The sequence below is a fragment of the Leiobunum rupestre genome, chromosome 6 (genome assembly GCF_980474605.1).
Source record: "Leiobunum rupestre chromosome 6, qqLeiRupe1.1.hap1, whole genome shotgun sequence".
Classification (NCBI taxonomy): domain Eukaryota; kingdom Metazoa; phylum Arthropoda; class Arachnida; order Opiliones; family Sclerosomatidae; genus Leiobunum; species Leiobunum rupestre.
Window position 1 is genome coordinate 12,835,743 of NC_143389.1, and position 58,893 is coordinate 12,894,635.

Genomic DNA, 58,893 nt, shown 5'->3' on the forward strand with positions numbered 1-58,893 from the left:
AATTACGTCTTTTAACATGGTATACACTCGCCTTGCTTCATTTAAATACGTTGTAACGTCGGCACCTTGGCTAGGGAGTATCCAACGGATAAACCTTTTCGGGTCGGTAATAACTTGCCATACAATTCTCCGTAACCAGGGCGCACTTCTCTAATGTCTAATAGTTTGCGGTCTTGAAACGTACACAGCTCAATACGTTGCGTCTCAGAGTCGGTGAAGAACCAAGAAGTGTCAGGAGAGTTTGCGTTCTCGAAGAAGCTGAGAATTTCTTTCTTCTTTCGGTAAAGGTCGTGAAAGTTGGATTCGTGTAGAGTAATGCCCGTAGCACTATCACGAAGGCCTAGCCGTACATCGAGCGAAGGTGTAACTTCGACGAATTTCTCTGACGAAAGAGCAAACAAAACTTGGGCAGACATGCTAAGAAAATTTCTATGTTATGAACATGGCATTGAAAATAATCACTTAGATAAAAAAAATACTTACATTATAGTACTTATTTTCTTCGTTACGTTTAGTCACAATGATTTTTCTCTCGGATATATCCCGCTACTTATACTTCACCCTCCTCCCAGCCTCTCGCAGCCTTTACCTGGCTCTTAACCTCCCAGCCTCGTAGCCTCCCAGCCTCACGCAAACTTTACCAGCCTCCGAGCCTCTTTTGTTCTTGAACCAGTACTTTTCCACTACTACTGCTGTTTTTCGAGACATTCCAGTAGCTTGAGGTGCGCGGTCCACAACTACGAGATCTCCTAATTCAAAGGTCTGAGCCTCGGCCCTTTTGGCGTTATAAATTTTTCTTTGCTTCGCTTGATCCACTCGAATAGCTTCAATGGCTTCACTATTTCGACATCCCCGCCCCCCATTGTAACGAAAGACTCGAACGCATAAACTACCGAACAAATTCTCAAATCACTCTTAATTTTAATAGCACCATAGGTATATTTATTGTTTAACCTTTAGAAAGAGCTCTATTATAAATTATAAAATTAAGTGGTGGTACATCAGCCGTATTCCTGTTCACAGCTTAGGTGTCATTTTTTTTAAGGGATCGCTGACTTACTTCAACCTAGGAGCAACAAACACAGCACCCCACACAAGGAAAACGCAACCCGTCAAATGTCGTGCATTTTCTTGTGTACAGCTTTCATTGGTTAGACGCTTTAGCACCTGCGGCCCTCGGAAGGGGAAAATTCGGAAATTGGCTCTCCCCACCGCCCGTAAAACGTTTAGCGTAAAGGCTCGTCCAATGAAATTTGTACACAACTATGTGTTAGCGTGTTTAAAGGCTAGCTGCATTATCCTTGGGTTTGTTGCTCCTAGATTCAACTATCCATAAAAGAGCTTTTCTCTTTTTGCTAATGACTGTTGGGTATTTTTTCGGGGGTAATTCCTAAATTTGTTTCTAAATTCGTAAAGAATAGAGACAGTGGCGTAGCTAGCATGGGTGACACCCAGGGCGGATATCATGGTTGGCTACTTAATAGTCTCTAGTTTGTGTAAATTTTGATTTTTTTCACGGTCGGGTGTCACACCCAAATCACGCCCAAACGGGTGGCACCCGAGGTGGGCCGCCCCCACCTGCCCCTCCCTAGCTACGCCACTGAATAGAGATGAAACTCAAGCCTAGAGGTAGTTAATCCGCCATTCGCTATCGCTATTACGATTAAACAACTGCCGATATAAGTGCAGCAGATGCTATAAAGTTAAAATATTGTTCTAAAATATCTTAATTGTACGAATGGACAATTGTCGTCTGCCGAGGTAAGTAGATAGTGAATACTTTTTAAAGAGTTAAAGGGCATAAATCCAAGATGGCGACCGGTGTAGTATGCAAACGTGGCGAAGGAACTTGTAGGAGAATACGTTAAAAATAAACCAGTTACGTTGCCTGTTTAAACACGTAAATCACTCCCTCTATGTAAAAGGGATACCTATATACGATATTATTAAATTGATTTATAAATAACTTTCGATATTTAGATACAAGGTTACATTTATTATTTATAATTATAAGATAAAAACTATTTTGAGAAAATTCACTTTATTCTAGTAAGCATTTAGAATTTGGCGTTTAATCCTTTTTGATTTTAGATACTCTCACTTTTAATACAATCTTGTGCGAAGATGTGTTACAATTGGTCATTGTGTTGGGCATTTTAACTATTTCTCTCTTATAAACGTGTTATTTTCACTAACAAAAACTATGACAACGAAGGTCAACAACTAAGGTTACCCAGACAACGTTTTCAATGTAGGTGAGGAAAAAAAACAAGTTAGTGCAGGGTCGACAGTTACTTTTACCAGATGCTAACAATAAGTTATGCGCTCGTAAGTGTGAAAACATCCGTAAGTGGGGGACCAGCTCTACACGTGACGATAATCAAGGGGTGGGCCACAAAACCAGTTCTACAAGGTAATGGTGTGTAGAACCAGTTCTACAAGTTTGTGAAGTCATCCGAGAGGGGAGTCATCTAAGCAGCTATGTGATGATCGTAAGTTGGTGGTGTAGTGGTATAGAAGGTGTGTGGTTTCTCAACCAATCAGGAGGAAGCACGCTTTCTCTCGACCAATTAAATCCCTCATTTAAAAGGGGGAAAGCACATTTCTAACGAGGTCAACCAAGGGTGTGACCACAAGGTCAACAAATGAAGGGAGGAAGCACAATCTAAAAAGCACTGTTCAAAGCTACCAAGGGTGTGGTTCTACAATGGGAAAACCAGTTCTACAAGGGCCAGCTGCCATCTGGGATTTGTGACCTTTGATCTCGTTAAAAAGTATTCACTATCTACTGAGGTACTGTTCTGATCAATTTGATAACCGCGATATTGCACGAAATCAATACATGTATAACCACTATTGTCCGTATTTACAAATTTGAAAATCGAAAAAATCATCGAAGATTTGAAATCTCAAATCTATATAATAAAAAGCTGTTGGTTGGGAGGTAGGTAGGTAGGTGGTTGTATACCATTGAACCGAATCTCGTTCGACCGAATCCCATTGAACCGAAAAGTATTTTCGTTTATAGCCCAACATGGCGGGATTCAGTTGAATGGGAAATTTAAATCTGGTTCGTTTTCACTTCGGGTAGGTTAGTTCAGGTTGGGTTAGGTTAGGTTAGGTTAGTTCAGGTTGGGTTAGGTTAGGGTTAGGTTCGGTTGGGTTGGGTTGGGTTGGGTTAGGTTAGGTTAGGTTAGTTCAGGTTGGGTTGGGTTGGGTCAGGTTAGGTTAGGTTAGATATGGTAGGCAACTATTTCACGTCGGGTCTTAACAAGGTTATTTTCCAAAATTAAACCCGGAAAATATAAAATTTCAAGGGAAAAAGGTCTAAAAATACACGTCGGTACGAAATAATAAATATTTAAGACATAGTTTAGTCCAAATTAGATATACTATCGTCACGTAACCTACGATATATAAATATGTATCACTAACGGTATATTGAATGAAAACCGCGCAAAACGCGGTTTTCGGTCGATTGGAATTCGGTTGAATGGTACATTCGGACGAATGGGATTTCGGTCCAATGGTCTACAATCTAGGTAGGTTCGTCAACCGATTTTCGAGATTTATGTCTCGATTTTCTGACTCTTTTCGCGCGCGCGTTACGGGCGCGAGCGTTGCGTGGCATTTTTTTACATACGCTACGATTCGCGTTTTCGCATCGAGTCGGCTTCGATTTCCGATTTGGTTTTTAGTTTTTTTATTACAAATTTTCAAAAGTGACGCAAATGTCAGTTTCTAAAAATGCTCAAAATCTGTCGCCCCTGAGAGTTGGCCCGTGTTTGTCCCAACACGCAATACACCCGAAATTATCTCTCTTTCCGCCGCGGATTTCGGAGGGGGGGAGGGGGTATCGTGCGGGGTAGTTTCAGAAGGCCTGTGAGTTTCGGAAACGGCCTTTATGCATCAGCCATTGGATACAGGGGGTTTAAAGGGGTACAGGGAGGTTTGGAACGACTGCGAGTTTGAGTTATTTTTGCGGGGGAAAAGGGTACCACGGAAATTTTCGCGTTGGAAAGAGGGAGGGGAGTACTACGGAAATTCTCACATGGGAAAAAAGGGGAGGAAGGGCCTTACTGCGGTGGTTCGACTATGGGGTAAAGGGTGCCACGGAAATTCTCGCGTCGGAAAGGGGGAGGAAGGGAATTTCTACTATGGGGGAAAGGGTACCACGGTTACACGGTAATTATCACATGGGAAAAAGGGGGAGGTGGGTATCACGGTAATTATCACATGGGAAAAAGGGGGAGGTGGGTACCACGGTAATTATCACATGAGAAAAAGGGGGAGGTGGGTACCACGGTAATTATCACATGGGAAAAAGGGGGAGGTGGGTACCACGGTAATTATCACATGGGAAAAAGGGGGAGGTGGGTACCATGGTAATTATCACATGAGAAAAAGGGGGAGGTGGGTACCACGGTAATTATCACATGGGAAAAAGGGGGAGGTGGGTACCACGGTAATTATCACATGAGAAAAAGGGGGAGGTGGGTACCACGGTAATTATCACATGGGAAAAAGGGGGAGGTGGGTACCACGGTAATTATCACATGGGAGAAAGGGGGAGGTAGGTACCATGGTAATTATCACATGGAGAAAACGGAGAGGTGAGTACCACGGTAATTATAACATCTATATAATAACAAGTAGGCCGTAATATTAGGTAGGCAAACTAATACAAAAGCTATTGAGGCCATGTGATTTCCTATCGTTAGATGGACGGAAAGTATCAAAGGTGAAATAGGTAAGCAAAACACGACGAACATAAATCTTTTAAATTATTCAAATTGGTGGAAATATGATTTAAAGAAATTCTTAAACTGGGATTCAAATGTGTTTATTTTAGGAAATTTATATCAAACATTTGGGTAGTTTAGGCACCAAAAGTCATGTAAATTCGCAAATTCATAAAAAAATTACCTACAAATTTATTTTGCGGAAAATGGGAAATCAGTTGAAGACGCGTCAGTGCGATGATTTCATCGCAATTTTTAGGGTGTATTACAATTTTCGTGGCGTACGATATCGTACCATTAGGTCACTCTCCCTTTAAGTTGGTCGGGGAGGGGGGGCAGAAATTAACGGCACTGCATGCGCGTCAAAGAGTTCTTTCGAATGAGACCAAATCTCTGGACAAACTATACAAGTTCGCCAAGAAGGCGATAATATTATTTCGTGCCACACATAAACGACTTCGATAAGAAAGTGCCACACTTATTACTTCTGACCACACACGGTTTCGATAAGAAAGTGCCACACTTATTTATTACTACTGACCACACACGGTTTCGATAAGAAAGTGCCACACTTATTTATTACTTCTGACCACACACGGTTTCGATAAGAAAGTGCCACACTTATTTATTACTTCTGACCACACACGGTTTGATAAGAAAGTGCCACACTTATTTATTACTTCTGACCATACACGTTTCGATAAGATAGTGCCACACTTATTTATTACTTCTGACCACACACGGTTTCGATAAGAAAGTGCCACACTTATTTATTACTTCTGACCATACACGGTTTCGATAAGAAAGTGCCACACTTATTTATTACTTCTGACCGTACACGGTTTCGATAAGAAAGTGCCACACTTATTTATTACTTCTGACCACACACGGTTGCGATAAGAAAGTGCCACACTTATTTATTACTTCTGACCATACACGGTTTCGATAAGAAAGTGCCACACTTATTTATTACTTCTGACCATACACGGTTTCGATAAGAAAGTGCCACACTTATTTATTACTTCTGACCACACACGGTTTCGATAAGAAAGTGCCACACTTATTTATTACTTCTGACCATACACGGTTTCGATAAGAAAGTGCCACACTTATTTATTACTTCTGACCACACGCGGTTTCGATAAGAAAAATTGCCACAATACAGGCGGCGCCACCGTTGCGATGCGACGCGCTAGAATTAAATTCAACTTTCACCTAAGAAGAATCTATGGGAGGAACGGTTATTATCACATGGGAAAAATGGGGAGGGGGTACCCCGGTAATTATCACATGGGGAAAAAGGGGAGGGTGCCTTACTGCAGTGGATCGACTATGGGGAAAAGGGTGCCACGGAAATTATCCCATGGGAAAAAGTGGTTAGGGGGCGTACTGGAGTGGAGCGCCTCGAACCATACAACTAGCTGACGGCCCGCCTGTAACTCGGGCTTCTTGGCTAGTTATAATTTATACATTATTATAAATGAAAGTTACTCACCCAATCGTCAATGAGAACGAATATGATATGCGGTGGTTTAGTATCTGGATGACCTTCCATAACGCGAACACACATCGATATGGAAAAGAGCCTCACAAGCATTAACGCCAAATATTTATAAAAAATCATCAAAATAATGCGTAGGCGAAGACCTTCATAAAAACTAGAGATTATTATAGCTATAGTACGAAACTGATTAATGTAATTAAAACTTGGATATTTAAACACGAAAATTTTATGAACGGGAAAACCTCCACCTAATTATAGAATTAACAGGGATAATTCTTTTACCTATTCAGCTATTTTTGACGTGTGCCGGCAATGATCTCTACGTTTAGCGGATTCGAAAACGTATTACTAAACTCCAGTGCTGTTTTGATACAACATCCCCATCTGGGCGATACCAACGAGTGCAGCGGTTAATGTTCAAATCTGATGTTTGTACTTCTACCCGCCTATCTTCAATCAATTGTAGAGGCAGAATCAGGAGGATAACATGTCATTTAAAATGTATCCTTTCTTGGAATTTCACCAACTGAGCTCTGTGCTAGTACTTCCAAAAACCACTTGATCAGGTCATTCAGCTCGTTATTATCAGATGTTTCAAAAGAATCACTTACAAGGAGACGACACGAGTTGTAACCCACCGATTTTGTTTAAACTCTGGGAATTAGTAGCAGTGGCGGATTTACCATAAGGCTGAAAAGGCTGGAGCCTAGGGCGGCAAATTTGGGGACCGAATGTTTTTAGCCGTTTTACAGAAATCTTTTTGATTTCTGTAAGACGGTTTTCTGATATCTAAATAAGTCTACAGGACATTTTCCGGTGACTTTTCCCTCTTCAATTTCATTGTATATTCAACGTACCGCAAACTTCTATAAGTTCTATGGTTAAACACCAATTCCTTGCCCCCAACCAGTAATCGGCCTCTGCATCTCTGCCCATACTTTGTATGAGTGAGAAGAGAGCAAAATTGCGGCAAATATATTTTACACTCTTTCCACTACCGGGACTACCCCCCACTCATACAAGTCCGACTACTGGTGAGGGGTGGCGAAATAGGGTACGCAGGGTACGCAACTGTGTCCGGACTCAAGGGTTTTTGGGGGCGCAAAAATTTATAGGACTATTAGGTAAGCAATTTTTTTTAGTTGGCGCAGTGGCGGCGTTTGGAAGTTGTCTTAATTTTATTTAAAAAATATCAAAATTTATCTTGCAAAATTAATCTGATGCACTTTAAAAAATTAAGTTACGGAGTTAAATATAAATAATAAATAAATTAAATAATAAATAAACTGCATCTGTATTAGTATTATCCAAGATTCCAAATACGAATTTGGTTTTCCTGAGTCCGGCGGCAACTAACGTAGTAATAGCCGTGCTACTCCATCGAGGTTTTAGCCGATCGTATGCAGTTTTTAGATTAACGGACTCCGGAGTCAAAGGGACACAGATTATACAGATAGTTGAACACCCTGTACATCACTCATGTGTCACTGACGTTTAAATTTATTTTCTGTATTTTTTATTACTGCATTAATTTTTTGATACATATGGGTATTTTTTATTGTTAACCAAGTTTATTCAATATTCATCCTGAATTAACCTTCGAAATCGAAAATTTTACATAATCGAAACGCCCGAAAGTAAATTTAAACCTTTATTGTTTCCCTGAAACTTCCATATTTTCTATGATGTAGTAGGGTGCACGACCACAAAAGAAGACATAAAAATTTGTTTAGGTAATACTTATATACCGTTATATATTATATTTTAATTCCCACTAATTCTAAGTTGTCGCCTCGCAGCAAGAGGAGCCGGGTTCGACCCCAGCTTGTGGCACTGGGTGAAAAATCCGGAACCAGTCCTTCTTCGTAGAGTTTGAAAGTTCTCTCCCCACTGGTGAAAGGGGTTTTACCCCAAGATCTTCGGCTTCCCCTTTCCATCAAAACTTGCTGATTAACGAGAATATTAAGTGTATCGGCTGATGGTAAGTTCGTGCGGCATGAAGGGCCACTCGTAAATAAGGCAATAAAAAATATACATATATATATATTGTAAAAAAATAATATAGGAACTGACAATTGTAAAGGTAAGGGCGGCAAAATGTGAACAGCCTACTCTTGGGAAATGTGTAAATCCACCACTGATTAGTAGTAACTTGAAAATTCACAATTGGAAAAGTTAAGCTGGGCTATCATTAAGCCATGGCAACCGAAAATGTGTCTGACAATACAAAATAAACTTTTCTCAAAGTGATTTAACATAGGAAAATCACAGATTTCAAGCGTCTGAAAAAAACAATGATATGTTAAAAAACGTTCATGCTAAAATAATATAAAATTTTTTGAATATTTTTGAATTTTTGGGTAATATAGTCTATTTTTAGGTGAATTCGCCTGGCGTTGGGTAAATGCGAGCAAATTATGGTAAATTCCAATCAATTAAGGTAAGTTCAAGTATTTGGGAATAAATTCTACTAAAAGTAACAAAATCCAATATTATTTAAGTAATTTCGACTTAATTGACCAAAGTTCAATACATTGGGTAAAACCGAAAAATCCAGTAAATTCAGGTAAATTCAAATAATTTGAATTTAAAACGAGTAAAATTCAGTAAAATAAGTAAAGTTGGGTAAATATTCATACATTTTAGGTTAACTCGACTAAATTGAACCACGTATAATCTAGTGTGTAAATACTTGTAAATTACCAAAAAACATTATATATTAAGGAAAAAACGAGTTAAAATCGCTAAGATGAAGTTTGGTAAATTGAGACTAAATTGGCCAAAGTCGATTAAATTTTGAAAATACTGTAAGTTAGATAAATGCACCTAAATTGGGTAAAATTGAAAATGGTGGGTAAATTGAAACTAATTTGGGTAAATACGAATACATTAGGTAAACTAGGGAAAAAGTAAGATAAATGCGTGCTAAATAGGCAAGACAAAGTAAAGTTGGGTAAACGCAAACTAACCTCGGTACTTTGAAAGTAGATCTGGGTTATCGCAAATTAATTTTTGGAAAATGTATTGCATAAGTTGGGTAAATTTAAAAAATTTGGGTTAATGACGATTAAATGAGGTAAGTGCTAATACATTTAAATAAATTCGGGGAATTTAAGAAACAACCAATAAATTAGGGTAATAGCAAACTTAAAAACGAGTAAATTTTTGGGTAATACTAATGTTTGTTAAAATTGAAAGTCTTTAATTTGCTAAAACTATTTAATATAAATTTAATGTGAGTAAAATGGTAGGTAGGTTGGTTTATTATATTGAAGTGTATATAATCAGTACATACTTAACATATATAAAAACTAATTTACTAAACGATTTCATTAAGGGTCTAGCACTATATTTCACAACTTCAACTAGTAGCAAAATCAGTGGTTATTGTTTTTGAACATCACGTGTTCTGATACACCTACAATTTGAAATTTTGAATAACGGAAGTTAAACGTTAAATGTTAAACGATGGACGTCAATCCTGTAAACGATACCCAGTGTTTAAAAGAAATAGTCGAATTAGAGACAAAAGGAGTAAAATGAGAGGACCGGCAATTAAAGCGCTCAAAAGGAGTAAAATGAGAGGACCGGAAATTAAAGCGCTCAAAAGGAGTAAAATGAAAGGACCGGAAATTAAAGCGCTCAAAAGGAGTAAAATGAGAGGACCGGCAATTAAAGCGCTCAAAAGGAGTAAAATGAGAGGACCGGCAATTTCATTTTCAATTAAGAGCGAAATGAGAGGAGCACCGATTTCAGCGCCAAAAAAGTGAACTGAGGGAAGCGCAAATTTAGGCGCTCAAAAAATGTGATTGTGAGGGGATATCAAGCTAGTGAGCACGAGCTGGGCTGATTTAAAAAAAAGGAAATAAGAATAGGACAAATTTTGGATCCCAAAAAAGCTTAATAAGAGAAGCCCCGATATCAGCGCTCAAAAATTAACAAATTAAATGAGCTATAATTTATGCGCTAAAAAATCCCCGAGCGTGAACGTGTGTCGATCTAGCGAGCGCGAGCGGTGCGTGATCGGAGCGGAAATTTCCCTGATTTATTAAACTTTAAAGGCCTAGGTTTTCTTCTGCCTGTCCCCCTTTAAATTTCCTTTCCTTCCAAACAAATACCCTGATGGTAGGCCAGCAGCAGAACACGTTGGCCTACCACCAGGGTATTTGTTTGGAAGGAAAGTAAATGTAAAGGGTGACTGGCAGCAGAAAACCTAGGCCTTTAACTTCGATTTCATCTATATAAATTCGCAGTTCTCAAATTTTAATTTACAATAACCCAGATCTACTTGCAAATTTCCCAAAGTAGTTGGTGGTTACCCAACTTTATTTGGTCTTGCCTATTTAGCTCGCATATATCTTACTTTTTTCATATTTTACCTAATTTGCCCAAATTAGTTTCAATTTACACACGTTTGTTCGATCTTACTCAATTTAGTTGCATTCATACAACTTACCGTATTTTCCCTAATTAATCGACTTTGTCCGATTTAGCCGAATAAGTCGCAATTTACTTACCCAATTTAACTCGTATTTCCCGTAATATATTTTCCCATGTTAAATCACATAGAGAAAAGTATATTTTGTGTTGTCAAAAACATTTTCGGTTGCCATAGCAAAGCGATAGCCCAGCGTAACTTTTCCTATAAAGAATTTTCAAGTTACGGTAATTTCTACTAATTCCCCGAGTTTAAATAAAATCGGTGGGTCAAGGACAGCCAACATTTGGCTTTACCCGGCAGATAATTAAAATATGAGTTTCTTATCAATTGAGTTACGTGATGTGATTTTTTTTTAAATAAAATCGGATTGATGAATGATGACTTTATGATACGCCATATTCCCCATTATTTATGAATATTTAGGTAAATTGTTCACTAGAAAAATTGACTGGTGAGACTTCAGATTTCGAAATATGATTGTTGTAAAATAATGGTTCATTGTTATTATTATATTAATATTCTTTTAATAGTTTATTACAGCATGTTAAAATTGATATTTTAAATTATATTATTTTCAATAATTAATATCACAATCGGTTTCGTTTTGACAAACTGCAGTTCGGCGGAATTAGTTGATTGGCGCTTTCTTGAAAAGTAACGTAGAATCCTCCGTGAAACCTTGGGTGTCCTCTGTAGTCGGTGGGCGTATTTTGTGCTGGTGCAGCCGTGTCCACATAATACTTCAACTTCTTCGTCATTGCTTTCACAATCTGCATCGTGATAATCGTTAGTGCAAGTGAACATCATTTCAAGACTTAAATGTTGTCGGATAGATTATAAGTTATGTTTATCAGTATTTGTTTTAAGTGAAGCTAATAGATTTGTTCTATATTAAGCTTATAAATATTTGTTCTATATTAAGCTTATAAATATTTGTTCTATATTAAGCTTATAAATATTTGTTCTATATTAAGCTTATAAATATTTGTTCTATATTAAGCTTATAAATATTTGTTCTATATTAAGCTTATAAATATTTGTTCTATATTAAGCTTATAAATATTTGTTCTATATTAAGCTTATAAATATTTGTTCTATATTAAGCTTATTTGCTCCAAGATCTAAATTAAGGTAATAGAGATGGGTTCTAACTTAAGCTAATCTAAATTTGTTTTAAATTAAGCTTATCTATATTTGTTTTAAATTAAGCTTATCTATATTTGTTTTAAATTAAGCTTATCTATATTTGTTTTAAATTGAGCTAATCTATATATGTTTTAAATTGAGCTAATCGATATTTGTTTTCAATTGAGCTAATCTATATTTATTGTAGGTTAAGTTAATCAATATTTATTGTAGGTTAAGCTAATCGATATTTATTGTAGGTTAAGCTAATCGATATTTATTGTAGGTTAAGCTAAACGACATTTATTCTAGATTAAGCTAATCGATATTTGTGTTAAATTAACCTAATATATTTCTGAATTCAGCTAATCAATATTTGTTGTAAGTTAAGCTAATCGATGAGTGTTCTTACTTCAGGTTTTTCTTTGGAAATATTTGTCGTTTCGCATGGATCAGAATTTAGGTCGAATAAACAATATTCGTCATCTGTGGTACAAACAGTTCCGGAGTCGTGTACCTTCGTAGAGCAGTTAATTGTTTGGAAATCCGCGAATGGTCTATTTGGTGCGTTTCTATTTCGTTGATAAAATCTGTCCAGTGATGTATCGACCAAGGTCGACCCAGGATACCTAGTTCGACAATGTGATTTCTCCGCTTCATTTTCCCCCGAAGGCATCTGCCCGTACCCAGTCACATCTTCAGGATTGGTCATTGCTTTGATTCCTGACAGGAGTTTGAACTCTCGCCAGCGATAACTGGAGTAGTTGGAGATTTGATCGTAGTAAATCAACATTTCAGTTCGTGTCGGCCCTTTATTCAACGAAATGGCGTTCCACAAATCCACGCCGTCTATTTTTCCCAAGTCAGAGACTTTACCGCCTGAAATAAAATGTTTATTTATCAGAATTTCGATAGTCTACGTAAGTGTTTTTAAAGAGAAGAAGAAACCAACGGTCATTGAATTATGAATAAAGTCAAACAACGGTAAAATGACCGTTTAATTTAATAAGAAAAAAGCAGTTCTTCAGCAGTTACTTCGAGGGGTTACCAAATTAAGACGTAAGAGTGGTCTTATACCAATTCAAATGATAGACGCGTCTACAACGTTGTTAATTCGCCTTGAAGTAAGAACGGCGAATGTTCCAAAGTTGTTGGTCTTTTCCCAAAATGTTGGTCTTTTCACTAAGTAAGAGGGCTAACAAAACGCAAGCTTAGGATTGCGTGCAACTTCCGGGTAACGACAGCGATGAATCTCATTTAACAGATAATTTCTGCTTGAGACCAAGGCTAAAGTTTACTTCACGACCTAATACTAAACAACTTTTGAATCGGAATCGCAAAATCGACTGTTATAAACATTCGCTTCGTCTCTGTTGGAACTTATTTTAAAATTTGAGTTCAAATCTCGTGTTTTCTGATATTAATCGCCTCCAACATGTCCTCAGTAGCTGAAGTACAGTGTTTTGTTTGAAGGGATTTATGCCTTCGCTTCAACGAAGAGTTCACAAGGCCTATTTGCTCTACTTGTACGATATTTAATGAAACACTAGTAACCTTTAGTGTAGACTGTACAGGTCATTTTAAATTATCGAACGTGATAACGAATCAGTGTGACGACATTCCTTTTCTGCCAATTTAAATCCTAATGCTGGGCCTGATTAATTCAAATAATTTGAAATTATTATAAGTAGCCCCATTCTACGACATTATAGCGGTAGAGAAGGACTGTAGGCTTAGACACTCCACGTGCGTACTTGAAAAAATATAGGGGAAAGATCAGCTACGCTGAGCAAATGGCGATGTACAAGTTTTTTAAAGAAAGACGGTGTTTCCAAGCGGACCATAAGAAATATGTTAGCCCTGACTTACAAACGAACAACTAGTTGTCTTTGTCCTGGTTGTCATTCGTTAAAACTCAAAATAAGGATGCAGATGATACAAAGATAATTGCTAACAAATTATGTAAATACACTGAATAGCGGAAATTTAAATTGTTTAATTTCTGAAGCAATACACAGACCCACAGCTGTTGATTGAAGGGCTCTATTAATTCTCGGTGGTGGTGCCAGTACAAACCATTCATTTTTCAAATGCAATATAAAATAACATTACCCATATAGTGATTACATTATTTACCGTGTTCCCTTCCGGACCAGATGAGCCAGAACAAAAATTGGAAACAGACTAGAGATCCAATACAAATTATTTGGGAACCGTAGCGGTGCTATTTGTGTACAATAAATATCTTCAAATTTCGTTTCATAGCCCTTAATTGGTGTTTCCATATAATAAAACAATAAAAATTAGAAGTACCTATAATATGATTTTATCCGCGTCACCAGCGCAAGTTATGTAAGTGCTTTACTTGCACGCGGGTTTCTGATTGCGAAGGGTCACTCGACTGCAGCGCGTACTCTCTACCTTGAAGAGCTACAGCTAAGTCTCGTAGACCAACCATTGTCACATGCCCTCTCGTATTTTATAGAAACACCTATATTTTCATGAAAATTCAGGTAATTAAAAATGTTATGTAAGTCTGTAAAATTTCCAGATTATTAAACAAGCCGTTTTTAAATAACCAATATCGTGAAGCGCATATTAAATTCCCAGACATGTTAATTCCCATATATCCCCAAAAATGGGTGAGTTTTTAAAGTGAATTATTTTGTTACCTAAATATACAGGTTGTCTTTTTTTGCTCTGACAGCGCATCTTTCTCGAAGACTACAAGTGTTAGAGTTACGACATTTTTAAGGTATTATGTCTAGTATGGGAACGCTTAAAATTAAAATTTTCAGAAAAATTTTAACATTTTTCACGTTTTTGAAAAAAAAAATTATTTGGCGGGAAGGTACTAGACCAAAAGGTCCAATGAGAAAGTGGTAGAGCATTCCATTGAAAAAGACCAATTTTTCACGAGGATGAAAAAAACGAAGTTGTCCATATGGAGCAATAGCCAGTTTTGTGCACAAATTTAATAAATGTCTTAAAATTTGTTCATTCTTACAATAATATCAGAACATTTACATGTAAGGTTAAATGATATCTCCGTTGGCCACGATGCATGTTTGGGCAAGATGGAGCATCTCTCGAAACGAGCCGGCGATAATATCAGGAGTGAGAAGTGCGAAGGCTGCAATAATTCGATGTATGCTCGCAACGGACGTCTCGTGAACTCTTTCTTTGATGTAAGTGAAAGCAGGGCCGGACTTAGAGATCCTGGGCCCATAGGCAGATAAGGAATCTGGGCCCCCTTTTCACGCGCTGCATTTAGTCTTATCCCTGGAACTAGGCTGTGCCTGAATTTCCCTGATTCAGCGTAGAGTCTGAGCTCTACGGTTATATTACTAAATAAAAGCTCTTAAAAATCGTCGACTAAATATGCGATAGTTATGCAACATTGCGATTTAAGGCTGCGTCCGTTCACTGCCAGGCAAAAATTTTTGTAATTTTAAAACCAAATCTTCTACACAGGAATTTCTTCAATAAATTACGATTGATATTATAGATTTCTTCTTTCGAATACAGTAATTACGGTCACTTGAGGGCCCCTTCCAAGGATGGACCCCTAGGCCACGGCCTAGGTTGGCCTAGGTGGAAATACGGCACTGAGTGAAAGTCCATAGACGTTAGGTCTGGAGATCTTGGAGGCCATCGAACGGGACCGTTTCTACCAATCCAACGCTGAGGGAACTCGTTGTTAAGATGCTCCACAATACATCGAGGTTGATTGGGTGGTGCACTGTCATGTTGGTACCATAGTTTGTTATTTTCCTGCGGAATGTCATCTAACGCGTCTACTACTTAGTTCTGCAAGAGCGCAAAGTAAGTTTGTCGACTAAGACGATTGCGAAGGAAAAATGGGCTGATAACTCTATCTCCGATCAAACCCACCCAAACATTCAGTCGAAATTGTTGTTGTTGATGGTAAGGGAAACCCCAGTGAGGATTTTCATCACTCCACATGTGGTTGTTTTGGCGGTTGAAAGGTCCATATCTCCTAAAGGAGCACTCGTCGGTCACCAGAAGATGAGTGAGGAAATTTGGATCATCATCAGACATGTTAATCATATCGTCGTTCCATTTCTCCTTCGTGCAGAGCTTGGTGGAGTGTAGCTTGATACGGATGAAAGTGGTGATTGTGAAAAGTTCTCCAAACGTAGTTCCTTGATAATCTAAGATTGTCGCTTGCACCTCTAATACTTGATCGAGGGTACGCAGCAAAGTAGGCTAGAGCGATTTCTTCCATGTTGAGGATTTAACGACCTGGTCCACGAAACCTGGGATTGACGTTTCCGTAGCTGTCGAAGTCTCGAACCGATAGGAGAACGGTGTTGTGGATGGGTCTTCTATCAGGATAGCGAATACTAATCATTTGACTTACTCTATGAGAGTTACGATTGACATTTCCGTAAAATAAATCGACCATAAAAGCGCGCTGCTCACGAAAGTAAAGTGCAATAGTTGTTGTTAAGACTCAATAAATGTTAGAGAAGGGTTTAAACTGAAAGATTTCGCTTTAAATAGTACCTGACAACCAACCTTTGCGCAAAAGCAACAGAAAATGTTTTATTAGTAGGCTCCAGTATTTTTTACATTTGGATAAATGTAAAAAACCTAATTTAAGACATTTTTTTAAATTTACGCACATAACTGACCCATAAGGACAGCTGGTTTTTTTCATCACCTCGTATCTTCGTGAAAAATGTGTATTTTTCAATGTAATTTATTTCTTTGTACATTAACGACAGTGCTCTATAACTTTATCATTTGAATTTTTCGTCTAGCACCTTCCAGCCAAAAAAATTATTTTTCAAAAACGTGCAAAATGTTCGAATGTTTTTGAAAATTTGGATTTTAAGCCTTTCCATACTAGACATAATACCCTAAAAATTTCGTAACTATAACTTTTGTAGTTTTTGAGAAACATTCCCAGTCAGAGCAAAATAAAAAAACTGTACACCTAGGTTACTAGTGTTTCCAACCAATGAAACAGGTAACAGATTATCCGCATTGACGCTCAGATAATATCGAATCAGTTGATATGATTCAAAATGCCAACCCGAAACTAATCCAAATTCATTGTAACCAGACAGAACAGATTGTGTGCGAATTTCAGATGCCTCATAGTTCTAGTTTAGTTTATGTATTCCGTGTTTAAATTCCGTTCGAAATTTTAATGACTTGGATCTACTTTCCACAAATTTTGTATCTACAAAACGTAGAAGTCCAGCTATTATTCAAAGTGGATTAGTTCAGATACAATTTGAGATCAGATTGGTGGAATATAGTAGATAAAACTGGTCTGATTTACTGATTACCTTCAGAAATCTGAAAATTTTGACCTGAATAACCGGAACAGTTGGTCGTTGGAAGCACCACAGGCAACAATGCGTTTGAAAAGGTTACGGAATACATAGAACTATATAGATAAAGTCAAAATTGATATACAGGGTGTTTGAATTTGATCGGCCCAGGCATTTTGCTCAAAAACTAAATTTTCATGATGTACACTATCAGAAAAGGTCGTATTTATTTGTAAATTTCAGCAAGATCGTGGCATTTTACGGTTTTGGAATTATTTTTTTAACGCTATCTGATAGACGAAAACTATCAATGAACCAGTTGTAGAGCATATTCGAAATCCTGAAAAGAAATTGGTCCGCTGAATCTGGGATTCATGTTTCCATCATCTTTAAAATCCCGAACAGCACGGAGAATAGTGTGGTGATCTGATCAACTGTCAGAAATAACTGACTTCCTAGCGAGGGGTCGGACATTTACCAAAATCCCGTACACTTTGTCTAAAATCGCAAAATATTTCAACTCTCTCTATGGTAAATTAACAAAATCACTTCAAAAAGTAATGATAAAATCGCCAAAACCTCTACGAAATCCCGAAATCCCGTACAAAATAATGGTAAGTGTCCGACCCCTCGCTTCCTAGACTGCGTTTTTATGACCATCACCATAATAGAACTCTATCATCTTGGACCGCTGTTCACGACTATAATGAGGCATACTTAATTACTGAACTACGTTGAGATAATGATTTTAATATCGTTGACTCCGTACTTTAAATACTTAAAAGGAAACCTAAACTTAAACGAAGTGCAAATGCGAAAAAAGCTTTGGGAAATTCATTTGGCATAAATTAGACATTTTTGTAGACTTCTTACAACCTCTTTTTTAATTTTATTACACTTTCGGAAATTATTTTTTTCTCTCAAAATTAATTACCAATAAAAAAAATTAATTTGAAAACCGTTCACTTTTAGCTGTCATAAAAACATAACAATTTAGATAGGTTTCTTTTTAAATTAGTTGTGAAAAGGCTTGGCCACCTAATACCAACTTGTTATTTTTCATGAAAAATTAATATTTTCTGACCAAACCAATATCATTTATGGTTTTCGAGTATGCTCTACAACTTGTTCATTGTCAGTATTCGTCTACCCCCTAGAGTTAAAAAAATAAAAATTCCAAAACCGTGAAAAATGTAACGATTTTGTTGAAATAGCAACGTCCGTCCCCGATAGTGTACATACTGAAAATTTCACATTTCTAGATAATGTAGTTCTGGAGCAAAATGCCTGGGCCGATCAAATTAAAACAACCTGTATAACAATGGGATCAACTAAAATCACGAGAAGCTAACCCCTTCTGTACATCTTTTACAGGCATTTGAAACTGAGTACAGCCTTTGGTCAGTGCCCCCGCCAGCAGTAGGCACAAGTAGGCACGTGCCTATGTTCAAAAATTTTAGGCCTATTTTAGGGGCCTCTAAAAGTTTAAAAAATTGCCTCTGGGGCCTCCAAATGTGATTTTTAAATTTTATTTATTTTTAAAAATTGGTCATCTAGTCCCCTAAAAAAAGAACTCCCATTCAATTACAATTTCCAAGAGTCCTAAATAGCCCTAACAAAACGTTCCCTTTTGAACCACCTATACTCGAAATCAATATTACTTGAGTACACAAACAAAGGCAGCGAACTCTGTGGTTTCTGCTTTTGGTAGTGTACTCTGTTAACATTGATATAGAGTATATGACAAAAGACTGACCCGGGACGGGGAAGTCCGTCGTGCAAGGAAAGCAGCAAAATAAAACCACCGGTTCGCCTCAGTGATAACTTAGCTCCAACCAACACAATAAACATAAGCTTAGTTTCTAGGAATTCTAAAAAAGGGGGCATAAAGTGAGAAACTGGATTTCTTTAATACGACTTAAACCGTTGCAACGCTTAAACGAAGGGAAATCCCCGCGGAGCTGAAGTCGAAGCGTTAAGCATCGTACCAGTCACTACTTTGAATAGAGAGGGTCCTGGGGATTAGGGTTTTTTCTTTTTTACTCCTTGTCCCTTTTGCGGAATCACGTGATATCAGTGACCACTGATCGTAGAGAAAGGACCTAGACCTTCGGTGGTCGGACTTGTCCCAGATAACGCGCGTTTCTTCATTTCGTTTTCTGCTCCTGAACAAACAGGTAGTTCTCAATTTCGATTCTCTCCAAGTCAAATATTTTCTAAGTCTCTTCCGAGACTAACTTTGCCAAAACAGCCTTTTTAAAGGCTATTTAGCTGTTTTAAGCTAATTTTTAAACAGCCTTTTTCAAGGCTAATTAGCTATTCTAGCTAAATTATTCAAAAAGCCCTTTTCGAGGCTAATTAGCTATTCTAGCTAAATTATTCAAAAAGCCTTTTTCAAGGCTAATTAGCTATTCTAGAAAAAATATTCAAACCGCTTTTTTCAGGGCTTTGATATAGCTGGTATTATTAAAAAGTCTGTTTGAAGACTACATAGCTTTAACTAAGCTTTATTTTCTTAAACCTTTTTAAGGTTATTTCGCTATTAGTATATAATAGTAGCATTTTCAAATATAAGTACCAGGAAATTTTTATCTGGGTCCCAAAAATGAGAAAAATGGAAAAGGGAAGATAGTTTCGTTAGTAATCAGAAAGGTGCAATGGCGTCAAGTGCCTTGTCCCTATGGCACGTTTTTTGAAATTGTCGGCGCAAAGCCATAACTATAGTTCTGAGAAAAACCTAGTCAAAGAATTGGGAAAGGGTTTAGAATCCTTGGAGACTGATAACAGTCACTGTTTTAGTAATACTGCTGAAGTTCTTCCAAACGTCAGTACTGATATGGAAATGGAACTGACTCATGAAGGAGAAATTGCAGAAGTAATTGCAAACCCCAACTCTAACCATGCACAAAATACATCAAACAAAGTGTCCAATTCAAAATAAATGGGCTTACACGCGTTGAATAACCTGGATATTAGTCTAGATAAAGATTGCCTTCCAGTTCAGCCTAAACTAAATCCTTTTCCTAAAAGATTAATTGCCGGTAAAAATCGAGGTTTCAATTCTTCTTGGTATGACAAATATCAAATGATTGAATATTCAATTGCAAAGGATGCAGTGTATTGTTTTTGTTGCCGTCATTTTTTAGGCAGTAGAAACACTGCATTTCTAAAGGGATTTTCGGATTGGAAAAACATGGGAACACAATTCGAAGAACACTTCACTTCCAACAAATCTTCTCACCAACTAGCCTACAAAATGTACTTAGACTATGGAATCCAAATCCCGTGGATCAATAGTTTGCCAGGTTAACGACCACCGTAGACTAGACGTTATTAGAAACAGAGAGGTCCTATCTACACACGTGGAAGTGATTATTTTATGTGCCCAACAAGATTTAGCACTTCAGGGGAACACTTACACATCCGCCGACAATATTGGGAATAGGGGAAACTTTATTGCAATATTAGATATTTAAAAAAATGTCATGATTTAAAAGCAAGTTTAGTGAGAAAAATTATTGTTCAAGAGGTCAACTACTATAGGGTAGTTTGGGCGCTTGCCCAACGTGTTTAGCTCCGGGGGTCCGAATTAAAACGTAATAATTAGATTACTTTGAAATTTAAAATTGTCAAAATTATTTTAAGCACTAAACAAGAGGCTGTTTTACACATCAATATTAATTTAATAAGTTAAAACACAACAATAAAACAGTTCAGCTTGAAATAGCGCGAAACTAGGCAATGGCCACTGTAGTCTTCCCCCTTAACAATGGGGGAGACAAGCCTAAACAAGTAGTTGATGAATTTGGGTAAAGAGGTAATCGTAGGGTGGAATTCTTCGATTAAAAGTAAAGTTGGTAATATTTATTTGTAAATAATATACTTAATAATAAAAAATTGATTAATTTAATAATAATAAAAAATTTATTAATTTAATAATAATAAAATTTTTATTAATTTAATAATAATAACATTTTTATTAATTTGATAATGATAAAATTTTTATTAATTTAATAATAATAAAAATTTTATTGATTTAATAATAATAAAATTTTTAAATAATTATATACAATTTGGCTAGTTAAAGAACAACAAAAATTACAAAGGAGATTTTTATTTGGGCCTCTTAATCACGCAGTGCCTACTCGCGAAAAATCCTGGTGGGGCTACTGCCTTTGGTAACGCTAATTCTGTAATCAGTTACGTAATCACTTTAGAACAGTCAAAGCTACAAGTTTGTACACCGATTACGATGAATGATCGGCCCCTCGTAAAAACACCACCTTTTTGAGAGATAGCTAAACTTCATTGGAAAACAGACTCGTTACTTCGGCCGTTTGACTTTCAAGGCGAAAAGACTGTAAATACCGAGGGGCAGGTCACTTCAATTTTGGGTGCGTCTTAATCATAGTAAAATTATTAAATCAGGGTAATCGTGATTAAATCAGGGTAATCAAGAATGAAAAATCTAAGCAAGATTAGAAAATCTAATCACGATTTAAATGAGATTTAATTATTTTAATCATGATCTAATCTTCTTCATCAGTATTTAGTCATTTTAATCAGATTTAATCATTTTAATTAGATTTAATCATTTTAATTATATTTAATCATTTTAATTAGATTTAATCATTTTAATTAGATTAAATCATTTTAATTAGATTTAATCATTTTAATTAGATTTAATCATTTTAATTATATTTAATCATTTTAATCACGATTTAACCAATAGAATCGGTCGAATCGAGATTTTATCGAGTGGTTAATACGAAATAATAATTCTAATCACATATTAAACTATTCTAATCAGCTCGTTCTAATCACGATTTAATCGTTTCAATTAGGATTTAATCATTTTTATCAGGATTTAATCAATTTAATCAGATTTAATCGTTTAAAATGATTAAATCAGATTTAAACATTCTAATTAGGGATTAAAAGTGATTTAATCAACATAATCGTGATTAAATTGAATTTAATCAAAATAATCACGATTAAATCGGATTTAATCTTTCGAGGGGTGCGTCGTTAATCAAGGAAGTGACCTGCCCCTTGGTAAATACCAAATAATTACACAACTAAATGTGTTGGTTCTTTCACTGCACTGCAAGAGAACTGATCCACAATGGTGTATCTTCTATTGAAATTTGCTTAATTTTTCTATAGGATTTTAATTGAAAATTCTATAGAATTTCTACAGAAGCGATTTGCAAGAGGAAATAAATTTTTCTATTACCCGCTGCGCTGTAGAATGTCGGCAACCAATCGGAAGTATGGATGAGACCATCGTAAATGCGTCTCGGTTCCCCGATCAAGGGACTCCAGACGAATGCCGGCACTCTGGTTCCTCCTTCGAACGCCGATATCTTGTAGCCCCTCAACGGGAAGTTCGAGCCGCCGTTTGATAACAAGCTTCCTTTTTGAGGAGCTCCATTATCGCCGCTAACCACTATAATGCTATTTTCTAACATCCTCTTCTCTTCCAGAGCAGCTACCACTTGGCCAATTGAATGGTCGATTGCCGTCAGAGCACCTTCATCGATGGGAAATTTTTTCGAATTATATATTGAAATACACGCCAGTGTTACATATTATCTGCGGTTACTGTGGCCATGGACCAAGGGCGTATTTTTAATCAGCTAGGCTAATACCCAAAGCACCACCTTAGGCCTAAGTCATCATGCGACTTTTGAAGCCCTTAATTCAGGTGGCCGGGTTACAATGCGTAGGAGGGTGGTGGCAAGCCCTGCATGCCACGAGATCGAGCCAACAGCTCCCTACACTAACTATTACCGTTAACCTCCCCCCAAAATGCTGATAACGGGGGGGGGGGTGCCTAATAAAAATCCGTGAAACTTCCGTCAGCACCTCCCCCTTGAAATTATCCCTCGAAACCCCCCTGAAATAAAATCCTGGATACGCCCTTGCCATGGACCAATCCCTGAAGGCCGCTTCTCTGCCTTCTACCACGCTATCTCCAAAGTTTGACTTCTTTATCGAGACAGATTTATCTCACGTGTTCGGGGGTAAAAACGGACTTTTCAGGGGCAAGAGAAGTGATCACTCGCGAAAAACTGTTGCTCTCTATTGGCGAATTTCGTAACTATTTTAAATAAAATACTGTCTGCTCTCGAGATAAATATTCAAACACTTTATTTTACGTTTTTAATAAAGGTATCAAGTGTTTTTTTTAATTACTTACCGTTTTTGAAATCGCCAATATACCTTTATAAAATCGCACGCGGGCTTGTTTTAAATACACGTGGAGATTCGGTGGTCACTTGACGTTATATTTGCCCCTGAAGTCGACGCCAGCGCGCCCTTCTGAGAGAATCACGAATTAACCCCATCTCTAGTTGCTCCGCAACGTAAGCGGGAAATGAAAAGCGGCCTTCAGAAATTCGTCCATGCTGTGACCAAGTTTGGGAAAATGCTAATGAGGACTCGATATAGGTAGACCGAGTTGTCACTGGCTATTCTCAGACCAATGAAATAGCCGCGCTTGCCGTATACGTGGTTTAATTTATGTTACCGAATAGTGGGGCTTGGAGTGAAAGCTATAGCCTGACTTATGTTCGTGGGTGTATATGAATAACTTCACGTTTATACTCAATAAATACGTTATGATGTCCTAATCTCGGACTAGTCACAAAAATAATCACTGGAAATCGCTTAAGAAACCACTTGAAATCACCGATAAATTGGAGGAAATCATTGATAAACTAGTGGATATCACGGAATGTTTTTCAAAAATCAGAAACACTTTTACAAAGGTTTTACGAGTGCCCACCACTCGATCCTAGCATACGTAATTAAATAGAAGCGAGAGCAGTGGCCTAGCTAGCATGGGTGACACCCGGGGCAGATATCATGGTGTGCTACTTACTAGAGTTTGTGTAAGTTTTTATCACGCCCAAACGGGTGGCACCTGGGGCGAGCCGCCCCCTAGCTACGCCACTGAGCGAGCGTAGTAGGCAAAGTTAACCGATTTCTATAAAATTGTAAATTCTAAAATTGTTCATGGTAGTACCAGAGCACGGCACACTGAAGTACATTTTCGAGCAGACTGAACAATGAACCTATCGTTCTTTCGTCTGTCAGAGCAATTAACAAATCAGGTTACCGTTTACCTGCGTATTGTTTTCTTTCTCTGTCGGGAATGTGATCGAAGAACTGGGTGTACTTGTACGGAGCGCTCATTTCGTGTTGCGCGTTTGAACGATGAACTCCGTGGTGCGCTAGATACATGAACAGAGGCTAAAAACGTATTTGCAAAAATATAAATTAATAAACACCTTTATACTTATTTAAAATGCTACTACAGGGAGCGTACAGTTATAAAGTTCTAACGTCTGATCGCTTTCTTTAAGCCTAGGATAACTCAGTTAGTGTAGTGCTCTTTTTCAAATTCTACGCGATCAGCGTCCATTTTCTTAAAGGGGAATTGTCACGACCCTAAAATTAGAGGATGTCCGAAAATGGTTGTACTAAAAATGTCATGTAAATATTTTCAGTATTTGACTTATTATTAGCAACCAAAGTTCGGGTTTTATCCTTCCAGACTCGAGATTCACAGGGCCGGCGGATCGTGTTAATCTCGGGTGGGTAGTCAGAAGAAGGGGGGGGGGATTTATTGGGTTATCCTACATAAAAAGATAGGCCTATATAATACTAATTAAGAGAAATTGATAGAGGTAAAAACTACAAAAATTTAGTATTATTCAAATTTATTATTACATAGTATTAATTGCGCAATGCAAAAACTGCGCTTTGCATTTTCGGAAATGAACTGATTCAACAATTTTTCCAAATATTTTGACGCGTGATTTCATGTAGCTATTAAAATTCATATGTTTGAAGGATCTGAGTACTAATATTTAAACTCAATTATATAGAAAGGTAGTACTGACAACTGTGGGTACTTTTACTACCCCAATTTGTGGTAGAAGACTTCGTTCCTTAAAATTAGGCACCGATTATTTAAATTACAATTATTTAAAAAATAAATGGAGACTTTATGGCTTTGGTGTCAAATAAGCAGTTTAGGGATAATCAGTTATTTATTTTCTGAACACTTACATTAGAGCCCACTACTAACCAAATAATCAACTCAATATCATATATGTAATATACATTTAGTATCGTTTACCTTCTAAAATTTATAGTGTATGTATATGCACTTATAATTCCTACTTCACAACGGGAGGTAGCTAATAACTATTTTATATAAATGTTTGATACAGACTAATGACGACAAACATTAACGTTTAAATACACTTATGAAAATTATGCTTTTGTCATTTTATGTATTTTTAAATTTTGATTTTGATGATTTACTTTAATCTATTTCAATCGGGGCAGTGCCGCGTGCATAGTTTTCAACAGCACCGATATTTAAAGCATGAGATAAAGATAGTTTTGTATTTAACTTCCGCATCACTTCCCGATAGAAGTCAGTCTTTACCGTATTTTCAGAAATAGAAAGGGGATGGACGCGAAGGAAATGAAAAGACTTGTCAAAGGTCTATGCTTAAGTTGTGATTTGCCCTTTTGGGAAGACTGCATTTTACTATTCACGCTTGTCTCATTAGAATTAAAAACTAATATTTAATAACCTATTTTACAAATTTACTTCTGCAGTTTTTATACTGAATGAATTAACTTAATCAAGGAGGGGATAGGAAAAATACGTAGTCCCTGGAAAATTGTGGAAACCTAGCTATTCTGTGACAATGGCCGTGGCTCTATCCCCATAGTACCGACTTTGATGACATCAATTCCGGGTGGGTAAAATACCCACCCGGAATTTCCCGGGTTGGTACTTCTACCCACCATACCCACATTATCCGCCGGCCCTGCTCGAGAATCTCAGAACCGCTCGGTTGAACCTACCTGCAGCGCCATCTCGTGAGCGAAATATTACTTTTCCCGGTTTTATCGTTTTTGGTCGGAACAGTCGTCTGCTATGACAATATTTTTGGATTTTTACCCGAGTTATATTCGTAATTGTAGTTTATCGTGGTTTTAAAATGCCATACAATAAAAAATGTCAAGTTCTTGGTTGCTCAAGCTGTAGTTGTGAAATATTATTATAAGGTAAGGACGGTACATACGGCTTACATTATTTTCGTAAAGGGAATGATACGTTAATGAGAAAGTGAATTTTGGGCAACAAATCGAGGAGAACAGTGGAAACCAAACAAAGTGTCTGCCATATGTTCGAAACATTTTCACTAATTACGTTATCTAATTCGCTATTGTCTGTATTTCTTCTTGTTCAATATAGCTTACGTTCGCAGGATCAACGGAATCATAAATAAAAGTAGAACACGACACTCTAGTAATAAATTTAACTTTTAAGCCTTGTCTTTCTTTCTTACAAGTCAGTTACTTCTTTCCTTGACCTAGTAACTTTCCTCGCTTTACCGGAAACGAGAATCAGCTGCCGCTGCTGCCCGTTCGCAAATGTTTGCGGCTTCCCTCTTTTGGCGCTGCACGTACATGTAGGTTCAACCGCGATTTCTTGGAGCCGCTTGATGTAGGTTGAAGCAAAGGAAGCGTAACTTTTTAAATACTTTTCCAATAACAAGAAAATTTCAGGGACATAATCATTGATGTTTTCAATCATTTTAATATAAAAACCTCGTAAATTTTGGTTTTGGTAACAATTTCCCTTTAACTTACAGTGGAATACCTTTCACGCATTCTTCGGTTGTATCCAGTATCGGATTTACTTCTCCCCGGGCCAATATGCTTGAGCCATAGGTCACGCGAAGAGCTGGGCTCGAGCTCAACTCACTGAATTCGTATATGAGCTTACGGTTGGCCTCGGGTTCACCTTGGTCTCACCAATTATTGGCCGGGTCTCGGGCTCGAGCTCGCCATCTAAATTTCCAGGCCGATGTGAGGTCTCGAGCTCAGTAGATTTAAAACATACAAACCGTCTCGGGCTCGGACTCACTGTAGTTATAAATAAACGGGCAGTCTCGGGCTCGCAACAATTACAATTCGACATGCTCAGGCTCACTATACTTACTTCCAAATAAAATGGTGGCCTCGAGCTTGGTCTCACTATGTTTTAAAACTACTAAAGTCTCAAGCTCGAGCTCGATGTTTCGTCGCGCAATTTATTTATCAAATACCCCAATTAGTGTTTTCGAGCTCCATTCCGGCATCACTGGCACACCTGGAAGACATTCGGAGGGGGTCAGGCAGCCCTGAGCTCAGGTCTCGGGCTCCTTTACATTTGGCCAATTCCGGGCGCCTATAGTGAGCCTACCCAGCCTATTGGTTAATCCGACACTGACTGCGACCATCTTAAATGACCAGACCCATATTAATAATTGGAAATTTATTTGGTCCAAAATCGTCGTTTGGATAATTTTATCATATTTGTGACGACACGAAATAGTTCGCACCCGTGGCACCTTACAACTGTAGGCTCCCTATAACTGCCGTACCCCGCGCTGGTGCGTCCGAATGATTTCAACTGCTTTCTCCGTGTAAATATCCGTCAGGTACTCCATGTTTCTACCTGTCACAATCTTCATGTTGTCTCGGAAGTCATATCCGTCAAACAAAACACTGAAATATTTAAAAGAATATGTCATTCCTGACCGGTCGCCATAAGACAGTTTCATCATTAGTAACAAAGGTGGGACCTACAGCAATTTTCTAAAACCTGTCGAACTTGCATTTTATTTTAAAGGATTTTTAACGCCTTGGAGATTTATAAATAAAATGTTTTTTTAAGTTGCGGGTAAGTGGAAGAATTGCGGATAATCTTCTGATTGCAGGTTGCAGTTATCATTAGACTTGTGCGGGTAATCTGTACAGCTCCCACCTTAATTCGAACCAGTAACTATCGGACTTTAAAACTACTTTGTAAGGAATTGCGGGTTCGATGCTAAACCTAGAACTACTTCATCGATGAAGAAATGATGATGTCTTCATCACATTTTCAATCCCAATACCGCTTGATTTTTTTCTATTCGCGCTTACGAAATAGAAAAATGAGACTTGGTTCATTTATTTACAAAGCAATAGACTATGTTTATCTCTAAAATGTGGCCATCGCCATTTTCTTCCTATTTTGGACAGTAACCACTAGGGATGCACCGATATAACGGCTTATTTTTCTAATATCGGTATCGGCCAGTATCGGCTTAAGCGAAGCCGATATTGGCCGATACCTGTATTAGAAGAAAAATTCAGAAAAACATTTAAAAATAAGAAATTTCTCGATTAACTAATGATAATATTTTATTTGATTGGACGCGCCACGTACGCCAGACTTCAGAAGCTAGATCATACCTTTTTTTAACACAAGGGGTTACGAGTGTAAACAAATAAAAAACTACGATATTTGATTTGTGAGATAAAATATGTATCACCTAAAATAAAAAGAAACATATTCGGATATGCTCTTGCAAACGTTTTTTCACGAAAAATTATAATAAAATGATATGACAGCGTACTGAACCATTTTTTACAATGATTTGATCATATACACTACTGTTATGATAGATAACTTTGTTTATATCATCCGATATATCGTCCGGTATTACCGCCGATATATCGGCTGTACCCATATCGGTGCATCCTAGTAACCACAGAGTTGGTTATTGCAGCATGAAAAACCTGATCACAGCAGATAAAGACCGAATAATAATAATGCCAATTTGACATTATTGGTTTTTCAAGCGGTCACTTGTATTAAAATAAAAAATAGGGGACGTTCACAAGTTACGTAACGCAGTAATTGGGAGGAGCATTCGTGCAAGCTTTACTAAATGTTACATATCATAATTTCATACCGGTACCTAAATTATTATTAAGTTATAATTATGGTGCCCTAGCAATTTAATACTTATATTTCTCATTTATGATTAGTTTTCTAGGGGTAAAACCATAAATTTAATATTTTTAAGGTTCATAGTGCTATATTGTAATTCTGGGAGCTGAGAATTTGTGACGTGATTTCGGGGGTGAGGCTCTTACCTAATGCTATCGTTACGAGGGGTGTTCAAATTTAAATTTTTTCCGTTACCTAATTTTTGAAGAACCCCATGTTGACTTCAATAAATACAAAAACATTTGATGAGATTGAAATATTTGAAAATCGTTAACATGTTTTTACAAGAGCGAATATAAAATTTCATGGTATGAATAGTGTAGCGGTTCCGCTTATACGGAAAGCTTTACGGGCTGACGTAGAAGTCATCTCTGGCTCTGTTTCAGGCTGACCTTTCGTCCTAATTTTTGTCTTGCCCCAACTTTTAATTTCATTATTTATTAATTCAAATTACCCAAAATTAACGTTGTCAGATCCAATTTAGGAATATCTCTACAACTAGTAGTCTCATCGCTAAATCACTCGCTTGCTTTAAACGGTTCATTTTTTTTATTTCCAATCAAAAGATTCAATATACTGTTCTAAGCTATAGCAAAGTCAGTATCGGCGTCATGCAACGTGCAATGTCAGCCTTCAGATTTAAGTTCACGGAAAGAAATTTTTAATAAGTTTTTATACAAGCTGTCGTTCTTGGTCAGATCTCTTGGGTAGTCCGGTTCTAAGTTGTCAACCTTGTTTTTCAGAGTGGACAATACAGCGTTGTGTGTGAAGTAATCGCTGTTTCCGTTCCAGAAGCCGTAATGAGAATCGAAGCCACGATACACCGGAGTGAACGCTCTTTTGTAGTATCCCAAGTGCCACTACAAACGGTAAACGAGAAGAAATGCAAAAATTATAAAACGGGGCCACCCAACTCTAATCCGTCACGATCAGAGACGGGTTGGACACGTGGGCAGGTGGGCAAATACGCACGGGACCGTGATCAAATTTTGCGTAAGTGGGCCGCTGGTTGGAATTCATTGCCAAATCCCTGCGGGAGGGGGCGTAAGGATTTTCGTTTTTGCCGTAGACATTTCAACGACTTGTTTGAAGTTCGGAACTACTGCGGCCATACCACAGCCATCTGTCACATAATCACTCATAAGTATGGCATAATATAAAAAGTATGAAACCTTGTTCATGGGATATGACGTCAATGAGAAACGGAAGTGAGAGAAGCGGATTTTTAAAAGCGCGCAGTATTTCCCAAGTGTTTCTGGAATAAAAAATCTATAGCTTTCAAGAGATTTTGTTTTTCATGGTAACCTTTTCAATAGTACAAAGAGTATCAGAGTTTTTCCTTTACGAGTTCACTAATTGGATATCCCGTGTGAAACCAGGTCTAAAATTTTTTCTATGGAGATGTTATATCTATACTTATGATTTTGTGACATACGAACCGAAATACTCAACATTTTGAAGTAATGGTATGGTTTTCATCTTTTTACATTTTTTATGACGTTAAAGACAGATATTTAAAGTACATATTAAACCTACTTACCTTCCATGGTATACAGGGTGTCCACTATAATATGGACCAGGCCGAATATCTCCAAAACTATTTTAGGTACGAATTGGAAAATTTTAGGTCGCATAGAGTGTGTAGGGGGAAACCTTCTTTGAAAATTTCGATGACCGTGAACCATTTCTTCAAGGTCATACTAAAATTATCTAGAGAACCATTAGGTTTAGAGCAAAAATTCCAAGAAGAAAGTTTTTCTTCGTCACATTACCATTAACTTTCTATTTGGCATTTCTGCTCTAAACCTAATGGTTCTCAAGATAATTTTAGTATGACCTTCAAGACATGGTTCAAGGTCATACAATTATCCAAATATTAAAATATCCCACCATGATGAGATTGTCTAGCAAATTTCGAGAATGTAACACGATTTGTTTTGAAGTTATTAGCGCTTTCTTGCAATTTTTCCTTTTACGACCTTTGTGATTTTGGTAAATGTTTCTCGACTTCCTATTGGTCGAAACCGATTGGGTTTACGCTATTAAGACCTAAAACGTGACGGGTAACACTTTTCAAATTGGAACTAACTTTCTAACACGGTTCTCGAGATAGGTTTTGTATGACCTAAAAATTTCAAATTCGTACCTAAAACTGTGTTGGAGGTATTCGCCCTGGTCCATATTTTAGTGGACACCCTGTATTATAAATACAAAAACATAAAAATTAAAACCGGGGAATGTATCATTGTATAAAATTTTTTATTTTATTTATTGGAGACGTTTCGAGCCGAGGCCGTTTATAGATCCATTATTTTAATTTTAATTAATTTAAATTTCGACATAGGCTGTTCGGAAGTAACTAATTGGGGTCTATTTAATGTTTTCCTTTTTGTTTTCCATTTATTATATATTATATTTTTACAACTATTAATTGCATTTTGTTTTATTTCACGCGACATAATTTAAAATTAGTAGTCTTAAAATAATGGGCTTCGGCTCGAAATGCCTCCAATTAATAAAATGAAATTGTTTAGACCATGAGAGTTTCTCCAGTTTAATTTTGAAATAGATTTTGAAAGTATTTCGAGGTGTTTTTTAAAAATTTTGAATAAAGTAATTGATTTCTCATAAATTAATGGAATAAGAATTTTTCGAAAAAATAGTTCTGGAGCTAAGAAGGAGGGAGCGTAAACCAATTGAAGATTCTCCAGGGTATCTACCCTCCCCAAAACACGTCTTCTCAACGTAACCTTTGACTACTAGCGACACTTTTTGAATTACGTCACTTGGGTTACATCTTACGTCACAGACCTTTTAAGGGTTTTTAGAGAGACGAATACCGATCAGGAAAACAATCCGGATGTTTTCCCTAATTCCCGTTCATCAACTTCCCCACCCCAAGTGGAGGGTAACCGAGGGTAACTTTGGGCGGACGACAATTTTAGTATCGGGAAAGGTACGGGATAACTGTCCAAGAAGTCTATTGTTGGGTGGACCTTTGGGATTCATGATTCCTCTGAAAATAGGTTTATTCACTTTAAAAAAAATTAACTCGAAAAATATTTTCAAATATTCAATTTTATGAGAAAAACCTTTTTTCAGAAAATCATTTTTAGCGCACGTAAAGATTATGAGATTGCATATACTTCGAATAGCCTTATACAAAATTATAGTTTTAATAAGTGTCCTTTTAAATATCATTTATTTTTCGTCATTAGTCGGTCTCTACCAAGCATTAGAACAATCATACTTTACATTTTGCATTTCATGGTTTCATTCGCTTCGAAGAACACCGATAACTTAAAGTGAATAGTTGTAAAGAAACCTACTTTTCCGATCATCCTAGTGGCGTATCCTCTTTTCTTCAACCATTGGGGTAAAATAGTGAAATTTAAAGGCAATCCTATCGGTTGAGATTCCATTATAACTGAATGTTGGAGTCCGGTGTTCGAGGCGTACCTTCCGGTCATGAGTGAGGCTCTGGAGGGGGTGCAGATTGGAGGCACGTAATAGTTCTTCAAGTACACTCCATCTCGGGTCAATCGGTTCATATTCGGGGTCGGGATCGCTTTCATTCCATTGAGATTGAGATCAAAATGACCCTATTTAAGAAGATATTTTCAGGTCTAGCGCTATGGCACATCATGCTACCAATAAATAAATTAAGTAACTAAGAATATGGTACTGCTAGGAACCTGTATATGTATAAACTTGGACTGTCTAAGGAGCCATTGGCACGGTGAAGGGTGGCGCTTAAACACAGATATTAAGACGTAACGTGCTCCTAAGTAGCTCGGAAAATAGATATAAGTAGCCTCGATTAGATATCACGCTGATGATCTTGGAGAATTTGTCAAAAGCAAAGGAGGTCCGAGAGCTTCTATTCGAGACAAAGCTTCATGTCGCCTAGTTGCAGCTCATCTAAGCCATGACCGTTTCTTAAACCGTAGTCTTTGTTATCCATCCAAGTGTATACATATACAGGGTCTTTTTTTTTGCTCGGAAAAGTGTTTTTTTTTTCAAAAACTATTTATAGTACCGATTTCAAATTTGGAAGGTCAATTCTCTATACCGGGGGACATCAGTTTGAGAAATTTGAGCGTTTTCGGTAATGTTTTTCACCAATTTTGAAAAATTATTTTTCGACCACTAGGTGCGAGATAAAAAATTTCTATTATAAAGTTGTAGGCCGTCATCGAAAACCCTTAAAAATTGTTCACTCGACGAAAAACAATTTATTTATCAGTGAAAATTCGAGCTTGAAAAATTTACAAGTTGGTGAAGCCAAATTACGATTGTTTGAAACGATAATTGAAACCGAATTACCTAATCCAGTTGAAACTTTGGTTAAAAAAACGACCGGATTTAAAAAACACGAGGCTATAGGTCAATCCTAAACATGCATTGGGTATTTAAAGGAAAACTTTGGGAGATTATTATCAGTGTTTGATAATATTTCGAACTATGCCTCGTTATTCAGTAGCTGAGCGTACCGAGATAGTTGCCATTTACTATGGAGAAGCAGCGCAACACCTTAGAAGAGTGACTGAAATCTTCGCAGAAAGACATCCAAATGGAGCACCATCTGTAAATACAGTAAGACGAGCAATTCACGATTTCAATCAATTTGGTCACTTGCAACCTAGGTTTCGCGGATTGGGTCAACCGGATTTAGACTTCGAGAACAATGTACTCGCGTACTTTGTGGCATATCCTCGTCACAGTTGCGCTAACGCCGCTGCTGATTTGGGTTGTTCTGCAAATCGTGTGTGGAAAATTCTTCTTAAGAATCGCTATCACCCATACAGAGCTACGCTCCACCAAGGACTAATTGACGGAGACCATCAAAGACGTTATGAATTTAGCAACTGGTTACTAAATGCTGTCCAAGAAGATAGACAATTTTTGCGCCATGTTTTGTTCTCCGACGAAGCGTCATTTTCTAGAGATGGGCCCTTTAATCATCAAAACAGCCATCTTTGGTCTGACATCAACCCACATTGGGGTTTTGAATATCATCACCAGGTTCAATTTGAACGGGTCAATGTTTGGGTTGGACTTGTTGGAAACCGTTTGATTGGTCCCTTTTTCCTGCCGACGAACCTCAACGGCCAAAGGTATTTACATTTTCTACAGAACGAACTGAGTGACGCAATCGACGACCTTCCATTGGCTGAAAGACGTCAGTTGTGGTTTCAGCAAGATGGCGCCCCTCCGCATTTTTCCCGGCAAGTAACTGAGCACCTCAACAACGAGTTTCCTGAAAGGTGGAGAGGGAGAAATGGTCCAGTGCATTGGCCAGCAAGGTCACCTGACCTAACACCGCTGGATTATTTTCTCTGGGGATTCGTTAAAGCAAAGGTATACGCCACGCCCATTGAAACTAGGGAGGAACTCATTAGACGAATAATCAGTGCTTGCCGAGACGTCACACCAGAAATGGTAGAGAAAGCGTTTGAGAACTTAATTGTCCGCGCACAAACCTGTGTTGCAGCCAATGGTGATATTATTGAAAATGTTTTGTAAAAATTTATGTGAATAAAATATCTGCATTTAAAAACCAAACGTGTACATTTTTTCAAGTGTGAAAACTCTACTACGTTTGTATTAGACTTGTTCCCTTTTCAATTATCGTTTCAAACAATCGTAATTTGGCTTCACCAACTTGTAAATTTTTCAAGCTCGAATTTTCACTGATAAATAAGTTGTTTTTCGTCGAGTGAACAATTTTTAAGGGTTTTCGATGACGGCCTACAACTTTATAATAGAAATTTTTTATCTCGCACCTAGTGGTCGAAAAATAATTTTTCAAAATTGGTGAAAAACATTACCGAAAACGCTCAAATTTCTCAAACTGATGTCCCCCGGTATAGAGAATTGACCTTCCAAATTTGAAATCGGTACTATAAATAGTTTTTGAAAAAAAACACTTTTCCGAGCAAAAAAAAAAGACCCTGTATAGTTTCCGGGTATTGCTAATAGCATTAGCCTGCGTTTCCACCCTCGGCGGCCAGTTTGCATGGACCCTCTCCGTTAGCCTGAGCCGAAGCTCAGTTTCCAGCCTAAACCTGACCGCAGTCGGAGGTGGAGATAGGGCCATTTGATCTCCCATTGCGCCACCGCCCTTATGGGTTACAAGAGCCGGACCCCGACTCCCCGAAGAGTCTCCGTGACAATTTTCTGAAATTCTCACAATGTGAGAATGAAAATTGTCAAGGAGACTCTTAGAAAATTATGAAAAATAGAACTTTTCTAGTTTTAGACCATTCTTTTTGGTCGACTTCGACTACGGTGTGACGTACACAAGAGCGATTTTCGAATCGCACATCATAATTATTTTCCACTCTCCAATTTTGTATATAATCTCTTAACTTTTATAGAGATTATTCTGGATAAACTGTGCGTACATTTTTTGGTTATGATGTTTCGTAAGAACATGAATTCTAAATTTATTTTAATGTCAGTCCCTTCTTAGCCGTAACACAAGAATAAACACTGTTTTAATTTCGTTGCGAGTATCCGGAAAAAAATAGATAAGGAAAAATATGAAAAAGAGATAAGGGAACTAAGAGAGGAGGCATTTAAAATCAATCTTATAAATTAGATTAATAACCATCTCGGGTATATTGAATTAGGTGTGATTAGTTGCAGGGGCGTAGGAACGTTCTAGAAGTTGGAGGGGGCAAAGATAAACGAAAAGGGGTCTGGAGAATGGTTTTTAATTTTTAATGGAGTGTAGCTTGTCCGAATGCATGTGTACATGTACTTGTTACTACTATGTAAATTGGCGGGAAAAGACTGAAATTTAAACACAGTTGAGGTTCTATAAACTGTATATGCTTTTAAAATGATAATTTGAGCCTTTTCAAGATTTCAACTGACCAAAGGTTGGAGGGGGCAATAACATTAGTTGCCCCTCCCAGCAAAATTCTAGGGAGGGGCATTGCCCCCCCCCCCTGCCCCTCCCGGTTCCTACGCCCCTGATTAGTTGGAAATCAGGCCCTGAACATTGAGTTAAAATTTTAAAGCTCTAGAGCTGACCGTTCTCGAGTTTTTAGGAAACATGACATACAAATAAATAAATAAAAGGACAAACTTTGCGACAGCCGGCTGAGCGGTAAAGTCTGTGCGTATGGGTAGGGCCCCCTCTGTTCCCGCGCCTTTCTTTATATGTTGGGAGTGGTTCGCGAATTATGAATATTAATTTTCCATTAACGATACCGGCGAACGAGCTCCGTGGGCACACTAACTTAAGATTCGGGACCTCCTCAAGTCGATTAGTCGGCCCTAAGTGAAAGCAAACGTAAACTATAAACTATCTCGCCTACCCCTAACGGCGCCCTTGCAAACAATCCTTCGCATAAGTTTAACATCACCCCTTATTCAACCCATAAATAAAAAAAAGACTTCGAAATATCGTATAGGTAATACCAGAAGTAAATGAACCGATGTTATTAGATAGCTATATTTCCCATGTTGGAGACGTTTTCCTTACACGATCCTCCCTTTAAAGGCTCATTTCCAATTTTGTCCGTTTCGTGGTTGCAGAGCCTAAGTTTTACTATCGCCACGTACAGCCTTACTGATAAAACAATTAAACGCCGTATTGATGTTACTCGTAGTTAGGCTTAACTTACATTTCAAGAGATAATATGACACGTAATTGTCGGATTTTGAAATGACGTTTTATCGCGCGACACTACAGGTACATGTCTTGGGCACACAGCCTTCTTTGCGTGCTTTTTTGACCATAACATGTAGAGGTATTTTCACGTGCAAAATTAATTTTAAAAGCCATCAATAATGAAATGCCGGTTTTTACGTATTCTCAAAATACGTACACATGGTTTTACACTTAATTTCCAGACCACGTGCTTTAATTAAGACATAATAAACCGATCGAATTTTTGGAACCACAATTTTATCGTAAGAGTAAGACAGGTCTGGCGGGGTCTGGACATCACTTTTGATTTAACTAGATTTCCATTACGAAAGTACCATCCAGTTTTCAGGTCCATTCCGGTTCATTTACTTCTGGTAACACGAAAACATGTAGGTTACATTATTAACTATCTCTTTAAGTGTCGCACTAAGATGACAAATTTCGGACAAATTTCAGATTTCTTACTAATTAATGATTTTATGCTGTTTAAATGGAACACCGGCAACAAAATAATATTATCGCCTTCTTGGCGAACTTGTTTCAGTTCGTAGAACTGGTTTTTGTATAATGTATGTCCCTTTTTCAGAAGGAGAAAAATGTTTATATGGAACGTAATAATATTTATTTAGGTGAAACCATAAGCCTATCAACCCTAAGTTTGAATCGAAAGGCAGTGTTGGTTCAAGCAAATGACTGGCTAAAGTACAGCGCTAAATCCACCCGGTGGTGGAAAAGAGAAACGTAAAGCGTCCCGCAATGCATGATGCTCGCTGCTTTGGTAAGAGAGAGGTGCGTAGAGAGAGAAAGAGGGAATGAAGAAGCTTCAATTTATCTCTACCAGGTGCCGATACTATCGCTTGATTTCTTCTTTTTCACCCGTCCAGTGGTGGTACAAAGGGCGCTATGCGCGTTTCAAACTTAGAGGTTATAGGCTTATGGTGAAACCAAATTGGTTTCATATGAGAACACTGTTTCGAACAGCGAAGACTTAACGAAGTATTTAATTTCTAGTCAAATTTAAAGATAATTCATAAATAATACAAAATCTAGTTGCAAATTGAGTTTGTACAATAAAATAATTAGCGATTTGACCTGTATATAGTTGTAATTTTGTTATTTCTGGCTATTTCGTTCTCAATTAATCGTTAAGACTTGGATGCTTTTGTATACATTTTGAATGTTGACGGCAGCGAAGAGGTCAGTGCAATGGCTAAGGACGCACATATGAAACTAACGGGCGTAAGTTCAAATCTCTCTTCCGCAAATATTTTATAACATTTTTCATTTTAATTTTACTTTCAGTTTGAACATTTTCCCTGCTTTTTACATCAAATAATTTATATTACTTAAATTCCTCGAATAATATTACTTAAATTACTCTAATTCATTATCTTGTCATTTTAATTCATTTTGGGCTCCCAACGCCATCTAGTTACCAAACAATTACTAAGAATTTTGGAATTGCTGTATTTGTTCTCTCCGCTGTGCCCCGGCGCCTTTCCCGTCTCGTATTCCCTCTCTCCCTTCTCTGAGAATGGACCGTCTCCGTTTCCCCCTTTACCCCGTTGCCGCTCCCCAAGTAGCCGGTACCGCGAAACGGGAATTTGCTAAGAGCGTTGGAATATACGTTTATACGAATATAATCCAACCTGTTAATACTGGGCACACGAATACTCCATTGTTGCGAATTATAAAATTAAACGAAAATAAGAACCGAGCCCACGTTGAAAGATTTCATATTTTAGACTATTTCCCCGTACTTTACGATCAAATTCAAACTTTTCGTCTACCACCTAGCGTTCAAAAACTACAAATTCTAAAACCGTGAACAATACACGATTTTTCTGAAATTCACAAATAACAACGATCTCCACCGAGAGAGTACATACTGAAAATTTCACATTTCTAGAATGTATAGTTTTTGAGAAAAATGCCTGGGCCGATCAAAGGCAGACACCCTGTATACTAGATCCTTTTACACATTATTATCGGCAATGGATTTAATCGGAAATAGCTCCGGTAACTGTATTAATTAAATTAATAAATAAATCGGATGAGTACGCTTTGTATTATATTTGTATCTTTTATCAATTAAATTTAAAACTTGCTTCCTTAAGGATTGAAATAAACACTCTGACCTTAATGGTGTAACGAAATTAATAATTATCCCTGAAGGGAATATTGTTAAATTTAAAAAGTAGGTCAAAAGTTTGAAGTATGGACTATAAAAACTCGATGTATAGTTTCACATTAGCAAAATTTGAAATCATGCTGACTGGTGACTTCTATCGGGAGCCTCTAAACCCTTTAGTACGTTCGTTAAAATATCTTTCGCTCTGAGTAGTAAGAAATTTCAATCTTTTTAAAAATCAAAATATTTGTATAAGATTAGAGCAGTATTGTCTATATAATGTCTTTCTCGAATCTAAACTTTTAATCGAGCCGTATGGTTTAATTGTATTTAAATGTCCCTTTTTTAGACAACCCTATGAATAAGACCCATCATTGTTTATTGCCCCCTATTCTTCAAGAATTGAGCAAACAGAGCCATTTTGCTCTTTTTGTGTACACTCTAAAGTTTTCAATGTGGTCATCCTGGAATTGTGCACGATGGATTATTGTTTGACATGAGACTTTTTCGTGATGAGAACCAAATTTTGTGGTGGAAACAAAGAAACAATTTAGAAAAGTTCCAGCGCGATCTTCAATTACTCGAACAAATTCAACATGTTGGCTCTGTCCAAAATAAAGTTCGTTCCGTTTTAATCAATTCAGAAGTTCTTGAAATGTATTCTTTAGAGGCGATTCAAAACAAAAACTGGGATTTTATTCGCGAAAATATGCAACAGTAAGAGAAAATCAAAGAATTGTTGTGGTAAATATTTAAAAAAATATTTATTTAAACAGATTAATTATAAATTCTAGCCCAAATTTCAAACCCGATAGATCGTTTTGTAGTAAAGCGGAAAATTATCTTTTAAGGATTGACGTAAATATAATTATTTTTAATTACACACTTATAATGTTTCTAATATTGTAATTTTTTTACTTTTGTAGCGTTTAATATCTTTAATTCTTTATTGATTGTTAAGTTATTTGGTTAATTTATTATATTTTTAGCTTTATTTGATGTACAATATTTATTATAATTGTTTTATTATTATTTTTAAAATAATTTATTGTTGGTATAAATTATAATAATTATGAAACATTATAATATCTAATTGTTTTTTATTTTTATTTAACAAGTTTAGAATTGTTTAAACTTAAAGGTTTTTGCAAACTATTAACTATTAAAATAATTGTAAAAAAGAAAAAAAAAAGAAAAAACAGTGTTACCAAAAGTAAATGATCGTAAGTATTATTTTTTATCGGTAGGGGTAAGACATTAGCGCCTATATCGCGGCCCGATCTCGCCCGATCGTGCCCAAACTTGTCGGGCTGATAGACCGAGGGTTAGTGGTTAGGGTCTGGGGTCAAAGACGTAGGTCAAAGGTCATCTTCAAGGGCAAATTCCAGATCAAAATAAAAACTGGTTTTCAGCCTTTCCTGTTGCTGTGTGGGGGACGTCGAATTGGCGGCCATCTGGGAAAAAATCGGTAAAGTTTTGAGTACTATCTACTCTCCTGTTATTCCATGCGGAAACTATATAACAGCTGTCGTGATATCTCTTCAGCGCAGCCTCGTATACAATACGTGTACTAGCGTAGCCATGAAAATAAATGGAAATGTAGATAATTTTCACTCGTAAACCAGGTACGGTTTATCACGTAAAAAATACTGGAACCTAGTTCGAACGAAGGATGACATTAGGGCTAAGTCAAATACTATAAATATGAGTAAGAATTATTTATTTATACTTTTCTGTCCATAGTCATTATCCCTAAGTATTAATATATTATTGGTCTCGTGACTTGCATAGCCTTCGACAGCGCCTCGCCAGGGGGCAATTTTCTTCTAGTAAAAGCTCCCGGGGTCATTTCATGTGAAATCGAGAGGTTGGGAGGCTTGAAATAATGACAATTCCCAAAATTTAAGCCCTCTAGCTGTAAAATTGGGCGTTTTAAAATTTATTGAAATTTACACACAACGAAGGCTTCACGGCCCCAAAAATTCAAATATTTGACCATAACTCGCAGTGAAATTACCCAATACTAATAACAATTAGTCACGTTATCGCAAATTCGACAAGAAATCCAAATCTGGCAATGAAATGTAAATCGGACTATTATTGTAGAAGATACTAAGGTACTAGGGGGTTCATTTGACCCCAGAAAATCGAAAATGACGTCACCTTAGATTTGTTTAATTTTTTTATATGTTAGTTCTCCTGACTTAAGTAACTTATATTTAAAATATCAACAATGAGAAACTTTTATTTTAAGTATAACACTTAGTTTATTTTATTTTGAAAAAAAATAATTTTAATTTGTAATGTTCCATATAGAGGTCGCTTTTTCAATAAAGTGCAATTTAATGTTAGTTATTTTGGCCAAAGTAGCTTATATTTAAAATATCAACAATGAGAAACGATTTATACCATGAAAAATTTAATTTTGGTTTTTGGATTTAATTTTTTTATTTAAATTGCAATTTTATCATTAAACTCCATTGAGCATAATTTAAGAGTATGATTAGTTCATTTGCTTTTCACTAGATGTAGTGAAGATAAATTTCGGCTATGCTCAACTTCTCGAAGAACGGTTGAAAGGAGCTAGAACAGTCCAAGGCACAACGAGTCACCACTCCTTTGTACCAAAGGATTTAAATCATATGTCGATTTCTTCACTACATCTAGTGAAAAGCAAATGAACTAATCATACTATTAAATTATGCTCAATGGAGTTTAATGATGAAATTGCAATTTAAATTAAAAAAAATTAAATCCAAAAATTAAACTTTTTCATGGTATAAATCGTTTATCATTGTTGATATTTTAAATATAAGCTACTTTGGCCAAAATAACTAACATATTAAAAATTGAAAATAATCGAAGGTGACGTCATTCCCGATTTTGCGGGGTCTAGAGGACCCCCAAATGTCTTCTACAATAATGATTCAAAACAAATTTCAGAGCCAAATTAAGACACACTGAATGGTTTTTAATTTTAAAATTATAATTGAAATAAATAAGAGATAGATATTCAAATTAATTTATGATAAATACAAAACATTTAAATTGCACTTTATTGAAAATCGACCTCTATATGGAACATTACAAATTAAAAATATGTTTTTTTCAAAATAAAATAAACTAAGTGTTATACTTAAAATAAAAGTTTTTCATTGTTGATATTTTAAATATAAGTTACTTAAGTCAGGAGAACTAACATATAAAAAAATTAATATCTTCTACAATAATAGTCCGATTTAAATTTCATTGCCAGATTCGGATTTCTTGTCGAATTTGCGATAAGGTGACTAATTGTTATTAGTATTCAGGGCCGGATTAAGACCTTGGGGGGCCCTAGGCCCTAGCTAATTTTGGTGCTCCTTCAGTGGCGCTCCCACAATTTATAATTGACAAATGGATGGAAAATATATTTTAGTGACGTTAATAAATGATTGCTTTACATGGTATCGAAAAATGTGGACGCATTTACTAAAATTACTCCGGAAAACATTTTTTTCGAAACCTAATGGTGCCCCTTGTAGGATTGGTGCCCTAGGCCCAGGCCTAGTCGGCCTATTGGGTAATCCGGCCCTGTTAGTATTGGGTAATTTCACTGCGAGTTATGGTCAAATATTTGAATTTTTGGGGCCGCGAAGCCTTCGTTGTGTGTAAATTTCAATAAATCATAAAACGCCCAATTTTACAGCTAGAGGGCTTAAATTTTGGAAATTGTCATTATTTCAAGCCTACATTCACACAAACAATTCAGGTAAAAATCGGTGAGGTAGTGCCTCCCAACCTCTTGATTTCACATGGAATGACCCCCCAGTAAAATATTTATCAAAGAGACAAACGTATGGAGTAATATTATAGATTTATGGTGACGTGACAGCTCAGTCACGTAGTCAGAAATTCATCAGGGGGGTGTCAAACTATGTGGGGGTAGAGAATGGGTGAAAAATTTATATAGACCAAGCTTCACCCAAGGAGAAAGTTTGGACATGGAAATCCTCCCGCGAGTCCCTTTGTCCACGCCACTGTTTCATATAAACTGGCCATTCATTGGACGTTAAGGGTAATTGAATAAATGAAATTTCGGTTTGGTTTTGCAAATATTTTAAGTAAAACAATTAGATCTAAACTAGATTAAATTACAAGTTCGAAGAATGACTTAACTTACCCAGTCATCAATTAAAATGAATATGATGTGTGGGGGTTCAACGTGGTCCACTTTCGAAACGGGTGTGAAGTGAGCGAGGCGCGAGTAGGTCCCTAGGATAACCAGCAGCACACCGTAAATTACCCGTACTTTGCAATAAAACATGTTTCACAAACGAGAACGCGAGTAACAATTCTGTTGCGGAAACGAACCGTATTTTATACAATAAATCTTAAAAATATGACGAAACAAATATTTCAAAATATAAATTAGAATAAGAAGAAACAATGAAATGGCACCATTAAATAATTTTCATCGTACGATTGTTTCGTGCGTATGTTTTGATTGCGGTGAGAAGTTACGAGTGCCGTGTACTCTTCGCCGATGATTAACAGGAGCTATTCGAAATTATAACCGAAAGCGATACAAGACGCAAAAGTGTGTCAGTACTGTTTAACGTTAATTGTGGGCTTGTCGTAAAGTAAAAAGAGGGAGTGCGAGAGGGGGTTAAAAATACGTCATCAATATTTTCTCCACTTCAGCGCCGCCGAGTGAGGCGTTTTAGAACGTATGTCTACGGGCGAATAAATCGAAGAGAGAAAATAGCACCAGGCCATAGACTAAATATTGCGTTGCTAGTACTATTCCAACTAGTAGGCTATGTAGTCGATTGTGAGACTAGCACTCGGTAAATATTTTAAAGGGCGCAAAGGTATAGTTGACTGACAAGCTGTGGAAAAATCCAAAAGTGTGTTTTGACATTACCGTTTGCTGTCAATTCAGCGTTCAACAAGTTGCGGTTTAACATAATTAAACCAAATGGCGGCTCCATAGAAAATCCGTCAACGAAAAGTATCGTTGCTGAAGTGCCAAATATTTTAATATTATAAAACGACGAGAATCCAACGCGATTTCTGCCATCAAACCTCGGATTAAACGAAAAATTATCGTAATGAAAAAAATTAATCTACCACAATTTAAGTTGGTAACTATAAAAAAGTTCTGTCAATTTTTATATTTATCACTTATTTCGTCCCAACGAAAAGACGTTTATTACATTTTACTAAATAGAATTTGGCAGTAAGCCTCGGTTGAACCACTACCTGCGTAATTAATCAACGCAGAAGTAGTATATCTCAGGATTCTTTATAAACAAGGTGAGTTGCCTACCTGTATTAGGCCCTAAATGGGTTAGGGTGTGCAATAACTGGTGGCTTTACCGGTGAGTCGGGGTCCGGCTCTTGTAACCTATAAGGGTGGTGGCGCAGCGGGAGATGTTAGCTCTGATCAAATGGTCCTATCTATACCTCCAACTTCGGTCAGGTTTGGACTGAAAATTGAGCTTCGGCTCAGGCTAACGGAGAGCGTCCGTGCAAACTGGCCGCCTCGGCAGATTGGATAGCCTGCTGTGGGGCTGCGGACCTCCGTATGAGGGCACGGTGGTCCTGTTTCCCGACCTTTTGGTGCCCGCTGTGCCGGGTTACTTGGGCTGCTGTGTGCCCGTCGTTCCCCTTTAGGAGCTCTCTCCAAACGGTATGACTCTTTACCTACGCAGGTAGGGTGTCGGCTGGAGTTGCTACAGCATCCACTCTTAATCCCACTGCTGTGTGCGAAGTGGGAATCGGTTCACCCATTGCTGCACCTTCTGCTGGGTTGAATGTCTTGCGTCAAAGGTGCGACCATCAACAGTAGGGTACTACTGCCCATGCTGGATTTGTCACCTGTCCGGGCTTGGGGACGCTGGTGTAAGGCACTATGATGATAGGCCTCCGGTGGTTTGGCCCCTGTTGCGTGAGCATCTTGTTTCGACAGTCTGAAGACCAAATTCCAGTCTTTACAAAATGGCGCGTTCCGGGAATTTTGTGTAAGAAAGATTTAGTGTAAAAAGTGGATTGCTGCCTGTGGTAGAATCGATACCGATTTATTTAGTAGGTTAGAAAAACGCACGCTTTATATTTGTTCCTTGCACTTTGTGGGAGGAAAAGTACCTACGAAGAATATCAAGACCCAATAACATTTACCAAAGTGGTACGTAACAGTTCGTTAGTCGGACTTTCTACATATCTTTTTTCTAATACTAATTTTTAAATATGATTGTGAGGCTTGAAGAAAGTTCAGTTTCATTTTTGGAAGAAATCGAGATCGAAGAAGATAGTGCAAGTAACGACGACTACATTCGCAACAATAGTTCCATTCATGAAGATAATTCAGTCTACTTCTCCGAACCAAGTGAGCTTCAAGATAGTGAAATTATTAACCATGTGCCAAATGTTTTAAATGCATCAAGTCAAACTGAACTTCAAACAAAATTGAAATGCGTCAATAGGAAAAATGAAAACCTATTTAAGAAACTGAAGCGTTTACGAAGGAAATTTTTGACCGAATTAAAGAAAACCAGTCAAGATTTGAATGACGAAATCAATATCGGAAAAGCATTTTAAAAAAAGAAGTTGACACTTTTCCAAAAGACTAATAAGAATAAATGCAGCCATAGATGGCATCCGAAAATAATCCAGTGGGGCTTGTATGTAAAACAAAAGTCAACGGCAGCATATGGCATTTTACAGACTTCAGGTGCGTTTCAGTTGCCATCAAAGCGCACATTATAACTACGCTTCCCATATTGGTGCTGCTCCAGGAGTTAACCTGGAAGTCTTCAAGGAATTAAGAGAAATGATTGAGACATCATGTAAAGAAGATCACCCGAAATACTTAAGCCTCGTGTACGATTAAATGATGGTAAAGGAGGACATTGTTTACAATGCCAATACTGGAGAATTGGTTGGTTGTATTAACCTAAATGATATCGGGAACGATTGAAGAAATGAGGATTGTCAAGAGTGAAGCTCGCGTTGCTACTCATGTACTACAAATCATGATTAGAAATATCACCGGAAATATTAAATATACTTAAGGATATTTCCCTTACCGCTACATGTCGAATAATAATAATAATAATAATTATCAGCTAAGCTAATACCCTTGGCACACCCTTAGGCCTAAGTCATCGAGCGACTTTTAAAGCCATTCATGTGGCCGGGTTACAATGCGTAGGAGGGTGGAGGCAAGCCCTTCATGCCCCGTGAGCCAACAGCTCCCTATACTTACTATTACCGTTAACCTCAACAAATTTTTATGGAACTATCACTTCAAGACTCGTTATTTGTGGAAGAAAGGCAGTCACAAACTATGGACTCATCTAGTGACAGCGGCGGCGATCGGAAAATATTTCCGTGGGGGCCCGGGCCATTATTTTTTCATCCAAAAATGCATATACTTAAAACTGAAGCAAGTAAATGTACAGCTCTAAATTTCTATATATTTTTAAAAGTGTTCTTTATAATATCTCATCCGGCATGGATTACATTGTTAACAAAAGTTAAGTCGATTTCTTTAGAAAAATATATTTTAGGTAAAATAGGGTACACGACGGGGCGATTTTCTGTTTGGACGAATCTATTGAAATCAATTTTACGGTTATATCATCCTAATGCTACTCGCATCTGCAATCCCAAAATAACTTCTGTCAAAAGACTGAATTCGGACCCAAATAAAGGCAGTGATAATATTATTTTACCCTGGTTGCTATTTTTCCTCTATTTAATTTCTGTGGGGGCTATGCCCTCGTTTGGATTTCCCTGTGGGGGCTCGAGCCCCAGAGCCCCCACGGGATCGCCGTCACTGTCTAGTGACCCTTTTTGAAAGAGATTCCAAATTTTCAAACAGATCTATAAAATTAATGCCAAAAATAACAAGCGACCATATTTCTCAAAATTCATTTTTAAGAATGCGTGTTCGCCTTGCGTCTCAGATATTCAGTAAAACTGTAGCTAATGCGCTAGAAGAAGAATTTGGAAATTAATGCGCAGAAACGGTCACGTTCATTAGGTTAAAGTTTTTTGATCTTATGATCACCAGAAATCTCACAGAAGGGATTTGTAAGTGAAACCCTAATCTCAACGCTTATTCATCACTTGACGATCCAAGGCTCAACGTAAAAATATCTAGAGATTAAAGCATTATCATCCCTTAGAATTAAAAATGATTTTTTTAAATTTTTGGGTGCAGGTAAACTTACGCGGAAAATTCTCACTCTGTTTGGAAAGTCTTATCCTTACTATAAAATATTTCTACTTCTTTGTCAATTTTCTTAAGCAATTCAAATGGTTTAATTTTCACAAATGTTAGGCCTCCGCGGCTTTGTTTCATTATCCAATTGACTACATTTGGAATAGTATTGCTTATTGTGAGGTTATTTATCCGAGGAACTTATACCAATTAAAGCTAGTGTCTGAAGTATCGCAGCTGCTTCCGAATTGTTCTTTTTCTTCCCTAATACGGAACCGACAGTATAGTTAAAAATAGCTTCAGCTTTAGCATCAGGGACGGGAGTCTTGACCCGTGTTTTTATATCAATTTGGTCGCTGAATATCGAAATGTGTTCCGTCACTTTCCAAAAATAATTTAAACTTCTCTGATAAATTCAGTGATGCACGATTTCTTTTGAAAATAATTCAATCCCAAATATATCTGAAAATATTTACGCTTTAAGAGATTTTTCTTTAAATTAATAGAATTTAATAATTTACGACTTACAGGTGGGGCGAATCCAGCAAGGTACGAAATTGCAGCATTTAACGTATCCTCATTGTTTTGTATTTTTTGAGCATGATTCCAGAAATGTTTATTAATATCTGAGTTTCCAGACTATTCATGAACATATCACAATTTTCCCAAACTAACTAGGCCTCTGCCGATACCCAATTCTTCCAAATTCCGCAAAGATCACCTCTAAATCTTCCGTCACAATTTTCGAAATACCTCCAAATGATTTAAACCCATAGTGTACCGCAGTCTGAAAGTAAAATTAGAGAAAATATATCATTAGATATTTTTCTTTATATAGTGAGTTGCAGGCTAAGAAAGACAAAATATATAGTACAATCGGCGTAAGGATGCCTCGGATCGTTTCCGGTCATTCCACCGCGCGAAATTTGAATTGGGCCATTTTACGGTCAAATTCGAATTTTGCTCTTTTTGTCGTCTTTTAGCGCCATCTAGAGACCGAAATTGGAATATTTATTTTTTAATTTCATAATTGTGGTGGCGATCATTCCTATCATTCTTAAATATAAAATAGTATGTATAATTATTTATTTTTGTAAATTTATTTCTACGTCTTACCAGTTAAATCGGCAGTTTCTTTTAAAATAGTTACCACGCTTTCTTGGGGGTAACGTTGTCTTAATGAGTTATAATACGTTTAAAATTATATTTTTCTCTTTACTTGTTAACAATAAACCTTTATCATGCTTTTTATAGAAACCTCTTGGCCTATTTAAAATATTTGGAGCTTCAATTATCGAACCTTCTTTAGCTGCATCCAGTAATTAAACTCATGACAACATGAAATTAAAAAATAGATTCCAATTTCGGTTCCTAGATGGCGCGAAAAAACGATGAAACTCACGAAATTTGAAATTGACCGTAAAGTGGTCAAATTTAAATTACGCGCGGTCGACTGGCCGGAAATGGTCTGAGGTATCCTTGCGCCGACTGTACTATATATTTTGTCTTTCTCAGCCTGCAACTGACTATAGTACAATGTTTAGTTTTTAGTTTTATCTGTTTCTTTTTGAGTACATCTACTATTTCCTTTTCATCGGGTGGAATGGTTATGATCTATTTGACCTTTTTGGTGATATTACAGTTGAAACTGCAATTAGGAACTTGTACTTCTATTTATTGATTAATTAGAGTGGTTCCTTCGTTTCTTCTATCGTTTTGAGGTTCGGATGGCCTACAGTTTAACCAAGGGTTAAACCAAAGTGTCAGGATAAACCAATTTCATATAAAAATTTTAAAATATAAAACTTAAGTAACTTACCTAAAATATTTGTGATCCAAATGAATTGTATTCTTTTGTAATCGTACAAACATTTGAATGTTTGTATTTAGGACCGTAGCCATCGTTAAACCAAGGATCCTTTCAAATAGTTTATTTTTAGTTTTAATTATAATATGTATTATTATTATTATTTGATTCGAAATAAATTTAGCAGGTGGCCTCAAAGTATTTGGCCTAGACCCTGTCGATTCTTGTAGAATCTACTGCGCATGACGGCAGGCTAACCCCGCCGCTTTTTTTGGCTTTCCACTCATCCTGTTTATAAAGAATCCTTGGTATATCCGAGTTTACAACCAGTGCCACAAGCGGGGATCGAACCCAGCCCGTTTCGCTACGAGTCGAAAGTGATAACGACCAATTATATTTAGTAAAGTCAAATCATTTATTCAGAAAAAAAACAATTAGATTTCTGTGCTTTCAGAGAAGTAGCCTTTCCGAGAACTGTGCTTAGGAGGAATCTAAGTAAACCCATAGGTTTCAAAAGAATCAATTGGGATTAGTATACATTGTTTAATTGCAACGATGTCAAAAGTTGAAGTTTAGTTTGTGTTAAACTTTTGATAGTGATTACCTCGGCAGAGGAAGCGGACAAAAGAATCAAAGTTTGTCGACTAAAAGCAGTGGCTAAGAACATATCTTCGTTGTTGAATATTGTCCCCATTCCGAACAACACTTGCAACACAGATATAATGAAAATTTATATCAACCATTTGGCCAGGACCAACCATACTTTCGGATCGTACGTATTGTTTTGTGCCGAATGGAATGAGACCAACCGCAATTCCGTAGGATGAATAGTTTCTGAGCTATAACGATATATGTGCGAACCATAAATGGTGTTTTTTTCAAAAAAATCGAAAATATTCATTTAAACCACCACCCGTGTCTACAATTTTCTCCCCAGACGACCACAATGTATTCATCTTACATACTACTAAGTGCTGAATCGAATGAGACCAACCGCAGCGCCGTGGATTGAATAGATACCGAGTGATGACGGAATTTACATTAGATAATTGACATTTAATCCTCAAACAGGTTCTGAAAATGTTTTTTTTCTTTTTTTTAAGTTAAATTTTAACATCATTGTTGTGTGTTTGCTACAAGAAATGATGAAGATATGTTTAAAAACAGGTACAATCGAACACATTTTTACTTAGTTAAACTAAATAGAACGAATGAAATATAATAATAATATATCTGAAATTTCTATGGCATTTTTTTGGGGGCAGTAAAAAATTCAAGTAGAAACGTTTAAAACGAAGATGGCGCGACTAAATAAAATCAATATGACGTCTTGCAACGTCATACATGCTTTTCGTAGTAAACATTAATCGAATACAATGATGTTTAAAAATAAATTATAAACAAATTAAAAAAAAAACATTTTCAGAACCTCTTTGAGGATTAAATGTCAATTATCTAATGTAAATTCCGTCATCACTCGTTATCTATTCATTCGACGGCGCTGCGGTTGGTCTCATTCGATTCAGCACTTACGAGGAGACCACCCGAGGTGGTTCTCACCGATTTTGTTCAGTTAAAGGGAAAAGTTACGCTGGGCTTCCGTTTTGCCATGGAAACCAAAAATGTTTTTGACAACATAATATGATAAAAAGCCTATGTAAAATAACATGCGAAAATGATAAACCCTGTGCAAAACTTCAATAAATCAAAAAAATAATAATTTTTAAAAAAATTAAAAAAATTGTAAATTTTACATTTTTGGATTACTTTGGACAAATAGGGGGAATAAAAACCATTTTGGGTGAACTCGAACTAATTTGAATAAAAAGGTCGAAATTTTAGGTATAATAAAAAATATTTGTAAAACTTATGTCGTGATAACTGCCATATATTTTCGCCGATAAATCTTAAATTTCTACATTGCATTATCTGAACGATGTAAACAGATTTTTAGATTTCGATAGAAAAACTACGCCAATTTATAAAATGGCGGATACAAATATAATTCATGGTGCAATAAGTTAGGTAATTAGTATCCGATTAACCTGAGATTTTCTACGTTACATTATCTGAAGGATGTTAACAGATTTTTTGATTTCGATAGAAAAACGACGCCATTTTATAAAATGGCGGATACAAATATAAATCATGGTGCAATAAGTTAGGTAATTTGTATCCGATTAAACTGATATTTTCTACGTTACATTATCTGAACAATGTAAACAGATTTTTATATTTCGATAGAAAAACGACGCCATTTTATAAAATGGCGGATACAAATATAAATCATGGTGCAATAAGTTAGGTAATTAGTATCCGATTAAACTGATATTTTCTACGTTACATTATCTGAACGATGTAAACAGATTTTTAGATTTCGATAGAAAAACGACGCCATTTTATAAAATGGCGGATACAAATATAAATCATGGTGCAATAAGTTAGGTAATTAGTATCCGATTAACCTGAGATTTTCTACGTTACATTATCTGAACGATGTTAACAGATTTTTAGATTTCGATAGAAAAACGACGCCATTTTATAAAATGGCGGATACAAATATAAATCATGGTGCAATAAGTTAGGTAATTTGTTTCCGATTAACCTAAGATTTTCTACGTTACATTGTCTGCCCGAATGAATTCGTACTATAGATTTTAATAGAAATCCGACACCATTTTGGAAAATGGCGGATATCAATAAAACTCATCGTGCGATAAGTTCCGTAAATATTCGTCGATTAATCAGAAATTTTCTACGTTTCATTATCTGCCCGAGCTAATTAGATCTATGGGTTTTCCAATAATAATCCGATGCCATTTGGAAATATGGTGGATATAAATATAACTTATGATGCGATAACTGCCGAAATTAATTGTCGATTTACGTGAAATTTTCAACATTACATTATCTGACCCAATAAATAAGCCATTTACACTGTGATAGAAATCTGACGCTATTTTACAAAATGGCAGATATCATAATGCGATAACTGCCAAAATTATTTGTCCAATTACTTGAAATTTTCTACTTTACATTACCTATACCTATTAAAGATAATTAATCCTATAAATTTTAATATAATTCGATGCCATTTTGCAAAATGGCGGGTGTGAAAATGTCTCACCGTCATATAAGTTCCGTAATTATTCGACGATAAATCTGATTTTTTCATTTTCATTAAATGATCGAATAAATAAGTCCTTTCTATTTTGAAAGAATTCCGAAGCCATTTTGCAAAATGGCGCATGTCTGAGAAGATCCGTAATTATTCGTCAACTATTCTGAAATTTTCTATTTCTGACCGAGTATATTAGTCCTATTTCTTTGGAGAGAAAAACGCTGTTTTTCAAAATATCAATGTATCCCTTGGTGCGATAAATTCCGTATTGTTATTGTAATAAAAAAATATAGGAAACTTCATATAAAATGGGTAAATTTTAATACATTTCGGCAAAATCCAATAATATTGGATAAGTTCTTATATCATTGGATTAATATAAAATAATTATGGTTAAATTCATCATTTTATCATCCAATATTATTTGAATTTGCCGAAATATACCCATTTTAAATAAATTTTCCGATAAATTTTCTAATAACAATCAAGAGATACATTGTTATGCGCTATTTTGCAAACAGCAGATTTCAAATTAATGGACAAGTAATTTCGGCAGTTATCGCATTATGAGATATTGATATCTGCAATTTTGTAAAATGGCGTCAGATTTCGATCACAGTGTAAGGGGCTTATTTATTCGGTCAGATAATGTAATGTTGAAAATTTCACGAAAATCGACAAATAATTTCGGCAGTTATCGCATCATAAGTTATATTTATATCCAAAATATTTCAAAATGGCGTCGGATTATTATTGGAAAACCCATAGGTCTAATTAACTCGGGCAGATAATGAAACGTAGAAAATTTCTGATTAATCGACGAATATTTACGGAACTTATCACACGATGAGTTTTATTGATATCCGCCATTTTCCAAAATGGTGTCGGATTTCTATTAAAATCTATAGTACGAATTCATTCGGGCAGATAATGTAACGTAGAAAATCTTAGGTTAATCGGATACAAATTACCTAACTTATTGCACCATGATTTATATTTGTATCCGCCATTTTATAAAATGGCGTCATTTTTCTATCGAAATCTAAAAATCTGTTTACATCGTTCAGATAATGTAATGTAGAAAATCTCAGGTTAATCGGATACAAATTACCTAACTTATTGCACCATGATTTATCTTTGTATCCGCCATTTTATAAAATGGCGTCGATTTTCTATCGAAATCTAAAAATCTATTTACATCGTTCAGATAATGTAATGTAGAAATTTTAAGATTTATCGGCGAAAATATATGGCAGTTATCACGACATAAGTTTTACAAATATTTTGTATTATACCTAAAATTTCGACCTATTTATTTAATTAGCTCGAGTTCACCCAAAATGGTTTTTATTTCCCCTATTTGTCCAAAGTAATCCAAAAATGTAAAATTTACTATTTTTTAAATTTTTTTTTAAATAATTTTTTTTTCAATTATTGAAGTTTTGCACGGGACCCTTAGAATTTATCATTTTCGCATGTTATTTTACATAGACTTTTTCTCATTTTATGTTGTCAAAAACATTTTTGGTTGCCATGGCAAAACGGAAGCCCAGCGTAACTTTTCCCTTTAACTGGTTTCATGTTACATCTAGTTCTAACAATCCCCCAACTTTGAACAAAATCGGTGAGAACCACCTCGGGTCGTCTCCTCGTTAGTAGTACTTTTGGTCATACCTCCGAAACTATTAGTCCCAGCGATCCGCGGCGTGTCTCATTCGGTTCAACGTTAAAACGTTCTACAGAAACGATACCCAACTTGACCGGATTGCTAAATTTAACATTTGGGGATTTTTATTTTCATATTAGAGAAAAAACCAATTTCTACATTACATTATCTGAACGATGTAAACAGATTTTTAGATTTCGATAGAAAAACTACGCCAATTTATAAAATGGCGGATACAAATATAAATCATGGTGCAATAAGTTAGGTCATTAGTATCCGATTAACCTGAGATTTTCTACGTTACATTATCTGAACGATGTTAACAGATTTTTAGATTTCGATAGAAAAACGACGCCATTTTATAAAATGGCGGATACAAATATAAATCATGGTGCAATAAGTTAGGTAATTTGTATCCGATTAAACTGATATTTTCTACGTTACATTATCTGAACAATGTAAACAGATTTTTATATTTCGATAGAAAAACGACGCCATTTTATAAAATGGCGGATACAAATATAAATCATGGTGCAATAAGTTAGGTAATTAGTATCCGATTAACCTGAGATTTTCTACGTTACATTATCTGAACGATGTAAACAGATTTTTAGATTTCGATAGAAAAACGACGCCATTGTCACCAGAGGCGCGAGGTGTTAGGTTTTTTCTTACGCTGGTGGCAACACTCAAAACTTAAAATATCGTCAGTCGTAATAACGAGGCACTTATCGACGAATTAGGCAAAAGTCTACGCCCACTCATTATTTCCGGTCAGTAGTGGCTCTTTCCTCCAAACTCCCCACGATTTCATCTCGTGATTTCTATCCTCTTTAGTTAACGTTGTCATAACTAAAAACGCGACATTTTTGTCCGTCGTAATACATTTTCGTCTGTCGCGTTTTTATCTTACTGAAACTAAAACGTAGTCGCTCAGCTTAAGCATAGGCTTAATTGTTTTATCTTACAGCAACTAAAATTTAGGCGCTCAGCTTAAGCATATTTTTTTATCTTACTGAAACTAAAACGTAGTCGCTCAGCTTAAGCATAGGCTTAATTGTTTTATCTTACAGCAACTAAAATTTAGGCGCTCAGCTTAAGCATATTTTTTTTATCATACTGAAACTAAAACTCAGCTTAAATTTAGCCCTAATAGTTTTGAAACGAACGAAAGTGCATGTTTTGTTTGTGGCGAACCATTAGACGACAAACCAGCGTCCACTGTTAAGGAAAAGGGAATTTTGTCCATAGTTAATGCTAGTAAAACCAGAGGAGACTTGAAGTGGATAAATCTCCAAAACCTTAATATTCTGACTGTTCATTCAACTTGCCGTGCTAATTATATTCAGAATGGTAAAATCGAACAATATTTGAAATCAGAGGGCGTGGTCATTAGAGGTTTGAAATAATCAACGACCAGATTTTCAATACCGATCTTTAACTTTAAAGAAAATTACTTATTTTGTGGAGATAATAATAATCAGCTCGGCTAATACCCAAGGCACCACCCTAGGCCTAAGTCATCGAGCGACTTTTAAAGCCTTTAATTCAGGTGGCCGGGTTACAATGCGTAGGAGGGTGGTGGCAAGCCCTGCAAGCCACGCGAGCCAACAGCTCCCTACACTCACTATTACCGTTAACCTCGACAAGTTTTTATGGAAGGGGAAACCGAAGATCTCGGGGGAAAACCCCTTTAACCAGTGGGGAGAGAACTTGCAAACTAAACGCAGAAGGAGTTGTTCCGAGTTTTCACCCAGTGCCACAAGTTGGGATCGCACCCGGCTCCTCTTGCTGCGAGGCGAAAGTGCTAACCACTCCACCACCCCACCTGTGAAGTAGGTAGTAAAAGACGGAAAAGACGCGCCTCGAGACCTGTCGAGACACTTGATATTAAGAACACAATTATAAAGAAATGTAATGAGCGAAACGATCAATGGGGAGCTGATGTTAAACGTAGAATTTGTTCAACAATCGATCTGGTGGCGGCAGAAGCACGGTATCACATTTCGTGTCACGTGTCTTTCGCTAGAATAAAGACCAGAAATCGAGGTAGACCTCGAATTGCAAACCTAGAAGAAGCTTTTAAAACTCTGTGCAGATTTCTAAAACCACGTTCACACTAGAGCCTAAAACCCAGTTTAGGTCGGTTTGAATGCCAGTTTTGACCGCCTACGAGAATTCTTGGCTCACACGTGCGAAATCTATTCAGCCCGGTTCGCTTATAGCCAAGGCTTAACGCTATTTCAAATTATGACTAGAATTTTGAAAATACTAAAATGTATCCCAAACCAATTAGTTAATCATGTTTACTATACATACAGTATTATTATTGGACATTATTTAGAATTTTATTCCCATTATTTTCGAAAATACGAGCAATTTTACTTCCCCGCCTTGTCGTTTTGAAAGCGATTCTAAGCGAACCGACTTGGACTAGTTGCTTCCCGAACCAACACGAAGCGATTTCTCACGCTGGTTTCGAAAACTAGTTCTCTAAACGAAGCGATTTAAGGGATAAGTGTGAACGCGGCTTAATTGAAAGCTCGGATCGCTGTCAATTTTCACTTTCCGAATTGATGGAGAAATTAAACACCGAAATAGGCGACAACGTTGGTTGGAGTGAGAAACAATTAAAGAAAAGATTAAAGAACCATTTTGGCGAGGGTATCGTAGTCACCAACAAACCAGGCCGTAGAAATATTGTTTGTTTCAAAGGTACAATGGAAACTATAATTAACAAGCAATGGTATCGTGATAAGCTCGTTGGTGAAAGAGAAGAGAGAAAACGCATTGTCAACATTGCCACTCGAATTATCAGAGAAGATATTCGATTTCAGGTCTACTCTTACGATTCCTATCCGACGTCTGAAGACTTTATCGGTGGCGGTGTCGACGATTTTCCGAACACCCTAAAAGGGTTCAAGAAACAGCTACTGGGAAATCAAGAAAGTGACATAAAATTATTGGCTTTATGCAATGCTTTAATGTCCGTATTAAGAGCTAGATCTTATTTATCTCCAGGCGTTGTTATACAGCCTGATTTACAATGCACCATTTCTCAAAATGATTTGTTATCGCGGACGATACCGATACCCCCCACCCCCCGGGCCGCGGGCCCTGCAGACCCTCAGCTACGCCACTTGCTCCACCTACATCTGAAGCTGCAACACATCACGTAAGCAGAGTGTACTATCAAACTAAAATTTAAGCCCTGAACATTGGGGATGGAAGATAAACGGTTCGTACTTGGTAGCGATTCCTTGTAAAAACCCACCGGCTCCAGACCGAATATTGCATCTAATTTTTTGTATATGCAAAAGTAGTAATTGCGGTAAGTCGCGTTCCTGCAGAAAAAATGGCATGAACTGCTTTGCTATGTGTACCGAGTGCAATGTGATTTCGTGTTTTAACTCGTACAAAGACGACGAATTTGTTGATGAAATTGAGTAGATATTATTCGGGAGTTAAATATATATATATTGAAACGACTGGTTTTAATTCAAAGTATTTATTCGGGATAACTTATTTACAATCAGTTAAACTTTGTAATTCGGCTGGACGGTCCTTAGCCGGAGAAGGTACCGTTCATCGGTAGGCGTCGACGGCTGCGGCAGAGCGGGAGCGGAGAGGCGCGGCGGAACAGCAACGGCGGTTGGCGGCGAAGCAGGAACGGCGGCTGACGGCCGAGCGGGAACGGCGGCTGACGGGAGTGACGGCCGAGCGGGAACGAGTTGCGGGAGAACTGGAACGGCGAGAGAGCTCGGCTCGAATTGTCCAATTGTGGCTGTGTCTCTCCTATTGGCTCAATGAGGTGACGACTCAAAGGTGGCAGGAGTCGTGGGATGAGAGTGATAAGGGAAAGGTAACTAAGAGATACTTTCCTAAGGTCAATGGTAGCTTCAATACGAATTACTATTTGACGCAAATCCTAAGTGGACACGGTAAGTTCCCACTCTACCTGTTTCTCGGTAAAAACCATTGAGTTGGGAATATTAATCTAGAGGTCCAATCAAAACGTCGGATTTCAGTATTTCGCGAAACAAGTTTTTAAAAAATAAGAATACTGCCGGCTTCTCCCAAATGACGAGAAAACTTTATCATTCTACCCGTGGCGCCGTCTATCTCTCAATGTTTCGTTCAAATAAGACGCGTTCGTAATTTTAAAAAACTTGTTTCGCGGGGAGCAGATTTGATTGGATCTCTAGATTAATATTCCCAACTCAATGGTAAAAACATATTCTTTAATTTTCCTTTTGTTAGGAAACAATTATCCTCGTGGTGCTTTGGTAAAATATTTTGGGTTTCAATCAGTTCCGAATGCAGTAATTTCAGAATGTAACTTAACCTAATTACTTCAATTGCAACCGTCAGACTCAATGTGCGCTTTTGAAATATATCCCCTGTCGGGTTAAAGGGATCCATCACTCACAACAGGGGAGGCATATGGGTAACATAAAATCCAGACTTGCAGTGTGCTTCAAAACCAGTTTTTTTGTGACCCCTATGCCTTCCCCTGTTGTGAGTGATGGATCCCTTTAAGTAATAGGAGAATTTTATTACACAAAACGAGACAAACAAACCAAACCCTCTTTATACCAATCACCAATGCTTTCGTCAATGTCATCACCGCTGAATTTACCAGATTTTATAGCTTCAAAGACTCCTAATATTTCAGAATAGTTCGATAAAATAGCACGTGTTATGTGTAATTGCCCAGGCCATCGTTGTTCGAACGCTCGTAGAATTGATTTTCCTTCATATTATGTAGAGGCTATTTTAGCATGCTGAAAAAACTCGTGTAACATGCAGCAAGTGCTGATAACAAATACGTCTTATAATATCAATTTCTGATATGGTTTTAACAACAACCAAATGCAGCCGATGATTGTAGCAATGAACGCGTGGCACGACATTGACTATTTTTTTCTGAACCAATGCACATACGCCACCTTTTTTGCCACTCATAACACTTGCACCAACACTGACTAAGAAGGCTAGATTTATCAATCCTTTTATCTTCTAGAGTTTTAAATGTAGCCTCTGTAAACGTGTTAGCATCAAAGTTTTTGGTTAATTACTTTTTACTTGGCCATCTTTTACATATTTATAGAGGCTAGAATTTTCTTCAAGACTTTCTACCCAATTTACCTTTGATGTAAAAATGTATTTATTTGTACAAAGGGAAATATACCAAGTTGAGCTCCTCCCCTTAAAAGTCAATCATATCGACCGCTACATCATTGGTAATAGTTAGTGTAGGAATCTGTTGGCTCGCGTGACATGAAGGGCTTGGCCACCTCCCTCCTACGCATTGTAAACCGACC

The 58,893-nt window shown here is 36.9% G+C and overlaps 1 protein-coding gene across 1 annotated transcript; it reads right to left on the minus strand.

The window, feature by feature from the left end:
- Positions 1-11,212: 11,212 nt before the first annotated feature.
- Positions 11,213-43,311, minus strand: LOC149939303 (arylsulfatase B-like). Its single transcript, XM_090177707.1, has 8 exons — positions 42,929-43,311; positions 32,302-32,574; positions 29,651-29,832; positions 27,579-27,702; positions 24,249-24,375; positions 22,355-22,651; positions 12,225-12,691; positions 11,213-11,457 (listed from the first exon to the last, which is right to left on the minus strand). The coding sequence occupies exons 1-8, from the start codon at positions 43,070-43,072 to the stop codon at positions 11,275-11,277; spliced, it is 1,797 nt and encodes a 598-aa protein (XP_090033833.1). The 5' UTR covers positions 43,073-43,311; the 3' UTR covers positions 11,213-11,274.
- Between the last annotated feature and the right edge of the window lie 15,582 nt (positions 43,312-58,893).

Bases quoted from the DNA above. Each gene is read 5' to 3' on its own strand.
- LOC149939303 (XM_090177707.1), bottom strand. From the start codon at position 43,072: ATGTTTTATTGCAAAGTACGGGTAATTTACGGTGTGCTGCTGGTTATC. The intron at 32,575-42,928 runs GTAAGTTAAGTC...CTTCTTAAATAG, and splicing joins TCATTTTAATTGATGACTGG to GGTCATTTTGATCTCAATCT. The intron at 11,458-12,224 runs GTAAGAACACTC...ATCACGATGCAG, and splicing joins TTTCCAAAGAAAAACCTGAA to ATTGTGAAAGCAATGACGAA.